This window comes from Desmodus rotundus, chromosome X (genome assembly GCF_022682495.2).
Source record: "Desmodus rotundus isolate HL8 chromosome X, HLdesRot8A.1, whole genome shotgun sequence".
Classification (NCBI taxonomy): domain Eukaryota; kingdom Metazoa; phylum Chordata; class Mammalia; order Chiroptera; family Phyllostomidae; genus Desmodus; species Desmodus rotundus.
In genome coordinates, this window is record NC_071400.1 from 47,028,953 (window position 1) to 47,101,041 (window position 72,089).

The following is a 72,089-nucleotide window of genomic DNA, read 5'->3' on the forward strand; positions in this document are numbered from 1 at the left end:
CCTCTCCTCACTGTCCCCTCCCCACTCCCCCCTGACCATGGTTAGATTGTTCTTAACTTCAATGTCTCTGGTTATATTTTGTTTCCTTTTTTTCTTCTATTTATTATGTTCCAGTTAAAGGTGAGATCATATGGTATTTGTCCCTCACCGTCTGGCTTATTTCACTTAACATAATGCTCTTGTTGCTTTTAAGATTCTCTCCTTCTCTTTAATCTTGGCTAATGTAATTATGATGCATCTTGGTGTGTTCCTCCTTGGGTCCAACTTCTTTGGGTCTCTCTGAGCTTCCTGGACTTCCTGGAAGTCTGTTTCCTTTGTCAGATTGGGAAGCTCTCCTTCATTATGCTTTCAAATAAGTTTTCAATTTCTTGGTCCTCCTATTATCTTTCTGGCACCCCCATGATTTGGATGTTGGAATTTTTAACCTTGTCCCAGAGTTTCCTAAGCCTCTCCTCATTTTTTTGAATTCTTTCTTCATTTGGTTTTGGTTGAATATTTATTTCTTCCTGCTAGTCCAAACCATTGATTTGAGTCCAGTTTCCTTCCCATCGCTGTTGGTTTTTTGTGCATTTGCCTTTATTTAACCTTTCATAGCCTTCACTTTTTCCTTTATTTTGTGACAGTACTCAGTCATTTCTCTGAGCATCCTGATTACCAATGTTTTGAAGTCTGTATCTGATAGGTTGCCTATCTCCCCATCGCTTAGTTCTTTTTCTGGACCTTTGATCTGTTCTTTCATTTGGACCATATTTCTTTGTCTCAGCACACCTATTACATTGTTAGTGGCAGAGCCTTAGTTATTTTCCAGGGCAGGGCAACCCACGTCACTGAATTGTGGTGCTGTATGTCGTGGAGGGTTCAGAGAGGGAACAATGCCACTTTCTCGGGTCTCACCCAGCTTTCAGTCATTTCCTCCACTATCAACAACTAAATTGAAATTTAGCCTTCTGATGCTGATTGCCAGGTGGGAGGGCTTGTGCTATGTTCTAGGACCCTGTGGACTCCTCCATATCTCCTCTGTGAGACTGTCACTTTCTCCCACTGCAATAACCCCCACAGGATTTTTAAAATATTTTTTTTTGAGAGGAGGGAGGGAGAAAGAGAGGGAAAGAAGCACCAGTGTGTGGTTGCCTCTCACACACCTCCTACAGGGGACCTGGCCAGCAACCCAGGCATGTGCCCTAGGCTGGGAATCCAACCAGTGACCCTGTGATTCTCAGGCCCACACTCAACCCCTCTGCCACACCAGCCAGGGTCGCTCACAGGTTTTTAAAGCCAGAGTTTTTGTAGCTTTATTTCTCCATGTTAGAACTCTGGGTTGTGCAGTCTGTTTTGCTCCCCACATGTCACTACTGGTTTATCCACATGCGAGCGTGGGACCACCTGATCTGCCAGCTGCCACCTTGCCACGCATCCTCTGCCCACAGCTGCCCATCTCTGCCCCTCTTACCAGTCTGGTTGAATGTTTTTTCTGTAACTCCTTGGTTGTCAGACTTCCATAGAGTTTGATTTTTTGGCAGATCTAGTTTTTTCTGTTTTGTTTTTAAATTGGTTCTTATCCTTCTTTTGCTTGTGCATGGAGACAAAGCACATCTGCCTATGCCTCCATCTTGGCCTGAAGCCCATTTTCAGTATATATTTTTTCTTTTTTTCCTTTTTCCTTTTATTTATTGTTCAAGTAAGATGTCCCAATTTTCCTACTACTACTTTCCTCTGCTCCTCCCACCCAACCTCCTACTCTCAATTCTATGCCCTTTGGCTATATCCATGGATCCTTTATACATGTTCCTTGATGGCCCTTCCCTTTCTTTCCCCCATTACCCCCTTCCCCCTCCCCTCTGGTTGCTGTCCATTTGCTCTTTATGTCCATGTCTCTGGTTATATTTTGCTTGCTTGTTTGTTTTGTTGATTAGGTTCCACTTACAGGGGAGATCATATGGTATTTGTTTTTCACCACCTAGCTTATTTCTTTTTTTCCATCAAAAATTATGAATGATACGGGACTTGGGAAGATGGCGGCAACATAGGTGGGAGCGGAATCCACTTCCCCTCAGCGCCAGGGAGATACCTAGCTGATCAGAGGAGCAGAGCGAACAGCCAACAGTATTCCAGCATATATGAAGATCAGAGACCAAAGATAGAGGACATTGAAAGATCTGACGGTGAGACAACAAAACCTGGAGTGCTGAAAAGACTAGAGTTAGACCGTGTTAAACACATAAACGTCAGCTCAAGACCAGTGAGCACAGGAGAGTAAGGAGACAGCACCACCGAATCCCATTGGCATTCTACCATAGAAGTGCATATCATAAATCCAGGGAGTCAGAACAAAGCAATTTAAGAAGCAGAGGCCAACAAGAAGAGCCTCACAAACAATGGGAAGACAAAGAAACAATTCCCAAATGAAAGGAAAGGAGGAAGTCTCAGAAAAAATACTAACAGAAAAAGAGGCAAGTCAACTATCAGATACTGAGTTCAAAGCAATGGTCATCAGGAAGCTCACTGAGCTCTCTGAGCTCAAAGAGAACTACCAGAAACTACAAGGAAACTACAATGAACTCACTGCAAACTATATCAACATGAAAAAGGAAATAGAAAATATCAACAAGAGCCAAGAGGAAATGAAGAATACAATTTCTGAATTGAAGAACACAGTAGAAGGAATTAAAAGCAGACTTGACGAAGCAGAGGATCGGATCAGCGAGCTGGAGGATAAAGTAGAAAAAAACACCCAGAAGGAGCAAGAAAAGGAAAAGAGGCTCAGAAAGAATGAAGAGGCAATAAGGGAAATGCAGGACGACATGAAACGTAACAATATCCGTATAATAGGAATACCAGAAGGAGAAGAAGAAGAGCAAGGGATAGAAAACCTGTTTGAAAAAGTAATGATGGAAAATTTCCCTAACCTGAGAAGAGAAAAAGTCACCCAAATCCAGGAATCACAGAGAGTCCCAAACAAGAGGAACCCAAAGAGACCCACGGCAAGACACATCATAATTAAAATGGCAAATTTCCAAGACAAAGAGAGGATCTTAAAGGCAGCAAGGGAGAAAAAGGAAGTAACATACAAGGGAGCCCCAATAAGGTTAGCAACTGACTTCTCAATGGAAACACTCCAAGCCAGAAGAGAATGGCAAAAAATATTCCAAGTACTGAGAACCAGAGGCCTGCAACCAAGACTACTTTACCCAGCAAGGCTCTCAATCAAGATAGAAGACCAAATAAAGAGTTTCCCAGACAAAAGAAGTCGAAAAGAATACAGCTCCACCAAACCAGCTCTGCAAGAGATGCTAAAGGGACTGCTTTAAGGAAAGGAAGGAAAAGAGAAAGACAGAGGAACACAGGTAGGAAATATTGGCAATGAATAACTGCCTATCGATAATAACCTTAAACGTAAATGGATTAAATGCTCCAATCAAAAGACATAGAACAGCTGAATGGATAAGAAAACAGACCCACACATATGCTGCCTACAAGAAACCCATCTCAGGACAAAAGACTTACACAGACTGAAAGTGAAGGGCTGGAAACAAATTTTCCAAGCAAACGGACAGGAAAAAAAAGCAGGGGTAGCAATACTCATATCAGACAAAATAGACTTCCAAAGAAGGGCCATAAAGAGACACCCAGAAGGTCACTTCATAATACTCAAAGGAAGAATCCACCAAGAAGACATAAACATTGTAAATATATATGCACCCAACATAGGAGCACCCAAATACATAAAGAAAATCTTGGAGGATTTCAAGAAAGATATTGACAGCAACACAATTATAGTAGGGGATTTTAACACCCCACTATCAAAAATGGACAGGTCTTCCAAACAAAAGATCAACAAAGATATTGTGTCACTTAACAATACCCTAGAGGAAATGGACTTAACTGATATATACAGAGCTTTTCATCCCAAAGAAGCAAAATACACATTCTTTTCAAGTGTCCATGGAACTTTTTCAAAGATAGACCACATGATAGGACACAAAGCAAGCCTCAACAAATTCAAGAAAATTGAAATCATATCAAGCATCTTCTCTGACCACAAGGGTCTGAAACTAGAAACCAACCCCAAGGGTAAAAACCCAAAACACTCAAAAACATGGAGACTGAATAGCATGCTATTAAACAATGAATGGGTCAAGAACGAGATTAGGGAAGAAATCAAAAACTTCCTGGAAACAAATGAAAACGAACTCACAACAACCCAAAACCTATGGGACACAGCAAAGGCAGTCCTGAGAGGGAAGTTCATAGCAATACAGGCCTACCTTAAGAAGTTAGAAACAGTTCAAACAAACAACCTAACCCTATGCCTACAAGAACTGGAGGAACAACAACAAAGACAGCCCAGAGCAAGCAGAAGGAAGGAAATAACCAAGATCAGAGCAGAACTAAATGACATAGAGACTAAAAGCACAATTGTAAGGATCAATGAATCCAGAAGCTGGTTCTTTGAAAAGATAAACAAAATCGACAAGCCTTTAAGTAGGCTTATCAAGAAGAAAAGAGAGAGGATCCAAATAAACAGAATTAGAAATGAAAGTGGAGAGATTACAACTGATACCACAGAAATACAAAGTATCGTACGAAATTACTATGAAGACCTGTATGCTAAGAAATTTGAAAACCTAGATGAAATGGACACATTTCTAGAAAAATATAATCTTCCAAAACTGAATGAAGAAGAAGCAGAAAACCTGAACAGACCAATATCAGCAAAGGAAATTGAAGCAGTCATCAAGAAACTCCAATCACACAAAAGCCCTGGACCAGATGGTTTCACAGGAGATTTCTACAAAGCATTTAAGGAAGAACTAACCCCTATCCTTCACAGACTATTCGAAAAAATCCAAACTGATGGAAGACTCCCAAACTCTTTCTATGAAGCCAACATCATCCTAATCCCAAAACCAGATAAAGACACAACGAAGAAAGAAAACTTCAGGCCAATATCACTGATGAACGTAGACGCTAAAATTCTCAACAAAATATTAGCAAACCGCATCCAGCAATATATTAAAAAGATCATCCACCATGACCAAGTGGGATTCATCCCAGGGATGCAAGGATGGTACAATATTCGCAAATCAATAAACATAATACATCACATCAACAACAGCAAAGACAAATATCACATTATCATATCAATAGATGCGGAAAAAGCGTTCGATAAGATACAGCATCCATTTCTGATAAAAACACTCAGCAAAGTGGGAATAAAGGGAGCAGTCCTCAACATAATTAAGGCCATATATGAGAGACCTACAGCCAACATCACACTCAATGGACAAAAACTTAGAGCTTTCCCACTAAGATCAGGAACAAGACAAGGATGCCCTCTCTCACCACTCCTATTCAACATAGTATTGGAAGTCCTAGCCACAGCAATCAGACAAGAAAAAGCAATAAAAGGCATCCAAATTGGAAAGGAGGAAATGAAACTGTCACTGTTTGCAGACGACATGATAGTGTACATGGAAAACCCTATAGACTCCACTCAAAAACTACTCGACCTAATAAATGAATTTGGCAAAATAGCTGGATACAGAGTCAATACCCAGAAATCAAAGGCATTCCTGTACACCAACAACGAAACTGCAGAAACAGAAATCAGGAAAATATCCCATTCGATATAGCAACAAGAAAAATAAAGTACCTAGGAATAAACCTAACCAAGGAGGTAAAAGACCTGTACTCAGAAAACTACACAACACTGAAGAAAGAAATTAAGGAAGATACAAACAAATGGAAGCATGTACCATGCTCATGGATTGGAAGAATTAACATCATCAAAATGGCCATACTACCCAAAGCAATTTATAGATTCAATGCAATCCCTATTAGAGTACCCATGACATATTTCACAGACATAGAACAAACATTGCAGAAATTCATATGGAACCATAAACGACCTCGAATAGCAGCAGCAATTTTGAGAAAGAAGAACAAAGCAGGAGGGATCACAATACCTGATATCAAACTGTATTACAAGGCCACTGTAATCAAAACAGCCTGGTACTGGCATAAAAACAGGCACATAGACCAATGGAACAGAATAGAGAGCCCAGAAATAAACTCAAGTCTATACGATCAATTAATATTTGACAAAGGAGGCAGGAGCATGAAATGGAGCAAAAACAGCCTCTTCCACAGATGGTGTTGGGAGATCTGGACAGCTACGTGCAAAAAAATGAAACTCGATCACCAACTTACGCCATACACGAAAATAAACTCAAGATGGATAAAAGACTTAAATATAAGCCGTAACACCATAAAAGTCCTTGAGGAAAACATTGGCAGGAAAATCTCAGACATTCCACGCAGCAACATCCTCACAGACACATCCCCTAAAGCAAGGGACATAAAGGAAAGAATAAACAAATGGGACCTCATCAAAATAAAAAGCTTCTGCAGGGCTAAAGAAAACAGCACCAAATTACAAAGAGAACCAACAGTATGGGAAAACATATTTGCCAATGATACCTCAGACAAGGGCCTGATCTCCAAAATATATAAAGAACTCACACGACTCCACTCCAGGAAGACAAACAACCCAATTAAAAAATGGGCAAAAGACTTGAACAGACACTTCTCCAAGGAAGACATACAGAGGGCCCAGAGACATATGAAAAGATGCTCAGCATCACTAGCCATCAGAGAGATGCAAATTAAAACCACAATGAGGTATCATCTCACACCAGTCAGAATGGCCAACATAAACAAATCCACAAACAAATGTTGGAGAGGATGTGGAGAAAAGGGAACCCTCGTGCACTGTTGGTGGGAATGCAGACTGGTGAGGCCACTGTGGAAAACAGTATGGAATTTCCTCAGAAAACTAAAAATGGAACTGCCCTTTGACCCAGTAATTCCGCTGCTGGGATTATACCCTAAGAACACTGAAACACCAATCCAAAAGAATCTGTGCACCCCAATGTTCATAGCAGCACAATTTACAATAGCCAAGTACTGGAAGCAACCGAAGTGCCCATCAGCAAACGAGTGGATCCAAAAACCATGGTATATTTACACAATGGAATTCTACGCAGCAGAGAGAAAGAAGGAGCTTATACCCTTTGCAACAGCATGGATGAAACTGGAGAGCATTATGCTAAGTGAAATAAGCCAGGAAGTGAGGGACAAGTACCATATGATCTCACCTTTAACTGGAACATAAGCAATAGAAGGAAAAAGCAAACAAAATATAACCAGAGTCATTGAAGTTAAGAACAATCTAACAATAGCCAGGGCGGGGGTGGGGGGTGGGGGCGGGGACAGTGGGTAGAGGGGATTACAGGAACTACTATAAAGGACACATGGACAAAACCAAGGGGGAGGGTGGAGAGGGGGGAGGGAGATGGGTTCAGCTGGGGTGGGGTGGAGGGACGGGGAGATAAGGCATACAACTGTAATTGAATAACAATTAAAAAAATTAAAAAAATATATCAATAAAAAAAATTATTATTATTTTTTTCAGTTACAATTATCTGCATTTTCTCCCCATCCCTCCATCCCACCCCAGCCAATCCCACCTCCCTCCCACACTTCTACCCTCCCCCTTGATTTTGTCCTTGTGTCCTTTATAGTAGCTCCTGTAGATCCCTCTCCCCACTATCCCCTCACTTAGCATAATGCTGTCCAGTTCCATCCATGCTGTCGCAAAGGGTAGGAGCTCCTTCTTTCTCTCTGCTGTGTAGAATTCCATTGTGTAAATGTACCATAGTTTTCTGAACCACTCATTTACTGATGGGCACTTAGGTTGCTTCCAGCAGTTGGTTATTGTAAATTGTGCTGCTATAAACATTGGGGTACATAGGTTCTTTTGAATTGTTGTTTCAAGATTCTTAGGATATAATCTCAGCAGTGCAGTTGCTGTATCAAAAGGCTGTTACATTTTTAGTTTTCTGAGGAAATTGCATACTGTTTTCCACAGTGGCTGCACCAATCTGCATTCCCACCAACAATTTACAAGGGTTCCCTTTTCTCCAAAACCTCTCTAGCCCTTGTTGTTTGCTGTTTTTTTTATGGTGGCCATTCTCACCGATGTGAAGTGATATCTCATTGTGGTATTAATTTGTATCTCTCCTATGGCTAGTGATGCTGAGCATCCTTTCACATGTCTCTGGGCTCTCTATATGTCCTCCTTGGAGAAGTGTGTGTTCACATCCTTTGCCTATTTTTTCATTGGATTGTTGTCTTCTTGGTGTGGAATCATGTGAGTCCTTCATATACTTTGGAGATCAAACCCTTGTCTGAGGCATCATTGGCAAAACTGTTTTTCCATACAGTTTGTTCCCTCCTCACTTTAATGCTGTTTTCTTTAGCTGTGCAGAAGCTTTTTATTTTGAGGTCCCATTTGTTTATTCTTTCCTTTATGTCCCTTGCTTTAGGGGATGTGTCTGTGAGGATGTTGCTGTGTGGGATGTCTGAGATTTTCCTGCCAGTGTTTTCCTCTAGGACCTTTATGGTGTTACGACTTATGTTTAAGTCTTTTATCCATCTTGAGTTTATTTTTGTGTATGGCGTAAGTTGGTGGTCGAGTTTCATTTTTTTGCACGTAGCTGTCCAGATCTCCCAATGCCATTTGTTGAAGAGGCTATTTTTGCTCCATTTTATGCTTCTTCCCCCTTTGTCCAATATTAATTGACCATAGAGACTCAGGTTTATTTCTGGGCTCTCTGTTCTGTGCCATTGGTCTATGTGCCTGTTTTTATGCCAGTACCAGGCTGTTTTGATTACAGTGGCCTTGTAACACAGTTTGATATCAGGTATTGTGATCCCTCCTGCTTTGTTCTTCTTTCTCAAAATTGCTGCAGCTATTTGGGATCATTTATGGTTCCATATAAATTTCTGAAATGTTTGTAGATAGACATACAATTTGGAAGAAACTTTTATGCTGAAAAAGGGATTTCAGCCTTCTTCACTTACTTAAAAACTTAAGCTAAACTTCTAAGGGACTATGTCTTAAAGGCTTTTGGGGAAGTTAAAGAAGAGTGGAGGGTCCAATGAAGAACAGAGATCTCTTTAATTTTTCTCTGTTTTTTCAAGTTTTGGGGAAAAGTCAATGCAAACAGTTATGTCCGTATTAAAAATTCATTTTTAAAACAGTTTTAGTGAGATATAATTTATGTACCATGCAATTCACTCATTTAATATATACGACTCAGTGGCCTTTATTATATGCACAGAGTTGTGCAATCATTAGCACTAATTTTACAATATTTTCATTAACATTAATGAAATTCTATATACCTTAGTTGTCATTCCCCATTCTCTCCAAACCCTTATGTCAATACTTGGGCAACCACTAATCTATTTTCTGTCTCTACAGATTCACCTATTGTGGACATTTCATATAAAAGGATTCATATAGCATTTTTTAAAAGCTTCATTGAGAGATAATTTATATAGAAAGAACTGCACATATTTAGTGTGCAATTTAATGAGTTTGGACATCTGTAAACATCCATGACAACATCACTACAATCAAACTAACAAATATATACAACAAATCCCAGAGTTTTTGTTTGTTTTAATTTTTTTGTAGTAAGAACTTAACATGAGATAACAATTTTTTAAGTTAATTAATTAATTTATTTTTTAGAAAAAGGGGAAGGGACAAAGAGGGAGAGAAATGATCAGTTCCCTTTTGCACACCTCCAACCAGGGACCTGGCCCACAACCCAGGCATATGCCCTGAGCAGGAATCAAACCAGCAACCTTTTTAGTTTATGGGACAATGCCCAACCCACTGAGCCACACCAGTCAGGGCACAGTTAACAAATTTTTAAGTGAACGATATTATATTTTTAACTATAGCAATTCTCCAGAATTTACTCATCTAGCATAACTGAAACATAATACCCAGTGAATAACAACTCCCCATTTCTATACTCCTTACCACTAGCCCCTGACAACCATCATTCTACTCTCTGTTTCTGTGAGCATAACTATTTCAGATACCTCATATAAGTGGAATCATACGGTATTTGTCCTTCTGTGACTGGCTTATTTTACTTAGCCTAATGTACTCCAGATTCATCCATCTTATCACATACTACAGGATATCCTTTTTAAGGATGGATATAATATTATATTGTATGTATATACTACATCTTCTTTATCCATTCATCTGTTGATAGAAACTTGGGTTGTTTTCATATCTTGGCTATTATGAAAAATGCTACAATATACATGGGAGTGAAGATATCTCTTTGAGGTCCTGATTTCAATTCTTTTGGATATAAACCCAGAAGTGGTGTTGCTGGATTATATAGTAGTTCTCTGTTTAATTTTTTGAGGTATGTCCATAACTGCTTCCTATAATTGCTATACCATTTTGCATTTCCAAAAGTTTGCAAGGTTCTCCAAAACATAGCCAACATTTGGTATCTTCTGTTTTTTGTTTGTTTGTTTTTAATAGTAGCCATTCTAACAGGTGTTAGGTGATATCTCATTATAGTTTTGGTTTACATTCTCCTGGTAAATAATGTTGATAATTTTTTAATACATCTGTTGGGCATTCATACATCATCTTTGGAGAAATGTCTTCATCATATATTTTTAAATATGGTTTCTTTCACTCACCACATATGTTTCCAAGGTTCATTCTCAATGTAGCATGTATCAGCACTTCATTCTTTTTAATTGCTGAATAATATCCATTGTATGGATATACCACTTTCTGTTTGACCTTTTGTCTCTTGATGGACATTGAGGTCATTTCTGCCTTTTGGCAATTGTGAATAATGCTGCTATGAAAATTCATGTACAAGTTTTTGTGTGGTTATGTATTTTCATTTTTCTTAGAAAAATACCTAAGATGGATTTGCTGAGTCATATTGTAGCTGAGTGTTTAACTTTTTTGAGAAACAGCCAGAATGTTCTCCAAAGCTGCTACACTATTTCATATTCCCACCAACAATGAATTAAGAATCCAATTCCTCCATGTCTTCAGCAACCCTGGCTATTATCTGTCTTTTTAAAAATATTTTATTTACTCATTTTTAGAGGGGAAAGGAGGGAGAGAGGGAAAGAAACATCAGTGTGTGGCTGCCTCTCACACACCTACTGGGAACCTAGCCTGCAACCCAGGCATGTGCCCTGACTGGGAATGGATCCAGCAACCACTTGTTTCACAGGCTGGTGCTCAATACACTGAAATACACCAGCCAGGGCTATTATCTGTGTTTTTTATTATAGCCATCCTTGTGAAATGAAATTCTATATACCTTAGTTGTCATTCCCCATTCTCTCCAAACCCTTATGTCAGTACTTGGGCAACCACTAATCTACTTTATGTCTCTACAGATTCACCTATTGTGGACATTTCGTATAAAAGGATTCATATCCTCAATGAAGTGGCACCTCATTGTGGTTATTTTATTTTATTTTTTTGCATTTCTCTAATGACCAACAACATAGAGTATTTTTTCATGTGCTTATTGGCCATTTGTATATCTTCTTTGCAGAAATGTCTGTTGAAATAATTTGCTCAATTTCAGATTGGGTTTTTTGTTATTACTGAGTGCTAAGAGTTCTAGATACAAGTCCCTTAGTAAATTCACTTTAAAAAAAATAAACAATCATCCTCCTGGATCACTGTTTTATTTCCCACATTTCTTCCAAACACCCAGCATAGTCAGACATTCTTCCTCCTGATACTTTTATTAATTTTAGACTGCTGCCTTCATTTCAAGGAGACACTATCATCTCTGGTTACCATTCATTCTTTGCAACACATAATGGGTCATACTGTTAGTATCTTGAAGTTCATTTACCTAAGACCCTGGACATCTTCCCTGCCTTCTCTGCTTGCCATCTAAAAACTGTTTACAATGCAAACTTAAATCACATACAAACAAGAAAAGTACAGCGCTCCCACTCCTATGCCCAAATGACTGAAAAACTGAAGAAGAATGTACAACCTCCAGCTAGACTGATGGCTGACACTACAATGGTTCTAGCTCCTCTCAGCCATTAGTCAAATGACCCACATATACATTTCAGCACCTTGAGTCACCTCATGAAAGGTGTCTTGCCCTACTCTCATTGTTATTTCTTCTAGAAGATAGTATCTTCTTTGAAGAAAACAAGGAGCAATCTAGTGTGACCATCTAAACTATCAGTCATAAATCAAAACGTTTACAGAGGCTAGGCAGATAATGTGATGAGTGAAGCTGTCCAAGTGCAGGATGTGTTGAAGACTAGGGAAACTGGAAAACAAGTTACCAGTATCTGTGCAACCTGGCTTTAGAAAGTTTTGCCATACTGATTGCAAGCCCCATGTTACCAGAGCTTTTAATTTTTTTTTTTTAAGACAAGCGGGAAACTAGGATTTTTTTATTGTTATTCAATTACAGTTGTATGCCTTTTCTCCCCATCCCTCCACCCCACCCCAGCCAGATCCCCCTCCCTCCCCCAACTCCACCCACACCCTTGATATTGTCCATGTGTCCTTAATAGTGGAAACTAGGATTTTTATGCGAAGAATTCTCTTTTGAAATACTAGCAAAAAAAATTTGAGATTTTAGAAAATATTCTGCAGACCAAACAAAACATGCACTCTTGCTGGTCTGGCCAATAGGTCACCAATTTACAATCTCTGTTCAGAATTTAACTCTTCCTCCTACATTTGTTGTTATTGGCAGCATCAACCTGGTATCCCACTGCTTCCCACATTCTTATATCTTCTTCCTTCACACTGTTAGCCTTAAAAAAAAATCACTTTTCTTCTAGCACTTTCTTCTTTATGTGTATACCCAGATGCACCTATCCTTCAAGGGTAGCTTAATACAAGGTCTGTCTGGAAGGTATCCAGGCATGTAATATGAAAAATAGAGACATTTATTGAAGAAGATACAAGAAACATTGTACACAGGACAATAACGCCTCAGTCCCCCTCAAAGTAGGCACCTTGGGACCTCATACTGTTCTCCCAGTCTCCATCAGCTGCCCTGTCATATTTTCCCGAATCTCATTGACAGTCAGAAATATCTTCCCTCTCAAAGGTGATTTTAGGTTTGGAAAAGCTAGAAGTTGCAGGGCACCAAATATGGACTACTGAGGGGCTGGGTCACCTGGGTGTTTTGATGTTTCACAAAAAATTTCTGCACAAGACGTGATGCATGAGCAGGCATGTTGTCGTGATGAAGCTGTGAATCACCAGTTGCCCATAGCTGCAGCTTCCTGAATCATCTGAATAGTTTCCACAGAGGAATGTTCAAGCTTAACACGAAATTTGATGCAGATTCATTTTTCTACCTGGTCAGTCATTTTGAATGTGATGGCCACACAGTACACATACTCACTCAATGGCTTCTACCATCCCCACTGACTAGTACAGTGAAATCATTATTGTTTACACATGTGAACTCCAGTCCATTCTCCTTGGCTGCCAGGTTACATTGATGTCACACAAACCATTCTCATTATATTAACAATGGCTGGCCTTTTTGCAACAGACCTTGTACACCAATGAAGTGTATTAACTTTGAAGTCAGTGAGATCTATTTCAATTGTAGTTCTTTCAACCTCTAGCTATGTGTCTTTGGGCAAGTTAATCTACCTCTCTGAGTCTGTTTCCTCATCATTAAAGTGGGTATAATAGCCCTGCCAGGGTAACTCAGTTGGTTAGAACATTGTCCCGATACACCAAGGTTGTAGATTTGATCCCTGGTCAGGGCACATAGAAGAATCAACCAATGAATGCAGAAAGTAAAACAACAAATCTATGTTTCTCTCTCTCTCCCTCTCTCTCTCTCTTTCTCCATCCCTCCCTCTCTTCCTTCCCTCTTTCCCTTCCTTCTTCTCTCTGTCTAAAATAAATAAATACAGAAAAAATTAATGGGTATAATAATCTCTCGCTCACAGACTTGTTTTGAAGCAGTATATTTAAATAGATGGGATATAATAGATGCTTAATGAGTATAATGGGTCATTCTTCATCCTTACTTCATAACTCACAATGTGAAATTCAAGAGCCCCACTATTTATCTGGACCATATCCAATGTCATTTGAGTACCCCTGATCCCGACCTCAAGCTCCATTGCAGACTATGTGTAATTTTTCCATACACTTTTAATTGTTAAATCTAAATGTCAGTTGTTTGTTTCAATGCTCATTAGTGCCTCTTAAGACTTTGATAGAACAAACCCCATATACCCTACCAAGCTCTTTGAATGGGCTTCCAGGATAATAGTCTTTAAAAATCTTGGACCACCTAATGATCTCTATCTATTCCATTTGTATCATACCAGTTCCCACTGAGAGTTCTCTTGATTTTGTCTGTATCCATTAAGACCTAAATGGAATTCATTTGGTCTCATGGAGTCAATTTCACAAAGTTAGAAAGTATAAAAGATCTTCATCTAACTTTTTTTAGCTCTCCATTTGCAAGCAAGCAAACTCTGGCAGGATGATCCACCATCTATATAAACAAGGAAAACAAAAGTAATAGTTAGACCTGGAAAAGATTCCAGAGGCCATATTAGTCTTACCACCTTTAATCAAGTAAGATGGCTCCATTTACATTATAGGTATAGAGGTCACCTCTGTAGCTTCCCAAGTGATCATCAAAGGTGATGACTAAGAAGCCATGAGTCTTAGTCTAGTCTTCAGAACCCTCTCCCATCAGAGCTAGTTATTTTCACTTTCTGTCTCAAAGTAATGGGTACGGTTTGCTTATTTGGCTCTGAAGGCTATACCAGAAGAGAATTTTCAAAGGTATGTTGAGCTGCATTAAGAATCTAGGCTTCCAAGATGTCTGCATTAAAAAAGGGAACACTGTTGGGATGTCAAATTCTGGTATATTTATATCAAAGGAAGTCACATTCATCACTTTATGGTTACACCTCAAGTGTGAAGGCACACCTGTTTCAGATTTCCTGCAGGCATATCCCACTGCTACTCTGAATTTTTGCAAAACAATATATTCTCCCATGAATACTTTTTCTTCAGGCAGTCAAATGGTCTTTCCCATCATTTAAACAGCTTCTGAAATCCCATCCATCCTCCAGTCTTCTAAGATTGATTGGCCAACTGAAAGGGTTTCTTTTTTTCTCAGCCTGCACATGAAGTACCCACTGCTATTCTCTCCTCCCTGATCATGCACTTAGCTCTCATTGCCTCACCCCCATTACAAGATATTTATCTTTTCTTTACATTGGTAGAATTTGTTCTGGCCAAAGATTGAACAGAAAATGTCTGCAGCACAAATGAATAGCTCATAAATCCAAGTCTCAGAATTCTACCATAATGCTATGGTACAACACATAATTGAGTAGTTTAAGTAAAATCCTAGGTGTTGGTTACAGGTATTATGGTATAAACGTATTGGCAATGGCTAGGTCACTGTTGTGGAAAACAAATGCAAAATTTAAATGCATATACGTATTAAAACCACAATGAGGTATCATCTCACACCAGTCAGAGTGGCCAACATAAACAAATCCACAAAAAAATGTTGGAGAGGATGCGGAGAAAAGGGAACTCTAGTGCACTGTTGGTGGGAATGCAGACTGGTGAGGCCACTGTGGAAAACAATATGGAATTTCCTCAGAAAACTAAAAATGGAACTGCCCTTTGACCCAGCAATTCCACTGCTGGGATTATACCCTAAGAACACTGAAACACCAATCCAAAAGAACCTGTGCACCCCAATGTTCATAGCAGCACAATTTACAATAGCCAAGTACTGGAAGCAACCGAAGTGCCCATCAGCAAACGAGTGGATCCAAAAACCATGGTATATTTACACAATGGAATTCTACGCAGCAGAGAGAAAGAAGGAGCTTATACCCTTTGCAACAGCATGGATGAAACTGGAGAGCATTATGCTAAGTGAAATAAGCCAGGCGGTGAGGGACAAATACCATATGATCTCACCTTTAACTGGAACATAATCAATAGAAGAAAAAAGCAAACAAAATATAACCAGAGACATTGAAGTTAAGAACAATCTAACAATAGCCAGGGTGAGGTGGGGGCGGGGACAGTGGGAAGAGGGGATTACAGGAACTACTATAAAGGACACATGGATAAAACCAAGGGGGAGGGTGGAGGTGGGGGAGGGAGGTGGGTTCAGCTGGGGTGTGGTGGAGGGATGGGGAGAAAAGGCATACAACTGTAATTGAATAAAAATAAAAATTAAAAAAAAGAATAAAATATGCATGCATGTATGAGCTACAAAATAAAAAAAAATAAAAAAATAAAAAAAAATAAATTCATATATGTGAATTAGAATCCAGTAGCATTTACTAATATTTATTTATGATCTTGATGAAGATAGAAAAGCATAGTAACTAGATATTGCACCTAACAGTTAAAGAAGCTAGGACTCACATATTGGTCATTGGTTTTTTTCCCCACTGCAATATACGTTAAATAACAAGTACCAAAGTAGCTCAATGAGAAGTATCATGGACATGGATGTGAATACTAGTTGTACTATTTACAATCTCTTTGATCTTGGTCAAGTTAATTAACATCTCTGAGCCTCAGTTTCATAATCTTTTATTATTTTTTTCATTTTTTTTCTGCGGGTCAAAATTTTTTAAAATATATTTATTGATTATGCTATTACAGTTGTCCCATTCCCACCCCCAACTCCACTCCATCCTGTCAACCCCCTCCCTCCCACATTCCCCCCCCCTATAGTTCATGTCCATGGGTCATACTTATAAGTTCTTTGGCTTCCACATTTCCTACACTATTTTTACCCTCCCCCTGTCTACTTTCCACCTATCATCTGTGCTACTTATTCTCTGTACCTTTCCCCCTCTCCCTCTCCCACTCCCCTATTGACACCCCTCCATGTGATCTCCATCTCTATGGTTCTGTTCCTGTTCTAGTTGTTTGCCTAGTTTGCTCTTGTTTTTGTTTTAGGTGTGGTCGTTAATAACTGTGAGTTTGCTGTCATTTTTACTGTTACCATTTTTGATCTTCTTTTTCTTACGTAACTCCCTTTAACATTTCCTATAATAAGGGCTTGGTGATGATGAACTTCTTTAACTTGACCTTATCTGAGAAGCACTTTATCTTCCCTTCCATGCTAAATGATAGCTTTGCTGGATACAGTAATCTTGGATGTAGGTCCTTGCGTTTAATCTTGGGTAATGTAATGATGATGTGCCTTGGTGTGTTCCTCCTTGGGTCCAGCTTCTTTGGGACTCTCTGGGCTTCCTGGACTTCCTAGAAGTCTATTTCCTTTGCCAGATGAGGGAAGTTCTCCTTCATTATTTGTTCAAATAAGTTTTCAATTTTTTGTTCTTCCTCTTCTCCTTCTGGCACCCCTACAATTCAGATGTTGGAACGTTTCAAGATGTCTTGGAGGTTCCTAAGACTCTCCTCATTTTCCCGAGTTCTTGTTTCTTCATTCTTTTCTGGTTGGATGTTTCTTTCTTCCTTCTGGTCCACACCGTTGATTTGAGTCCCAGTTTCTTTCGCATCACTATTGGTTCCCTGTACATTTTCCTTTGTTTCTCTTAGGATAGGCTTCATTTTTTCACCTGGTTTTTGAACAGATTCAACCAATTTTGTGAGCATCTTGATAACCAGTGTTTTGAACTGTGCATCCGATAGGTTGGCTATCTCTTCCTCGCTTAGTTGGATTTTTTCTGAAGCTTTGAAGTGTTCTGTCATTTGGGCCATATATATATATATATATATATATATATATATATATATATATATTTTTTTTTTTTTTTTTTTTGTCTTGGTGCTTCTGTTACTTAAAGGGGTGGAGCCTTAGGTGTTCACCGGGGTGGGGTAACACTGGTCGCTGCTCTGTGACGCTGTACGTGGGGGAGGGGCCCAGAGGGAGCAATGGCGCCCGCTTCACTCTCCTCGGGATTTCAATCTTTCACTCCGATACCCACAATCAAACTGGGCCCCTCTGGTGCTGGTTCCCGAGTGGGTGGGCCTGTGCACACTCTAGGCCCCTGTGGGTCTCTCCAACAACCCCTGCTGTGAGGCTAGGAGTCTCTCCTCCTGCTGCCCCAACCCCCACGGGTGTTTTCAATCAGAGGTTTGAGGCTTTATTTCCCCCATGCTGGAGCCCTGGGTTGTGTGGTCTGCTTCACTCCCGCCGTTTGTCTGGTTTATCTATGTGTAAATGTGGGGCCACGGGGTGCTACCCACTGCTCTGCCTGCCCCACTCTCTGCCACTCTGAGTCTGGCCCTCTGGGTTTATCTGTGCGCGAATGTGGGGCCGCAGGGTCTGCTAGTGCTCGGACTGCCTGCGCCGTTTGTCCCACACTCCGCCAGTCTCGGTCCCACCACTGCCACGCGAGTCCTCTCCACCCCGGCTTCCCATCTCCGCCCCTCCTACAGGTCTGGATGAATGTTTATTTTTTTATTTCCTTGGTGTCGGACCCCCTTGCCATTCAATTCTCTGTCAGTTCTGGTTGTGCGAGGAGGCGCAGTGTGTCTACCTACGCCGCCATCTTGGTTTTCCAGTTTCATAATCTTTTAAATGAAGATAATAATAGTACCTACTTTACAGGGTTAATGGGAGAATCATTAACAAAAATAACATTAATTGGCCTAGTTCTTGAAATCAGGCATTGTTTTAAGCCCTTTCTTTTTATTTTTCATTGTATTTTTCCATTACCATTTAGTCCCCTTATACTGCCCTCCTCCCCACGGTCAACGCACTGTTGTCCATGTCCATGAGCGCTTTTTCCTTTTTGCTCAATCCCTCTACCTCCTTCCCTCCCCTCCCTTAGTTGACATCATACTCTCTACCTATGAGTCTGTCTGTATTCTGTTTGTTAATTCAGTTTGTTCATTTGATTCAACATATGAATGAAATCATATGGTATTTGTCTTTCTCTGACAAGCTTATTTCACTTAGCAAAATGTTCTCCAGGTCCAACCATACTGTTGCAAAAAAAGTGGATGTACAGATGGCCAGTAGACATATGAGAAGATGGTCAACATCACTAATCATCAAAGAAAAGCAAAGTAAAACAACAATGAGATATCATCTCACACCTGTCAGAATGGCTGTCATCAATGAATCAAGAAACAACAAGTGCTGGCGAGGATGTGGAGGAAAGGGGGGTGCTTTTGCACTGTTGGTAAGAATGCAGACTGGTGCAACCACTGTGGAAAGCAGTACGGAATACCTCAAAAAATTAAAAATGGATCTGCCTTTTGACCCAGTGGTCCCACTTCTGGGAATATATCCGAAGGGACCCAAAACACTAATTCAAAAGAACATAAGTGTCCCTATGTTCATTGCAGTGTTATATACAAATGTCAAAATATGGAAGCAGGGAGAACCAAGATGGAGGCGTAGGTAGACACACTGCGCCTCCTCGCACAACCAGAACTGACAGAAAGTCGAATGGCAAGGAAGTCCAACACCAAGGAAATAAAAAATAAACATTCATCCAGACCAGTAGGAGGGGCGGAGATGGGCAGCTGGGGCGGAGAGGACTCACGTTGCCATTGCGGACCGAGACCAAGACTGGCGGAGTGTGGGATGAACAGGGCAGGCAGTCTGACCACTAGCAGACCCTGTGACCCTACATTCGTGCACAGATAAACCGAGAGGGCTGGACTCAGAGTGGCGGAGAACGTGGCAGGCAGAGCAGCGAGTAGCAGGCCCCGCGGCCCCACATTCGCGTGTACATAAACCCGGATGAACAGCGGGGGGAGAAGCAGACCGCGTAACCCAGGGCTCCAGCATGGGGGAAATAAAGCCTCAAATCTCTGATTGAAAACACCCGTGGGGGTTGGGGCGGCAGCAGGAGAAACTCCCAGCCTCATGGGAGAGGTCGTTGGAGAGACCCACAGGGGCCTAATGTGTGCATAAGCCCACTCACTCTCACTTGGGAACCAGCACCAGAGGGGCTCAATTTGATTGTGGGTAGCAGAGGGAGTGACTAAAATCCGACAGAGAGTGGAGCAAGCACCATTGCTCCCTCTCGGCCCCTCACCCACGTACAGCATCACAGCACAGCGACCAGCTTTACCCTGCCCCGGGGAGCACCTAAGGCTCTGCCCCTTTAAGTAACAGAAGCACCAAGACAAAAAAAAAAAAAAAAAAAAAAGGCCCAAATGACAGAACAATTCAAAGCTCCAGAAATAATTCAACTAAGCAGCGAACAGATAGCCAACCTATCAGATGCACAGTTCAAAACGCTGGTAATAAGGACGCTCACAGAATTGGTTGAATTTGGTCGAAAACTAGATGAAAAAATGAAGGCTATGCTAAGAGAGACAAAGGAAAATATACAGGGAACCAATAGTAATGCAAAGGAAACTGGGACTCAAATCAATGGTGTGGACCAGACGGAAGAAAGAAACATCCAACCAGAAAAGAATGAAGAAACAAGAACTCGGAAAAATGAGGAGAGGCTTAGGAACCTCCAGGACATCTTCAAACATTCCAACATCTGAATTATAGGGGTACTAGAAGGAGAAGAGGAAAAACAAAAAATTGAAAACTTATTTGATCAAATAATGAAGGAGAACTTCCCTCATCTGGCAAAGGAAATAGACTTCCAGGGAGTCCAGGAAGCTCAGAGAGTCCCAAAGAAGCTGGACCCAAGGAGGAAAACACCAAGGCACATCATAGTTACATTACCCAAGATTAAAAAGAAGGAGAGAATCTTAGAAGCAGCAAGAGGAAAGGACACAGTTACCTACAAAGGACTTCCCATAAGACTGTCAGCTGATTTCTCAAAAGAGACCTTACAGGCAAGAAGGGACTGGAAAGAATTATTCCAAGTCATGAAAGGCAAGGACCTACATCCAGGATGACTGTATCCAGCAATGCTATCATTTAGAATGGAAGGGAAGATAAAGTGCTTCTCAGATAAGGTCAAGTTAAAGGAGTTCATCACCAAGCCCTTATTCTATGAAATGTTAAAGGGATTTATCTAAGAAAAAGAAGAGAAAAATTATGAACAGTAAAAATGACAGCAAACTCACAGTTATTAACAACCACACCTAAAACAAAAACAGAAGCAAACTAAGCAGACAACTGGAACAGGAACCGAACCACAGAAATGAAGCTCACATGGAGGGTTATCAATAGGGGAGTAGGAGGGGGAGAGTGTGGGGAAAGGTACAGAGAATAAGTAGCATAAATGATAGGTGGAAAATAGGGGGAGGGTAAGAACAGTATAGGAAATATAGAAGCCAAAGAACTTATAAGTATGACCCATGGACATGAACTATAGGGGGGGAATGTGGGAGGGAGGGGTTGGGCAGGATGGAGTAGAGTGAAGGGGGGAAATGGGACAACTGTAATAGCATAATCAATAAATATATTTTTAAAAAAGAAAAAAAGAATTAAAAAAATATATGGAAGTAGCCTAAGTATCCATCAGTAGATGAGTGGATAAAACAACCATGGGACATTTACATGAGGGAATACCACTTTGTTATTAAAAAAAAATTCTTAAGCCCTGTAAAAGGATTATCTCATATAATCCTACCAACTACCCTAAAAGACAGGTACTTTTTTGAAATTTGTTTTGTTATTCAATTACAGTTGCATGCCTTTTCTCTCCATCCCTCCACCCTACCCCAGCCGAACCCACCTCCCTTCCCCACCTCCACCCTCCCCCTTGATTTTGTCCATGTGACCATTATACTAGTTCCTGTAATCCCCTCACCCCACTCTACTTTTATTATCCCTAGTTTTTGGGGCTCCCTGGGCAAAGGGAAGTTAAGTAACTTGCTAAAAGTTATATGGCTTATAAGTGGTGGCACTCGAATTTGAATCTAGACACTCTATTTTTTTAACCACAGCCCTGTAATACTTCCAAAGAACAGAGGATATAATGCCTGCAAAGCACTTAATACAGTGTCAGCACATAGTAAGTACTTAAAAATGTTAAATATCAGTATTATTTACTACTTATTAAGAATAATTTCTTAAAATTGATTTCAATATTTTCAGCCATCTGTCTTCTCTGAATACATACTTTTCAGGGCTTTCAACCTTAAACTCTTACCTCTCAGAAGCTAGGTCCCATAGTGATGTGGTTCCCTTTGTAGATCACCAAGTTAGAATTATATCCTTAACTAATTTCTGAAGAAGTAAAAGAGAAGAACAAGAGATGGACAGGGAGAGACATTATTAACATTTGTGGAAATGGGTTTAACAATTACATGAGGATCTGTGGGACTAGCTTAGACACTTCTTATTGGACTCTCTTGGTTCAGTTTGGTGGCTGTGCATAGAGAAGGTAGGGGGGTGATTTACGGCCACCCTCACTCTACCACACCTCCACATTGATCCATATGGAGACTAATGGCAGTAGCCATTATATCAGGAAAAAGTCTATGGCATCTTTCATCATTAAGAATAGTTGTGAGGCTTGTTGAAAACAAAAGTGAGCATGAGAATAATTGGGTGAATTTTATGAGAATTGGTAAGAAAATAATAATTTCTTATATGCTGTATTTTGAGAGGCCCAGAAGGCCTTAAAGGCCTTAGATTTCTGCTACACTCCTACCATTTAAAGATTATTTTTTAACAAGTTACCTTTTGAAGTTCATATTTATTGTGGAAATAAACACATTTAGTCGGTTATCATTCATACCTTAAATCAAGTTATTTCCTCCCTAACAAGTAGATGGTCTCCAATGTAGAAGAAATAGGAGCTAGGCTGAAGCAGGAAGCAGAGAGAAGATTCACCTCAAAATGTAGGGGGCACTGCTTAAGTGCAGATAGGAATGCACAAAGCTGTCTCCAGGACCTCTTTTAAAATGCCAAAACTCAGGGGGAAGATAATCAAAAGAGTTAACATTGGTTTATCTTATCTGTTTTGCTCCTAGGGGCAATGAGGATGGCTTAGGGTAAAGACTACAAGGTGGAAAGGAGAGAAAGAGAAAAGAAATGACATTTTTGTGCCTAGTCTCCACACCCAACACCCAATCTAGGGGCTTCATGTGATCGATATTGAATAACTCACTGTTGACTTGAAATCAGAGGAAGGCAGAAAGGAGAAGGTAAGAGTGTTTGTACTTAATGCCTCCCTCTCCTCGGTGACAATTTAAGTCCTAGAAGAATGACCATGGAAACTACCAAGATTCTTCAGAACTTGAGAATATGAGTTCACCAAATGTGACAGACCTTTGTACTCTTTAATGTAACAGGGGTGCCACAAAGCTGGCCGCTGCAGCTGTGTTTGCAGCACAGGGAAAAGTCCCTACCATACATAGGCCATAATGGTGGACTTTCAAGTGCTATGGAGGCTCAGTGTGAGAACAACTTACAGGTAGAGAAAACTTCCTAGTTAGTCTAAAATCATACCACAAAGGTAAGCATGTGCCTCTCATTTTGGCTCTGGTGATTCTCCACTCTGTACATTTTCCTCATGTATGCTTATCTGCCTGACCAATACACAAGGTTCCAAATTTGAGCTCATGATTTGTTTCAGAGTCAAGGACTGCTGTCCAATGTAATTCAGATGTTCCATCCCCTGATGTTAATGGGGTAAAAAGCCATTAAGACTGTAGCCAATAAAGGAAAGGAAAGGAGACTTACTTGGGGGCAGGAAAAGGAAAAAAGGAAGCCAGAAAAAGGAAGTGGCTAATTGTGGGCTATGGAGCTGTTGATTCCAACACACACATACACACACAAATTCATGAGAAGAAGAAACACAACTAAACCATCTCCACTAACTGAGTAAAATCAAGGCCAAAGAATTTAAGATATTGCCCTGGCTAGGTAGCTCAGTTGGTGAGAGCATTGTTCCAATACACTAAGGTTGTAGGTTGGATCTCCAGTCAGGGCACATATAAGATTCAACCAATGAATATATAAATAAGTGGAACAACAGATTAATGTATCTCCCTCTCTCTCTCTCTCTCAAAATCAATAAATAAAAATTTTTAAAGAATTTAAGGTATTGCTAAAAATCAGGTCATGCTTAACACAGTCTTCATGGCCTAGTTTGAGATCATGAACTACAGAAAGCACAGTGATATACATTATTAATATAAATATGACATATCTCTCCTTCTTACAAACAGCATCTCATTAAATATATGCATAGATATAACTGCATACTAAGACTTCTGTACTCACACAGACACAGATAGATACACATCACCAAACACCAAAATATACATCTACATTCCCAGATAGTACATGGATACAAATTGAAATGTGAACACCTGGAAAATATAAACAGGAGGCACACATAAGAATATACAACAACTACAAATAAGATAGCTATGTAAATTGTAATAGGGGTCTACTATGTGCCCAGCACCTTACATATGTTGGCTCATTATTCCTCACAAATACTCCTCTGAGAATGTTACCATTTATCTCATTTTATAAATGGGGAACTAAAGCTTAGAGGAGATGCTAAATTGCCAAAAGTTGTACAACAAATATGGCTTATAGTAGAGCAGAAATTCAATACCAGGCTGAAAAGTTGCAGTTCCCTAACATACTTATGCAGCAGCCTCTCATGACAGCTTGGGGACATCCATAAACAGATGCATTCCCATTTACATGTACTCATACTCTCTGGCCAAGAGAATTTGAAAATGTGATTAGCATAGTTCAGGGTCTGTTATCATCTTAATCATTCGTTTGAACTAAACAAACTGGAATTCCTTTGGGTCATTAGTACCCATCAGTAAATTATAATGTGTTTAAATTACTGCTAGAGTATTTAAATTTAAACACTCTTGTACCTTGGAATAGTGCCAGTCAATATTTTTAAATAATAACACTATAATTAAAGCTTAGGGTAAGCTTAGGATCACATTCAAGTTAACAAAAGATTACTCTTCACAGCAGAATTAAAAACAAGACTCTAATTAATTACTGTGCTAATTGATCTTTCATTTTGCAATCAGCATGGCAATTTTATCTGAGAAGATGTTGCACAAATATGCACATGAAAACCCCAGCTGATACCCTGGCTGATGCACTGCCCGGGAGTCTTCTCATTTCCTTGTGCTGTCCTGGGCAACTGTGAGGCACCCTATAATGTCAAACATGATTCTAGAGTAAAGTCTTTTACTGAGAATCCATACCCCCAAGTTTTGGAGGGCTTTACCTATCTTTAGGATAAGGAAATCAGCTGTCCTGTTTTGCCCAAAGCAGTCCAATTTACTGCTGTTGTCTTCATTCAGCTAAGACTACTTTAAAGAGTGTCTTGATTTGGATGATAACTTTCCTACAGACCTTACTTCAGATTATTCATGAAGCCATGAATATTTCCATCAGGGAAATAGACAGGATGGGAAAGAAATATATAAGAAAATGGTATAGCCCTGGCTAAATAAACCTAGCTGGGTGGCTCAGATGGTTGGGATGTCAACCCATGCACCAAAATGTTGCAGGTTTGGTTGCCGATCAGGGCCAATACCAATGCTGCAAGTTTGATACCCAGTCAGGGCATGTACAGGAGATAACTGATCAATGTTTCTCTCTCACATTGAGTGCTCTCTCTCTCTCTCTCTCTCTTCCTTCCTCTCTAAAACTAATAAACATACCATCAGGAGAGGATTAAAAATTGTTTTAAATAACTAAAATCTCATACCTTAGGAAGAAAAGAAAGAAAGTGGTATAGAATATTTACTTTCTATTTGGGCCAAGACTCCTATTGGTATTGGTGTTTAGGCTACAGTGTGTGCTTCTGAAAACTGCTTCCTAGTTTGTGCAATAACTACATACAGTACCTGTTACTAGGAGCTTCTTTCCTCCACCCACCCCAGCATAGCCAAAATTATAGTGTTTCCTGAGAACTAAGGCCTTTAGGTCCCTCATGATACATACATAATTCAGCACCTTGTAACATTGGTGATGGTGCTAAGGGATGAGCATGGATAGAGCCTTCAAAAAATAATTCCTCAATACTTCATAGTTTATCTGGCTTGGAATTACAAGACTGCAATCAAATGTAATATATAGACTCTGTATAAGAAAAAAATGATTTAGAGGAAATTTCCAACAAAGTATTCAAGGGAAGAAGTGTACTGTGTTCAGAAGATTGGAAAAACTAAAAAACACATGGAGTATGTCATAGGGAGCAATCCTGCCTGAAAAAAGTGAAAAGATGACTGTTCTATTGGACATTTTTCAAGTCTTAACTTCTAAGGATTGTTCTCTTGAAGAGACTGGAAGAACAATGAAGGTCAAACTGCAAAACATAGAGCCAGCAAAAGCAAATCTGTTTCATGGGATCTGTGAAAAACATCAAGAAACAGTAACACCTTGTACCCCTACAACAACTTTTTTTTTTTTTTTTTTTTTTTTTTTTAGATATAAATTGTGGGGTATATATTTTTCTTTTTTCTCTTCTCCAAACATTTCTTACTGATCTCAGGCTTAAAAAATGAGTTAAGTCAGAATTATAAAAATTACATGGTAAGAGTTGAGAAAGAGGGAAGGGCTAAGTTTTGCCTGCGAGTATGAGTTGAGGATCTCGATCCTTCACATCATACCCCCACCCAGAGGACAAATACAAAAATAAACACACCATGTTATACATAATACAAAGTGTAAATCTACAAACACAAGTGTACTGATTAGTTGTTCCTCAGAAGCACAGTTTTCCTCCAGTCCCTCAGAGAAGGAGTGGGGACGGGATTGTTTTCGTTGTTTCTTCACGTCTTAAAAAGTTTCTAATACCAGTCTCAGTAGCGCAAACAATCTCACGTGAAACCAGACGCTGTAAAAATAAATTACTTTGGAGAAACGTGGGTTCCTCTGTCTGCAGCTCAGAACTCGTCATGTCGTACTAAGGCCTCACCAAAATCTGTGGCCTGGCTGCCCACAAATAAATCATACTTGTCAACAATCTCCTCCTTGGTAAGCTTGCCATCCTTGTTTTGGTCTGACTCGTAGACTAGGTGCCTGGCTTCTGCCTCTGCATGATCGTATTGAAAAGCTTGCTCATGACTCTAACATTTTTATTGGATTCTCTTGGCATTTGTATAACACAGTCATGAAGAAATAGAGAGACTTTCCCTAGGTCTCACAAGCTAGTTGCAAAGACAGAATCAGAACTCATCTTTCCTAACTTCAAGCCTAGGAGTTTTAATTTTTTTTTTCAGGTTTTTTTTTGGGGGGGGGCTCTTTTTTTTTTATTGTTATTCAATTACAGTTGTATGCCTTTTCTCCCCATCCCTCCACCCCACCCCAGGTGAACCCACCTCCCTCCCCCCTCTCCACCCTCCCCCTTGGTTTTGTCCATGTGTCCTTTATAGTAGTTCCTATAATCCCCTCTTCCCACTGTCCCCGCCCCCACCCCCGCCCTGGCTATTGTTAGATTGTTCTTAACTTCAATGTCTCTGGTTATATTTTGTTTGCTTTTTTCTTCTATTGCTTATGTTCCAGTTAAAGGTGAGATCATATGGTATTTGTCCCTCACCGCCTGGCTTATTTCACTTAGCATAATGCTCTCCAGTTTCATCCATGCTGTTGCAAAGGGTATAAGCTCCTTCTTTCTCTCTGCTGCGTAGAATTCCATTGTGTAAATATACCATGGTTTTTGGATCCACTCGTTTGCTGATGGGCACTTCGGTTTGCTTCCAGTACTTGGCTATTGTAAATTGTGCTGCTATGAACATTGGGGTGCACAGATTCTTTTGGATTGGTGTTTCAGTGTTCTTAGGGTATAATCCCAGCAGCGGAATTACTGGGTCAAAGGGCAGTTCCATTTTTAGTTTTCTGAGGAAATTCCATATTGTTTTCCACAGTGGCCTCACCAGTCTGCATTCCCACCAACAGTGCACGAGGGTTCCCTTTTCTCCACATCCTCTCCAACATTTGTTTGTGGATTTGTTTATGTTGGCCATTCTGACTGGTGTGAGATGATACCTCATTGTGGTTTTAATTTGCATCTCTCTGATGGCTAGTGATGCTGAGCATCTTTTCATATGTCCCTGGGCCCTCTGTATGTCTTCCTTGGAGAAGTGTCTGTTCAAGTCCTTTGCCCATTTTGTAATTGGGTTGCTTGTCTTCCTGGAGTGGAGTCGTGTGAGTTCTTTATATATTTTGGAGATCAGGCCCTTGTCTGAGGTATCATTGGCAAATAGGTTTTCCCATACTGTTGGTTCTCTTTGTAATTTGGTGCTGTTTTCTGTAGCCATGCAGAAGCTTTTTATTTTGATGAGGTCCCATTTGTTTATTCTTTCCTTTATGTCCCTTGCTTTAGGGGATGTGTCTGTGAGGATGTTGCTGCGTGGAATGTCTGAGATTTTCCTGCCAATGTTTTCCTCAAGGACTTTTATGGTGTTACGGCTTATATTTAAGTCTTTTATCCATCTTGAGTTTATTTTCGTGTATGGCATAAGTTGGTGATCGAGTTTCATTTTTTTGCACGTAGCTGTCCAGATCTCCCAACACCATGTGTTGAAGAGGCTGTTTTTGCTCCATTTTATGCTCCTGCCTCCTTTGTCAAATATTAATTGATCGTATAGACTTGAGTTAGGAGTTTTAATTATTAAATTAAACTCTGTGCCTATGGCAAGGTTACATTTATATAGTAGCTAAATAAAATGACTCTTGAGATTGACAAAGTTTGAATCCTGGCTCTACTCTACTACTTACCAGCTATGTGACCTTGGGCAAAATATTTCAACACCTCTTTGTGTCTCAGTTTCTTCATCTTTTGAATGGGATTACCTTCAGGAGGTTGTTGGTAGAATTATATATTACATATAAAACCCTTAAAGCAAAGTTTGACATAGCAAGAACTCAATAAATGTTAGTTGCTCTTTTTAAAACAATTTTGAGATGCCATTTGGGGGTGCTTTACTAAAGAATTGGTTGGATAGCCACACAGCTAAATAAATCTGATAATGCACATTAAATCATCAACCCACATTTGAGGTAGCCAAAGAAGTGGATCAGATTAACTGTATGACAATCAATTTGGTGATTGATCTCTGTGATAAAATGATATCTTAGGCAGTTCTGTTGAATGGTAGGTTTCTGAGCTCTTTAGGCACTAAAGAGGGAATCTTCATTATCAGGATAGATTTTCAAGTCCCTTTCTAGATTCTTCCACAGATAGTCTTCTGTAAAAGGTATTTAAAAACCAAGGAATGAAACTTACCCGAGCTCAGTTGTAGGGGAAAAAAATCAAAACATCCTAGGAGGAACAGGATGTGGCTTTTTCCTCCTGGAGAGTTATAAGTATATGACATTTTACACTCAATTCTAATGCTACAGTCATGGTCTATTTTTTTTAAATACCATTCTGACACCAGCTGTAGTACAAAATATCTATACTCTGTGGTCAATAGCACTCTACCTACCATAAGTTCTCTTCTCTGTGTTAGCCAATGAAGAAGAGAGGACAGTCAGCAACAGTATCTATACGGTAACTGGTTGGGAAATTGTGTCTAAAGTGGAAATACAGTATATACTTTGCAACATGCTAAACTTTTGCCAAGATGGCTGCCCTTTGTTCAGATTTGTTTTGGTAGGATGATGTTAAGCACTAACATTCCTTGAGGTGTGAGAAATCTTCTCTGGCAAAGAAGTTCTGTTCTTCATGGTCCTTGCAGCTCTAAAACTCAATATTCTGAAACTGTGGCTGCCATTGTGGTTCAGATACTACACATAATGCCCAATATGTTCATTACACAGCCAACCAAATCATGGACACTCATCTCTGTTTTGGCCAAGGTGAAAGAAGCAGAGTCTAGAAAAATATGTCTAAACAGAGCTAGTGTTCATTTTGCAATAATCTACAGTGCTGCCAAGATGGCCATTCTTTGTTCAGGTTGGTTGTGTTAGTGTGGAGTCAAGCTCCAGCTTTCCATGAGGTGTAAAAGAGCTGCTTGTGTGACACTAAAGTTTATTCTCCACTTTCCACAACAAAGCTGGATATATATTGTTTTGTAGATAAACCAACTGGCTGAAGAACAAAAACTGATTTAATATACCCTTTCTTTTCCCCTTCTATATGGAAAGAGCTGTACAAGCTTTCAAAAAAAATGTTTCTCTGTCATCCAGGCAGGATATGAACTCGGCTGTTGATCCTCCAAGTCAGCAGATGAATATCCGGCAAGCCTGCAGGGATACAATTTAAGTAGGACACCCAGAACTCCCTGCAGTGGCCCCTGTTATTTTCAAGACCACTCTCTTTTTTTTACACCCTGATACATTTTTTCCCAAGGAGCAAGTTAGAGAGGCAGAACTATATGTAAGCCCTACTCTCTCTCTTCCCCCATCCTTGACAGTCCCACACAGCCCAAAGCCTTCAGAAATTGTGTTCATCTCTTTCTGAGTCGAGGCTGAATACACATTGTCATCCATCACTCTCTATTCACTGATGATATGATGTCATTAGCTTTCAATCAACCATGGTGGGAATGTTTTCACTATGGACATTGACACACTACAAACCAGGGCTACTTCCATCCCCCACACAGAGCCAGTCATTAAACATTTACCAACACATCCCTGAGCAAGATAAACTGACATTGTGTCAGGTACAGCTCCCTGCCATTTTCAGGTGAAGTGGGACCCTTTCAGGTCTTAGCAAATGTTGAGAGCCTTTTGCTAGCTAAATACTTTCAATAGACTAGAAATGGATTGTTTTGGTTCAATTTCTAACCTTAAGCCTGTTTGCTGTGATAGTCCTAATGTCATATCTCCAAGGGACACTGGATTATCCAGCCTTGTTATATGTAAGCCTCCCAAACCAATAGAATTTGAGGTTTGAGATGTTGGACACTACTAAAGAACAAATCCAAAGGAAGGCAAATGGTAGGAAATTGAATACAGTGAAGGGAGCAGTAACTAGCCTACTTTCAAGTTTCCAACCTTTATTTTTGGGAGTGAAATTGATTCCATTATCAAAGAAAGAACGGTATTGAAGAGGAAGCCAGGAATCAATTTGAACTTTAATGACCAAAACAGAGAGAATTGAATTAAAGCCAATTTATAGAACCAATGAAATGGGTGGAACTTGAAACATTAGAGGCAGAGAACAAACAGGCTTTAGAACATGTGTAAATATAGGCAAATACAAAACACATGGTATAATCTCAGCACACAGGTGTTGCTCTCTGCCTCTCTCTCCCTCTCTGCCCCTTCTCTTTATTTAGTCAGCCACATCTTGATAGTACTGGAATAAGAGAAAGGTATCTACTGATACTCTATGTTAGCTTCCAAAGAAGAAGACAAGGCCCTATCTTGCCTTTCAAGAATAAGGTCAACATCTAGTTCTATCTCTGGTACTCTCATAGAATCATCAAGTATAGGTGCTAGAAGAATATTTTCTTTGTCAGTCCCCCCCTTTAAAAGCTAAGGCCCAGAAAAGTGAAATTCCCCACAGTCTCAAAGTTAGTGGCAGATCTGGGTCAAAAGCTCAGGACTAATAAGTTACTGTAAAGCACAACTGTTCCTTAAGGGTTCCCTCTTATAAATATCCATGTACAGATGGGATATGTTCCTGTTAAGTTGGGAAGATCCTGATATTCTGGTTATTGCTTCCAGCTTTGCTATTGTAGCCCAAAGTATACAGGGTTTTTTTTTCCAGACCACAGAAATATTTACAAATTTAATTCACATGTAGTCCAGAAGTCTTGGCTTACAAAAGTTATTGATAACAAATGCTTGACACAAGAGCATCTGTGAAACAGGTGAAATTTTATTGTGTGTAGGGCAAAGAGCATGGCTGGGGTGGCTCTGCTGTATTAATGTATGAACAAATTCCTACCCCCTGGTGGTACTTTTTCTTTCTTCAGAAAAAAAATATAGAGAGATATAATTTACCTCTAGATTGCTGAATTCTATTACTGTGGACTTCCTCTTATTTCTTCTACCATTTCCCAGTTGCTGAGGTTGTACCCATTACTACCATGAGATAGCAAATCCCTTTGTAGAGAATACCAGTATGTCTGCAGAAAGTTCTTATAAGAAAATTTAGGTTTACTCCAACCCTTTTGACTCATACAATTTTTTAATACCAACTCACCATGATGCTACATTTCAAGTGGTTAGCTAGTTATTGCTATTGTTGGGACTATGAATCTTGAGGGTTTTCTTGGGTTTTGACATCACAGGGCCAACTTGTAGATACCACTTTGCAATTCTGCCCCTGTAAGAGAAGAGGAAAGAGAATAAAAGACAATGGATGACTATGTGCTGACAAGCTTTAGGTTGTCTGAAGCCTAGGAAATTATAGTCTTTCCACATGACTCAATGAAGGGGAATCCTGGACCTTTTGGAGGAGAGAGTACTAACATTTGTTGAAGGCCTTCCATGTGATAGGAAAGTTAACTTGGAGTCTTCCCCAAAAATTCTATGCAGTATGAGGAAATTGAGGCTAATAGATGTCAAGTTACTCTGGTAGTAAATAGCAGAACCTGAGTAACACTCCAGGGCCGTAGGATATCAAAGCCTATATTTTTCCCAGTCTGCTTCCATAAGTGGTGAGAGGAACATCTCAGATAATTCCTCAGACTAAATGCTTCTCACACTTATTCTTGAAGAAGAGAATCTCTCCCACCATGTTTATAAACTCATCTGCTCAAGTCTGTTTTTGGCAGCTGCCAGCCCAGAAAGGAAGGCAGTTGGAAGTAAAGGCAGCAGCCCTGCAGGTGCAGAACTGAAGCTGAACCCCCAGCCTTGTTTGGAACATTCTCACCTGTTTTCCCCTCACCTAGGCCAGATGAACAGCTCCTAAAATACTAGGCAGTCCTTACTGTACCTTCAGGACATAAATATCTTTTCCCTAAGAAAAAAAATTATCGGGAACTGGAAGATGGCAGCAAGATAGGTGGGAGTGGAATCCACTTCCCCACTGCAACAGTGAAACGCCTAGCTGATCTGATGAACAGAGTGAACACCCAATGGTATTCCAGCATATATGAAGATCAGAGACCAAAAATTGTAGAGGACATTGAAAGATCAGACAGTAAGACGAGTGCTTAAGGACAATAAGGTCCCTGGGACCAGCGCGGAGACCAGGGCGGTTGAAGCCCCCAGCTGGGGCGCAAGGTCTGCTGCAGGATTCTTGGGAGAGAGCCAGGCTGAGCTGTGTGAGAGGCCAGGTGCTTGTTTGGACCAGGGGGGATTGAACAGGAGGAAATTCTTGAAAAGAAAAAGAGAAAACAGGGGTACTCAGCAGCTATTTAGAGAACTCTCTGCAGCAGCAGTGGCCTCTTGCACCCCCACCCCCTCAGGCCCTGGACTGTGAAGCCAGATAAGCAGCCCCAGCACACACCTGAAGCCCGGTTGGTGCGCACCCAGATCAGCGGACTGGGCGGCCACACCTGAAACCCGGGGGGGGGGGCATGCACCCCAATCAGTGGGGTGGGTGCCCACAACTGAAACCCCGGGTGGGCGCACACCTTGATCAGCAGCATGGGCGCCCACACCTGAAACCTCGGGTGGGTACGCACCATGATCAGTGGCTCCGCTGCCCAGTTGCACAGGCCCAAAGCCAGGTATAAGTATGCAACCCGACCAACAGCCTGGCTGCCTGCAGGCGACCACACCTGAAGCACCAGCTCTGAACAACTCACACCTAGACCCTGCACACAGAGCCCTGCAGGGCCTACTCACTCTCTAGGAGGAAGGCAGAACGCTTAGCAGAGGGGGGCTGCAGGGATAGGGGAGACTGCATTCCCCTGAAAGACTTGATGCAGTAGGGGGCCGAACTACCCTGAAGGATCACCGAGAGCCTCTGGCATCTAAGACAGCAAAGAGCAAGAAGGTGGAATGTGAGTTGCCCCTAATTGGTGCACCTCAAGGACAGCACAACATGTGGACTAAAGGCCTAGGGGGGAGCAGAAGGACCCTGAGGAACGGGACTGGAGGCTGGACAACAGCAAAGAGTGTGGCACAGGAAGGGAGAAAAGTGAAATCAATCCCTCCACCCACAGAGTGTGGCACAGGAAGGGAGAAAAGTGAAACAAATCCCTCCACTCACCCCCTCCCGTTTCAGACAGGAAGACCAGCAGAACTGACCTGACCAGTTTAAAGCGAGAGGAAGACTTTTCTTTTTTTTTTTAATTCCTTCTTCCTTTCTGTCCTTTTTTTATTCTTTCTTCCTTCCTTCCTTTACTTTTTTTTTATTATTTTTTCCTGACTTGTTTTATTTTTTATTTGAATTTTTGTCAAAATTCCTTCTTCTTTTCTTTCCTCCGAACTTTTTTTATTCCTTCTTCCTTCCTTCCTTCCTTCCTTTCCTTTTCTACTCCTTTTTCCTTCCTTCCCTTTTTCTTTATTTTTTTTTCTCCTTTTACCACAGGTGAGTTAATAAAACGTGGAGCTCTGAAAAGACCAAGTTAGACCCAAAAAGGGGTCATCCTAATAACTGACACAGTGAGGCAAATTTCACTTTGCTACTCCAGAGAACTTGAAAGGTGGGAGCAGTGAACACCAGTACACCGGCTGGAAGAGGAAACCCACCAAAAAAGGAACCAACAACAGATAACAACGGAAGAAGGTGAAGAAGGGAGTGGAAGCCACACTAATCTCAATGCAGGACTGATCTGGAAATACAACTACACGGTGGAGAAATTATTCAGAACAAACAACTGAACAAGGATGAGAAAGATGCCTCAAAACCTTGTACACACATAAGAAACATCTTCAACAAAAACTGTCTACATCGGCACAACAGAATACAAGATGTGGTGGATGGAGTGATCCTCAATTAACCAGCGCGAGGGAAGGACCATCAAAGAAAGACCCAACAACAATCAAAACACAAAGACATACAGAAAGCCAACGTAAACGACAGCACAAGTCCAGCGAGCTCAGGAGATTAAGGAGACAGCACCACTGAATCCCACTGGCATTCTACCACAGAAGTTCATACCATAAACCCAGGGAGTCAGAATAGATCAATTTAAGAGGCAGAGGCTAACAAGAAGAGTCTCACAAACAATGGGAAGACAAAGAAACAATCCCCAAATGAAAGGAAAGGAGGAAACCTCAGAAAGAATGCTAACTGAAATACAAGCAACTCAACTATCAGATATTGAGTTCAAAGTAATGGTTATCAGGAAGCTCACTGAGCTCACAGAGAACTACCAGAAACTACAGGGAAACTACAATGAACTCACTGCAAACTATATCAACATGAAAAAGGAAATAGAAACTGTCAGCAAGGGCCAAGAGGAAATGAAGAATACAATTCCTGAACTGAAGAACAGAATGGAAGGAATCAAAAGCAGACTTGATTAAGCAGAGGATCAGATCAGCGAGCTGGAGGACAAAGTAGAAAAACACACCCAGGAAGAGCAAGACAAGGAAAATAGGATCAGAAAGAATAAAGAGGGATTAAGAGAAATGCAGGACAACATGAAACGTAATAATATCCATATAATAGGGATACCAGAAGTAGAAGAAGAAGAGCAAGGGATAGAAAACCTGTTTAAAAACATAATGATGGAAAATTTCCCAAATCTGATGAGAGAAAAAGTCACACAAATCCAGGAAACACAGAGAGTCCTAATCAAGAGGAACCCAAAGAGGCCCATTGCAAGACACATAATAATTAAAATGACAAAATTCCAAGACAAAGAGAGGATCTTAAAGGCAACAAGGGAGAAACAGGAAGTAACATAAAAGAGAGCCTCAATAAGGTTAGCAACTGACTTCTCAATGAAAACCCTGAAAGCCAGAAGAGAATGGCAAACATATTCCAAGTAATGAGAACCACAGGCCTGCAACCAAGGCTACATTACCCAGCAAGGCTCTCAATCAAGATAGAAGGCCAAATAAAGAGTTTCCCAGACAAAAGAAGTCTAAAAGAATACACTTCCACCAAACCAGCTCTAGAAGAGATGCTAAAGGGACTGCTTTAAGGAAAGGAAGGAAAAGAGAAAGAGAGAGGAACACCGGTAGGAAAAAAAGGCAATGAATAAGTACCAATCAATAATGACCTTACACGTAAAAGAATTAAACGATCCAATCAAAAGACAGAGAATAGCTGAATGGATAAGAAGGCATGACCCACACATATACTGTCTAAAAGAGACCCATCTCAGGACAAAAGACCTAAACAGACTGAAAGTGAAGGGCTGGAAACAAATTTTCCAAGCAAACGGACAGGAAAAAAAATGCAGGGGTAGCAACACTCATATCAGAAAAAATAGACTTCCGAAGAAGGGCCATAAAGAGAGATCCAGAAGGTCACTTCATAATACTCAAAGGAAGAATCCACCAAGAAGACATAAACATTATAAATATATATGCACCCAACATAGGAGCACCCAAACACATAAGGAAAATCTTGGAGGACTTCAGGAAAGATATTGACAGCAACACAATTATGGTAGGGGACTTTAACACCCCACTATGAGAAATGGACAGGTCTTCCAAAAAAATATCAACAAGGATATTGTGTCACTTAACAATACCCTAGAGGAAATGGACTTAACTGATATATAGAGAGCTTTTCATCACAAAGGATCAAAATATACATTCTTTTCAAGTGTACATGGAACATGTTCAAAGATAGACCACATGATAGGACACAGAGTGAGCCTAAGAAAACTCAAGAAAATTGAAATCATTCCAGCATTTTGTCTGACCACAAGGGACTGAAACTAGAAACCAACTCCAAAGGAAAAAGCCCCAAACACTCAAAATCATGGAGAATGAATAGCATGCTATTAAACAATGAATGGGTCAAGAATGAGATTAGGGAAGAAATCAAAAACTTTCTGGAAACAAATGAAAACGACTCAAACAACCCAAAACTTATGGGACACAGCAAAGTCAGTCCTGAGAGGGAAGTTCATAGCAATACAGGCCTACCTTAAAAAGATAGAAACATTTCAAACAAATAACTTTACCCTACGTATACCGGAACTTGAGGAACAACAACAAACATAGCCCAGAGCAAGTAGAAGGAAGGAAATAACCAAGATCAGAGCAGAGTTAAATGACATAGAGACTCAAAACACAATTTTAAGGATCAATGAATCCAGGAGCTGGTTCTTTGAAAAGATAAAAAAAAAAAAAATTGACAAGCCTTTAAGTAGGCTCATGAAGAAAAATAGAGAGAGGATCCAAATAAATACAATTAAAAATGAAAGAGGAGAGATTACAACAGATACCACAGAAATACAAAGGATTGTAAGAAATTACTACGAAGAACTATATGTTAAGAAATGTGAAAACCCGGATGTAATGGAAAAATTTCTATTAAAATATGATGTTCCAAAACTGAATGAAGAAGAAGCAGAAAGCCTGAACAGACCAATAACAGCAGATGAAATTGAAGCAGTCATCAAAAAACTCCCAACACACAAAAGCCCTGGACCAGATGGTTTCACTGGAGAATTCTACAAAGCATTTAAGGAAGAACTGACCCCTATCCTTCACCGACTATACGAAAAAATGCAAACTGATGGAAGACTCCCAAACTCTTTTTATGAAGCCAGCATCATCCTAATCCCAAAACCAGATAAAGACACAATGAAGAAAGAAAATTTCGGATGAGAACCAAGATGGCGGCATAGGTGGACACACTGCACCTCCTTGCACTACCAGAACTGACAGAGAATCGAATGGCAAGGGGGTCCGACACCAAGGAAATAAAAAATAAAGGTTCATCTAGACCAGTAGGAGGGGCGGAGAAGGGCACCGGGGTGGAGAGGACTCGTAGCTGTGGCGGACCGAGACTGGCGGAGTGTGGGACGACCAGGGCAATCAGTCCGAGCACTAGCAGACCCTGCGGCCACATGTTCGCACAGATAAACCTAGAGGGCCAGACTCAGAGTGGCGGAGAGCAGGGCAGGCAGAGTTCGGGTAGCACACCGCAGCCGCACATTTGAACATAGATAAACCAGATGAAGGGCGGGGAGCCAGAAGCAGACCGCGCAACCCAGGCCTACAGCTTGGGGAAATAAAGCCTCAAACCTTTGATTGAAAACGCCCGTGGGGGTTGGGGCGGCAGCAGGAGAGACTCCAATCCTCACGGGAGAGGTCGTTGGAAAGACCCACAGGGGCCTAGAGTGTGCACAAGCCCACCCACTCAGGAACCAGCACCAGAGGGGCCCAGTTTGATTGTGGGTATCCGGAGGAAAGACTGAAATCCGGAGGAGGGTGAAACCGGCGCTACTGCTCCCTCTGGGCCCCTCCCCCAGACGCTGTGACGAACAGCTTCACAGCACAGCAACCAGCGTTACCCCGCCTGGGTGAACACCTAAGGCTCCGCCCCTTAAAGTAACAGACTCGCCAAGACAAAAAAAAGAAAAAAAAATGGCCCAAATGACAGAACACTTCAAAGCTCCAGAAAAAATACAACTAAGCGAGGAAGAGATAGCTAACCTATCGGATGCACAGTTCAAAGCACTGGTTATCAATATGCTCACAGAATTGGTTGAATCTGTTCGAAAGGTAGATGAAAAAATGAAGCCTATCCTAAGAGAAACAAAGGAAAATGTACAGGGAACCAATAGTGATGCGAAGGAAACTGGGACTCAAATCAATGGTGAGGACCAGAAGGAAGAAAGAAACATCCAACCAGAAAAGAATGAAGAAACAAGAATTTGGAAAAATGAGGACAGGCTTAGGAACCTCCAGGACATCTTGAAACGTTCTAACATCCGAATTATAGGGGTGCCAGGAGAAGAGGAAGAACAAAAAATTGAAAACTTATTTGAACAAATAATGAGGAAGAACTTCCCTAATTGGGCAAAGGAAACAGACTTCCAGGAAGTCCAGGAAGCTCAGAGAGTCCCAAAGAAGCTAGACCCAAGGAGGAACACACCAAGGCACATCATAATTACATTACCCAAGATTAAATGGAAGGACTTCCATCCAAGATTACTGTATCCAGCAAAGCTATCATTTAGCATGGAAGGGAAGATAAAGTGCTTCTCAGATAAGGTCAAGTTAAAGAAGTTCATCATCACCAAGCCCTTATTATATGAAATGTTAAAGGGAGTTAACTAAGAAAAAGAAGATCAAAAATAGGAACAGTAAAAATGACAGCAAACTCGCAGTTATTAACGACCACACCTAAAACCAAAACAAAAGAAAACTAAGCAAACAACTAGAACAGAAACAAAACCACAGAAATGGAGATCACATAGAGGGTTGTCAATAGGGGAGTGGGCGGGGGAGAGGGGGGAAATGTACAGAGAATAAGTAGCATAAATGGTAGGTAGAAAATAGACAGGGGGAGGGTAAGAATAGTGTAGGAAATGTAGAAGCCAAAGAACTTATATACATGACCCATGGACATGAACTATAGGGGGGGAATGTGGGAGGGAGGGGCTGGGCAGGATGGAGTGGAGTTGGGGGTGGGAATGGGACAACTGTAATAGCATAATCAATAAATATATTTTTTAAAAAAAGAAAGAAAATTTCAGGCCAATATCGCTGATGATCATAGACACTACGATTCTCAACAAAATATTTACAAACCGCATCCAACAATACATTAAAAAGATGATACACCATGACCAAGTGGGATTCATCCCAGGGATGCAAGGATGGTACAATAGTCACAGATCATTAAACATAATACATCACATCAACAACAGCAAAGACAAAAATCACATGATCATATCAATAGATGTGGAAAAGCATTTGATAAGACACAACACACATCTATGAGAAAAACACTCAGCAAAGTGGGAATAGAGGGAGCATTCCTCAACATAATAAAGGCCACATATGAGAGACATACAGTCAATATCATAGTCAATGGACAAAAACTTAGAGCTTTCCCACTAAGATCAGGAAAAAGACAAGGATGCCCTCTCATACCACTCCTATTTAACATAGTATTGGAAGTCCTAGCCACAGCAATCAGAGAAAAAAAGAAATAAAGGGCATCCAAATTGCAAAGGAGGAAATGAAAATGTCACTGTTTGCAGATGACATGATAGTGTACATGGAAAATCCTATAGACTCCACCAAAAAACTACTTGACCTAATAAGTGAATTTGGCAAAACGGCTGGATACAATGTCACTACTCAGAAATCAAAGGCATTCCTGTATACCAATAATGAAACAGCAGAAACAGAAATGAGGGAACAAATCCCATTTGATATAGCAACAAGAAATATAAACTACCTAGGGATCAACCTAACCAAGGAGGTAAAAGACGTGTACTCAGAAAACTACACAACACTGAAGAAAGAAATTAAGGAAGACACAAACAAATAGAAGCATGTACCATGCTCATGGATTGGAAGAATTAATGTCATCAAAATGGCCATACTATCCAAAGCGATTTATAGATTCAATGCAATCCCTATTAAAATACCTATGACATATTTCACAGATATAAAACAAACATTTCAGAAATTCATATGGAACCATAAATGACGCCAAATAGCTGCAGCAGTTTTGAGAAAGAAGAACAAAGCAGGAGGGATCACAATACATGATATCAAACAGTGCTACAAGGCCACTGTAATCAAAACAGCCTGGTACTGGCATAAAAACAGGCACATAGACCAATGGCACAGAACAGAGAATCCAGAAATAAACCCAAGTCTTTACGGTCAATTAATATTTGACAAAGGAGGCAGGAGCATAAAATGGAGCAAAAATAACCTCTTCAACAAATGGTGTTGGGAGATATGGACAGCTACGTGCAAAAAATGAAACTCGATCACCAATTTAAACCATACACAAAAATAAATTCAAGATGGATAAAAGACTTAAATATAAGTTGTAACACCATAAAAGTCCTAGAGGAAAACATTAGCAGGAAGATCTCAGACATTCCACGCAGACAGATCCTCAGAGACACATCCCCTAAAGCAAGGGAAACAAAGGAAAGAATAAACAAATGGGACCTCATCAAAATAAAGAGCTTCTGCATGGCTAAAGAAAGCAGCATGAAAATAAAAAGAGAACCAACAGTATGGGAAAACATATTTGCCAATGATACCTCAGACAAGGGCCTGATTTCCAAAATATATAAAGAACTCACACGACTCCACTCCAGGGAGACAAATAACCCAATTAAAAAATGGTCAAAGTACTTGAACAGACACTTCTCCAAGGAAGACATACAAAGGGCCCAGAGGCATCTGAAAAGGTGCTCAGCATCACTAGCCATCAGAGAGATGCAAATTAAAACCACAATGAAGTACCATCTCACATTGGTCAGAGTGGCCAACATAAACAAATCATCAAACAAATATTGGGGAGGATGTGGAGAAAAGGGAACCCTAGTACATTGTTGGTGGGAATGCAAACTGGTGCAGCCACTGTGGAAAACAGTATGAAAATTCCTCAGAAAACTAAAAATGGAACTGGCCTTTGACCCAGCAATTCTGCTGCTGCGATTCTAACCTAAGAACCCTGAAACACCAATCCAAAAGAACCTATGCACCCCAATGTTCATAGCAGCACAATTTACAATAGCCAAGTACTGGAAGCAACCTAAGTGCCCATCAGAAAATGAATTGATCAAAAAACTATGGTACATGTACATAATGGAATTCTATCCAGCAGAGAGAAAGAAGGAGCTTATACCCTTGCGACAGCATAGATGGAATTGGAGATCATTATACTAAGTGAAATAAACCAGGCAGCGAGGGACAAATACCATATGATCTCACCTTTAACTGGAACATAATCAACAAAAGAAAAAAGCATACAAAGTATAACCAGAGACATTGAAGTTAAGAAGTATCTAAAAATAGCCAGAGGGGGTGGGGAGGGGGCAGTGGGGAGAGGGGTTTACAGGAACTACTATAAAGGACACAGGGACAAATCAAGGGGGAGGGTGGAGATGGGGGAGGGAGGTGGTTTCGGCTGGGGTGGGGTGGAGGGATGGGGAGAAAATGCATACAACTGTAATTCAATAACAATAAAAATTAAAAAAGGAAATGCAGACAATTGTAATTGAATAACAATAAAATTTTTTTTAAAGAATTTTTGAGAGGGCCAATTTGGAGGCATCTACCTGTCCCCATTAACACAGCAGAGCCTGAAGAGCCCAGGAAGGGAAAGGCCTTCAAGCTCCTAGGAATTTTAGGTATTGACAGCATTCCTTGTTCATGGGACACAGTATTATATGGTTCACTAGGATCTGTTGTGACTGGCCTTGTACAATTTTTGTAAACTAGTTCCACTATAGTTGTAATTATGCAAAGCTAAGAATTCAGGAAAGAATAGCCAGAAAAGAAATTAAAAATAAGATTTTGTATGAAAGTACCCACCTTGATCCTGAAAGAAAACAAACCAACAGCAACAACAGCAACTGAACAGCATCTCAAGCATAGAAACCCAAATACAACTCACTGGCATCAGCGTGAACAAAGTTGAGATCAACTATGTAAAACATCATATGTACCATAATAAGGCTTTCAATGAAATAAATAAAGTATGCAGAACTTGTTTTAAACAAGAGATAAAGAATATTTGATAATCCTTCACCCTCCCCACTGAATGTGAAATCCACCCTTCTCCAGTTATTGTAATAATCAAAAACACTCCACCACATATACACCTTTATAGACAGTCTTAAAGGAGTACCTTCCATCTTGGTTGAGAACCACTGGGGCTTGATCAAAGATGACCTTTTATTCCCTGCTAATGAGTTTGAACTTGCTCCTGTAGGACCTGAGCTTCTCAAACTGCAATAGGAGATAGTGTACAAGTACAATTCTTGAATTTCTAAGATAAACATGACCAATCTTCTTGAAGCATTAATTTTATCCAAATACTTTTTTTAAATTGATGGAACTATGGCAATACATAATTTTATATTTAAATACACACAAACAAAATGTGATAGAGAGGGCTAAATAACTGAATTCTTAACTTAAAAAAGAGAAAGTTTCTAATTACATTGAGCTGCTTCAAACAATACTTCAAACTACTGGGGATTTTTCAGATGGAAAGTTAGAGAAGCACAGGAAATTACGTCAATAACATATTTGAAACAAGGGAGAAGTATGATCATATTTTCTAAAAAGTATTTTAAAATAATCACTTCATCTGATGGAGTTCCGGACAAGCTGGAGGTATAGGCAGAAACCCTTGGTTTCCTCGCACAACCAAAGGAGGATAACAACCAACCTAAAATCAATAAAGAACCAGAAGTGCCAGAAAATCAGACTGCATGGAACTCCAACAACCAAGGAATTAAAGAAATAGTCAACCAGACCGACCAGACAGGTAAGACAGGTGGACGGGGAGGAGCCATGGCAAGGCAGCAGCAGATCATGTCGACAGATGGGGCTGGCTGAATGGGAAACTGAGACTCAGAGCTGACTGTGGACTATGGCAGGCATTTGCTGCAGTGGGAGAGACTCCCAGTCCCATACCGGGGTTCACTGGAAAGTGGGGCTAGAGCCGAGCAGGCGAGCTGCATTTTTCCCTCTCTGGCCCCTCTTCCACAGACAGCACCGCAACGCAGCAAGGAGGGTTACCCTGCCCTGGTGAATACCTAAGTTTCCGCCCCCTTACAACTTAACAGGTGCACTGAGACAAAGAAATAGGGCCCAAACGAAAGAACTGAGCGAAACTCCAGAAAGAGAGCTAAGTGATGAGAAGATAGCCAACCTATCTGGAACACAACAAGGTACATCATCATTGTTACCCAAGATTAAAGATAAGGAGAGAATCTTTTAAAAAGCAAGAGAAAAAGAGAGTTACCTATAAAGGAGTTCCCATAAGACTATCATCTGATTTCTCAAAAGAAACCTTGCAGGCAAGAAGGGGATGGAAAGAAGTATTTGAAGTCATGAAAGTCAAGGACCTACATCCAAGATTACTCTACCCAGCAAAGCTTTCATTTAGAATGGAAGGGCAGATAATAAGGTCAAGTTAAAGGAGTTCAATTACCAAGCCCTTATTATATGAAATATTAAAGGGACTTATCGAAGAAACTGAAGACAATCAAAACTATGAACAGTAAAATGACAACAAACTCACAACTATCAACAACTGAAGCTAAAAAAAAAAACCAAACTAAAACTAAGCAAATAACTAGAATAAGAACGGAATTACAGAAATGGAGATCACATGGAAGGTTTTCAGTAGGGAAGGGGAGGGGAAGAGTGGGGTACAGGGAATAAGAAGCATAATTGGTAGGCATAAAATAGGAGGGGAGAAGTTAAGAATGGTAAAGAAAACTGAGAAGTCAAAGGACTTCTAGGTACAACCCATGGACATGAACTAAGGGGGGGGATGCTGGAGGGCTAGGGGGTGCAGGGTGGAGGGGGGATAAAGAGCGGAATTTGGGGAAACTGTAATAGCATAATCAATAAAATATACTTAAAAAAGAAAGATCACTACATCTGCTATTAGCATACCATTGAAAGAAGATACGACATGCAGATAGACCAGTTTTGAGTAATAAGGATAAGTATACTATGGAGAGGTCAGATGGAGATGTGAGTTACTTAGGAATTAAATTGACATGACTCAATGAATGAGTGGATGTGGAGAACAAAAGAAAAGAAGATATTGATGATGCCAAACATATTTCTGGCTTGAGCAGCTAGTGAATAATAAGTTAGAGAAGTTAAGGGACTAGCAGAAATGAGGAAGGAAAGGGAAAAGTTAATTTAAGTTTTTGAATATGTTGTTTGAATTTACTGTAGATTTCCAATGAACATGTCTAGTAGGCAATAGTAAATATGAACTTCCAGCTCAGATTATTTGGGCTGATAATCTGTCTTTTGAAATTGAACTTACATTGGTGGACATTGAAGCCATGGACATGGATGAGTTAACCCAGGGGAAATGAGTGGAATGACAAAAGAGGAGTTTTGAGAACAGAACCCATGGAAACAATGTCATTCATAGGTTTGTGTGAATAGGAGAAACCTCCAAAGGAGACTGAAAAAGAATAATCCCAAAGGTAAGGGGGGAAAAACCAGCAAAGAATAATGTGATGGACATCAAGAAAGAAGGAAGTTTTGAGTAGAAAGGAGAGGCCAACAGTATCAAATAACACAGAAAATGAAGTCAGGTAGTGATTGAGATGTGTAAATTGAATTTGACAATTAAGAGAGGACCTTAAAGTAACTTCGGGCATATTGCAACAAGTTGTCATGTGTTGAGGAGTTCCCACTGTAGTCAAATAATGAAATGCATGGCATGATAGCTGCAGAAGACTTTTTTGGAGAATTGTTTGTTTGTTTGTTTGTTTGTTAGTAGAATAAGGTTTGACCATCATTAAATACTGAACTAGGAAATGGAATAATTAATGGTGGATTTGAAAAAGAAGAAAATTAGTGAACATCTGAGGGTATAAGTGAAAGGGTGAGATCCAGATCATAGATAGAAGGGAAGAAAGTAGGGGTATGTGTTGGTGTATTTGTCACTATATCAAGGCAGAAAGTTTGGGGCTCTCCCTCTCCCAAATGACCTCTATTATCTTGCTGATAGAGGAAGCAAATGAACCTTCTCTAAGAGTAGGGGGTAAATGGGGTAGAGAAGGAGTCTGAAAAAAATATGTTAAAGTTTGTAATAAGCATAGGGATGGGAAATGTTACTGACTAAGGTGATAAGGATAAACTTCCAGGTAGTGTTGTAGGTCTACTTGCTAAAGACCGAGCTTCAGTAGGTATCCATATGTGGTTATGTGATTATTTCTTTCTAAGAATGAACAGCCTGGACATCAGAGGAGAGATATAATGGCCTTAAATACAACTTTGTTCAATGAGTACAATTTGGTGACTGCTGGGGAGCAATGAAGTCTCAGAGCCCAACCTGTTTTATGACCGTTAAAAATGGTATGGTTTCTCTCATTCATTTACACTGGTCTCTAGGCGAGCTGCTCAGCCTCCTTTCATTGCTGTCTCTCCACCACCATGGCCCCCACAGGCTTCACTGTTGCCAAGGCCACCTTCAGTGCCTTGTCACACCTGATTCCCTCCTCTTCTTTCCTTCTTTCCTCTTCTTGCCAGCTTCGATCATTGATGCCAGGTCAGGCTATTTGAGTGATTGAGACCATGGCCATGATTGAGGGTTTGGTGCACCTCAATTTGGAGGGAGTAGGGCAAGGCCTCTATCAGGAAAGAAGTTTGGAAACCTTGGGCAGAAACTAGTTAAAAAGAAGTGGAATGTTGATGATCTTCCCAAATTTGAGAAGAATTTTAATCAAGAACACCCTGATTTGGCTAGGCTCATAGCACAATAGGTGGAGACACACAAGAGAAGCAAAGAAATTACATTGGAGGCCACAATTACCCAAAGCCACCTCTGAATTTTTATGAAGCAAATTTCCCTGCAAATGTAATGGATGTAAGTACAAGACAATTTTACTGAACCCACCGCTCATCAAGCTCAGGGATGGCCAGTTGCTCTACATGGATTGGATGTGGTTAGAGTAGCACAGACTGGATCTGGCAAAACGTTGTCTTATTTGCTGCTTGCTATTGTCCACACCAATGATCAGTCATTCCCAGAGAGAAGTGAAGGGCCTATTTGCTTGGTGCTGGCACTAACTCAGGAACTGGCCCAACAGGTGCATCAAGTAGCTGCTGAATACTGTAGAGCATGTCAGTTGAGTTCTACTTGCATTGATGGTGGTGCTCCCAAAAGACCACAAATACTTGAGTTGAAGAGAGGTGTGGAAATCTGTATTGCAACACCTGGAAGACTGATAGATTTTTTTTTTAGAGTGTGGGAAAACAAATCTCAGAAGAACCACCTACTTGTCCTTGATGAAGCAGATAGAATGCTTGACATGGGCTGTGAACCCCAAATAAGGAAGGTTGTGGATCAGATAAGACCCGACAGGCAAACCATAATGTAGAGTGCAACTTGGCCAAAAGAAGTAAGACAGGTTGCTGAGGATTTCCTGAAAGACTAAATTCATATAAACATTGGTGCACTGGAACTGAGTGCAAACCACAACATTCTTCAGATTGTGGATGTGTGTCATGATGTAAAAAAGGATGGAAAACATCGTCATCTGATGGAAGAGATCATGAATAAGAAAAGCAATAAAGCCATTGTCTTTGTTGAAACCAAGTGAAAATGTGATGGACTTACTAGAAAAATAAGGAGAGATGGGTGGCCTTTCATGGGTATCCATGGTGAGAAGAGTCAGCAGGAATGTGACGGGGTTCTAAATGAATTCAAACATGGAAAAGCTCCTATTCTAATTGCTGCAGATGTAGCCTCTAGTAGGCTAGATGTAGAAGACGTGAAATTTGTCATCAATTATGACTACTACCCTAATTCCTCAGAAAATGATAGTCATTGAATTGGAAGAACTGCTCATAGTACCAAAACAGGCATGGCATACACTTACTTTACACCTAATAATATAAAGCAAGTGAGCAACTGTCGCGGAGCTTTATCTCTGAGCCCCATGTCTGCCACGGATGAGAATAAGTCTACCAAGACATGATCTGCTTGGGGAGGAGAGGTGGCCGATCTCTCAAAGGAGAAGGGCCCAGAGCCTTTCTCTCCATGAGCTTTTATTAGGTTCATCTTGCACAGGAATGCAGATAAACCTCATCAATCATTGTCAGGCAGTAAGGGTCAAACAATACATAACTTATAGAGAACTTTGAGGGCTTATTATGAGTTACGGTCAGTTAGTTAAAGGGCTATAAAACTTTGGGAAACAAACTCATTTCAGGCCTGGGCCCTTATCATTTAAGCTGAGGGTATAAACAAAGCAGGTTTCACAGGATTGTATGCATTCTTTCTTAGGCCTGATTCCCCTGGGAATATGCCCCTCCCAGCACAGGACTGCACTGCCCTCTGTTATTGTTTCAGGCTTAAGTCAGGCAAGGGAAGTAAGGCAGCCAAGGATTAGGAGGCTTCTTGCAGACAGAATGAGGACTCAGGCTATGTCAAAGCCAAGGGGCGAGGGTCCATCACCCCCTTTTTCTATAGCCCCCGGAGTCCTTCCCTGTGGGCCTTTTTCGTGACTATGCCTGTCTTAGGTTGTTCCTCCCTTGAGCAATCTTACCCATCATTGGCTAAGTGGTCAAGCTCAGGGCCAAACAGGGTAAAGTGGGCAGAGATGGCACCCCTGCCAGGGAGATAAGCTTTGTCTCCTTAATGGCTTATGGTCCCAACTCTGACTCAGCCTTAACCATGGGGGGTTACAGCTTCTGAAACCAGGCAGGGCAGTTCCCAACAAGCAACTTTATCTCTGTGCTTTGTGAAGCTAATCAAACAATTAATCCCAAATTGCTTCAGTTGGTTGAAGACAGAGGTTCAGTTCATTTCAGGGGTTAAGGAAGCATGAAGGATGACCATCAGAACAAATACTCTGTGGGCAAAAGTTGTGGATTTAATACACTTACGGACAGAAAAAATTATGGCAGAAGTTACTCTAGTCTGCTTAAGGGAGATTTGGTGGCAAAAACCTAGAATGGTATTTATAGTGCTACAAATTACACCAATGGAAGCTTTGGAAGTAATTTTGTGTCTGCTAGTATACAGACCAGTTTTAGAACAGGGACTTACCAGAATGGTTATGATAGCACTCAGCAATATGGAAGTAATGATCCAAATATGCACAATGGTATGAACCAACAGGCATATGCACATTCTGCTACTACAGCTGTGCCTATGATTAGTTATCCATTGCCAACAGGCTATTCTCAATAAGACTTTAGAAGTATATGTAAATGCCTGTTTGTCATAACTGCTCTTTATATTGTGTGTTATCAGACAAGATAGTTATATAAGAAACAGGGGAAATGCAGAAATGACTGTAGTGCCTCAGTAATTATGGTGCACTTCTTTGCTATTTAAATTGGGTATTTATGTACATTCCAGATACAATTTTCAGGGGGATTTTTGTACTCGAAAATGCAGGCAGTGTTTCCATAAAAGTAAATGTACAGTGATTTGAAATACAATGGATGAAGGTAATATATGGTCTTCCAATAAAAAATATTTGAAGACTGAAAAAATGATATGGTCCACTTTCTGTTCCTCTGTACTCACCACATAACTAAACCATTTTGGGAAGTGCCAGCCACATTCCAGAGACCACATAGTGAAAGTAAAAATAATCCAATTTGGCCATATTGGGCACCTGGTCTGCAGGCTGTGTTTATCTGTGGCAAAATAGGCATTGTCACTGTTCATGAATACCTCAGTAAGTCATCTGCATGTATGATCCCACCCATGAAAAATTCAACAGTAATGTGAAGACTGAGAAAGAGAAACTTGTCAATGATGGGAAGCCCATCTCCATCTTCTAGGAATGAGATATTGCCAACATCAAATGGAATCATTCTGGTGTTGAATATGTTGTGAAGTCCACATGCTTCTTCCCTCTTTTGGAGAAATCTAAAGCTCATGTGATGGTTAGAGGCTCATCATCACTTCCTATTTCTGAAGATGCCCCCGTGTTTGTAATGGGAGGGATCTTGAGAGATATGATCACTATCTCAATGTTATCAGCATTGCCACCTATACCACAAACTGTTTTGCACACTGGTCGAGGTTATTTATCCATGATGACTTCAAGATAGTGAAGACTACAATTGGATCATTGAGATACTCATGATTACAGTTCAAATAATTACTTTCACCATGAAAAATGTGGGTAGCCCCTGTGGAAAACGGTGTCATGTTCGTTGTGATTGTGCTCAGATCATCATCCCTGAAAACATTGATATAGCTAAGGCTGTGGGGCAAGGTCATTCCTGAGTGAATGGAAATTTCATTGGAATAGTTTTCTGTATCTCTACAACCAATATGCCTGTCATGAATCTGACCTGCAGTCTGGAGAAAGAAAACGTAGTAAATCAAGATGCTGCTAAGTCAGACATAAAACCACCCCCCTTGAAGGGCATTCTGGTCTACACACAGTACCAGTTTGCATCCTGTGAGTTTAATAGTGATGTTTATTCCTCTTTTTTTTTGAATGCCATAGTATTTACTGTTCTTTTTATTTTCAAAGTATATTTTATTGACTATGCTATTACAGTTGTCCCAATTTTTCCCTTTGACTCCTTCCAGCTGGTACCCTCCTTTCCTCCAGCAATCCCACCACAGTAGTTCATGTCCATGGATCATACATACAAGTTCTTTGGCTTCTCCATTTCCTATACTATTCTTAACATTCCCCTGTCTATTTTGTACTTATCAATTATGCTTCTTACTCCCTGTACCTTTTCACCCATTCTCCCCCTCTCAGCTGATAACGCTCCAAATAATCTCTATATCTATGATTCTGTACCTGTTCTAGTTGTTTGCTTAGTTTCTTTTTGTTTTTATTTTTTATATTCAGTTGTTGATAGTTGTGAGTTTGTTGTCATGTTAATATTCATAGTTTTGATCTTCTATTCCTTAAATAAGTCCTTTTAACATTTCATATAATAATGACTTGGTGATGATGAACCCCTTTAGCTTTACCTAATCTGGGAAACACTTTATCTGCCTTGCCATTCTAAATAATAGCTTTGCTGGATAAAGTAATCTAGGTTAAGGTCCTTGCTTTTCATCATTCTGAATACTTCTTTCCAGTCCCTTCTTACCCTCAGGGTTTCTTTTGAGAAATAAGCTGATAGTCTAATGGGAACTCCTTTGTAGGTAACTCTCTCCTTTCCTCTTGCTGCTTTTAAGATTTTCTCTTTATCTTTAATCTTGGGTAACTTAATGATGATGTGCCTTGGTGTGCTCCTCTTAGGGTCCAATTTCTTAGGGATTCTCTGGGCTTATTGGACTTCCTGGAAGTCTATTTCCTTCTCCAGGTTAGGGAAGTTTTCCTTCATTATTTGTTCAAATAAGTTTTCAACTTCTTGCTCATGTTCTTCCCCTTCTGGCACCCCTGTGATTCTGATCTTAGAGTACTTAAAGTTGTCAATGTGTTTCCTAAGCCTCTCCTCATTTATTTGAATTCCTGTTTCTTCATTCTGTTCCAGCTGGGCATTTATTTCTCCCTTTTTTTTTTCCAAATCATTGATTTGAATCCTGGTTTCCTTCCCTTCACTATTGTTTCCCTGTATATTTTGCTTTATTTCACCTTGGGTAGCCTTCATTTCTTCCTTCATTTTGCGACTGAGCTCAATCAGTTCTGTGAGCATCCTGACTACCAGTGTTTTGAACTCTGTATCAAATAAGTTGGCTATCTCCTCATCACTTAGCTCTTTTTCTGGAATTTTGATCTGTTGGTTTTTTTTTTTTTTTTCATTTGGGCCATATTTGTTTGTTTCAGTGCACCGGTCTGGGTGAATGTTTCTTTAACTCCTTGGTTGTTGGAGTTCTATGCAGTTTGATTTTCTGGTGCTTGTGGTTGTATAATGTTTTTAGATTGGTTGTTATCCTTCTTTTGGTTGTGTGAGGAAGTGAAACATTTCTAGCTATGCCTCCATCTTGGCCTGAACTCTCTATTTATTTGTTTTTATACAGAGGAGAAGGGAGGGAGAATGAGAAGGAAAGAAACATCAATGTGTAGTTGCTTCTCACAATCCCTCCACCGGGTACCTTCCCAGCAACACAGGCATGTGCCCTGACTGGGAATCGAACCTGTAGCCCCTTGGTTCACAGGCTAGCAGTCAATCCACTGTGCCACACCAGCCAGGGCTGGGCCATATTTCTTTGTCTCCTCATTTTGGCAGCCTTCCTGTGTTTGTTTCTGTGTATTAGGTAGAGCTGCTTTGATTCTCTGTCTTAGAGCACATGTTCAGTTGTATTGGGCAGAGCCTTAGGTATTTGCGAGGGTGGGGCAACCTGGTTTTCCACTTTGTGGTTCTAGTCACTTCACTCACTGCCCATATGTGACTGGCGCCCTTCTAGCTGTTTTCCTCTTGGTGATTCCCAATGTGGATGGGTTTGTATGTGTTCTAAGTCCATGTGGGTCATTTAAACAGACTCTCCTGAGAAACTGGCAGTTTATTCCATGACCCCAGCCCCCACTGGTTTTTATAGCCAGAAGTTATGAGGCTTTCTTTTCCTGGTACTGGAACCCTGGACTGCATGGTCTGGACTGGGGCTGGGATTGTTCTCTCCCAAGATATCCCCCACGATTTTTATCCACCATATGTGAATATGGGACCACGCATTCCACCACCACCACCACCACCACCTCTCCATGCTATACTACATCCTTGTGCCCTGAATCCCCGTCTCTGCTCCTCCTACCTCTCTGGATGAATATGGCTCCTTTAAATCCTTGGTTGTTGGACTTCCATACAATTTTATTTTCTGGCAGTTTGGGGGGGGGGTTGTTTTGAGGTTAGCTGTGATTCTTCTTGTACTTGTGCAAGGAGGTGAAGCATGTGTGCCTATGACTCCATCTCAACCAGATGTCCCTCTATCTTTGATGGTTGGTCATCATTGACCTCAATGATCATGTTGTCAGGCTCATTTACTGGTATGACAATATATTTGGCTATAGAACCACCATACTGTGGGCTTCATAGTTCACATAGTCTTTAATGAGTAGGAGCCCTATTCCCAACAATGACATGAGACAGAGAGAGAGGCCCTCAGTTTGGGGACATCCTATCTTAAATCTACTGCTCAACATGTTAGTAATCTCCATCCTCAACATGATTCCCATCCCAGGTTCCCTAGAAGAAGGATACCACCAACACAGTACACTATACCCAGCAAGAAAAAAAAAGGAGGTGGTTTGCTATAAGCAAAACTTTGATGCCAACTGCCAACCTAAGGGTAAGCTATACATGTCTCTTTACCTACAAGAACAGCAGTCCCCAACCTTTTTGATACTAGGGACTGGTTTCGTGGAAGACAATTTTTCCACGGACTGTGGAGGTGATGGTTTTGGGATGGTCTCTGTGTAGGCAAATCTCTCTGCAGATTCTCATAAAGAGCACACAAACTAGATCCCTCACATGTGCAGTTCACAGTAGGGTTCATGCTCGTATGAGAATCTAATGCTGCAGCTGATCTGACAGGAAGGCAGAGCTCAGGTGGTAATGCGAGCAATGGGGAGTGGCTGTAAATACAGATGAAGCTTAGCTCATTCACCCACCCTCCGCTCACCTCCTGCTGTATAGCCCAGCTCCTAACAGGCTATGGGCTGGTGTCAGTCCGTGGCCCAGGGGTTGGGGACCCCTTCAATAGAACCCCTGGAAGCTATGATACCATCATTAGTGTGACCATTTAACCCAGGAGTCCATGATATTTGTCATACGATGCAAAACCAAGATATACTAACCTACTTAATAGAGGCAACTTGCCTATTCAGGCAGAGGAAGGGTATTTCCCATGTGGACTCTCTGTGTGATAGGGGAGGCAGGGGGCTTCCTATGGGCTCCAAGGGTGACCCTGGGGTCTGAGAACCCTCAGGCCATATTTCTGTCGATGCTTTAGTTGTGCATTCCTTGAGAACAGACCTCAGTATGACTTGAGAATAGCTGTCCCTCGGCCCCTCACCACACATTGTTTGTGTGGGAGGTCTGTAGCCAAGTACAGAAACTTTCCCAAGATGGAGTTTAGGGAACACTGTAAATTTAAAATAGAAATATGGGTCTCACATAGAAGTTTTAGAGTTAATCACCCTTATCATGTGTTCTATAAGTCATGGCAAAAATCCTTAAGTCCTCAAGTAATCCCCCTCTCTCACCTTTTGGGGAAAAGTTTTTAAAAAACATACAGCTAGAACAAGAAGGAGGTAAATATGAGTGCTTGAAACTTGGGAGAGAGCCAGGAAATATATGTTTGGGTTGATGAGGTTAAAACTTCCCACTCTGGGAATGGCTGGCTTAGAACATGCTGGCTGGATTACTCTCTGTGCTCAGTGTGAGGACTTAGGCCAGGGAACATTTGGCAAATCCAAGAAAGCATAACACCACAAGTTCCCTTATATTTGTCTCTTCAGGATAAAGCTGGATATTTGTTGAACGCCAGCTTGATGCATAAAAAGAAGTATATAATTGGGGACATCTTTTAGGGAAGAAGACAAGACCTGGGTAAACCATGGATTTATGCTGGTCTAAACTTCAATTATCTTTGGGTCTTTAGCACTGTGAAATGGGGGAGCCCCTGAGAGGGGAGAGAAAGAAGGGGGGAGTAGAAATCATATGTTGTTAATTAGGAAAGAGGGAATGAGAAGAAGCCTATGCTTTAGTTTGAGCTCTCCTTGTAGGTTGATTACAAACCATATGTAAAGTTGAAGGTGGCTATTTTCAAAGTCATCTTTCTGTCCCACTGGAGCAGCTCCAACTCTATGGTAAAGAAGCAGATGTAAAAGAGCAGAATGTTTCAGGCTTTGAGTTTCAAAGGGCCGAAAAAGGTGAAGATCTGGTCTTTTGGTCTCCAGAACACTGAAGATTGAAGGATTTCTGGCACTTTGGGGCTGTATTTCTCAATCTGAGTTGGCACTTTGTTTTTTCAGGAGTGACTATAGGGGGGGAAAGGAGCAAAATCAGGTTAGGTAGGTCCTGTGAGGAGAGAGTATGGGCTTTCTAAGAGATAGGGATAGACATAAATGTCTGTTCTTAGGTCTGCTAAAAATTCTTGTCTAGTTTTTAAAGATTTTATTTACTTATTTTTAGAGAGGGAGGAAGGGAAGGAGAGAGGGAAAGGAATATCAATGTGTGGTTGCCTCTCACACGTCCCCTACTGGGGACCTGGCCTGCAACCCAGGCTTGTGCCCTGACTGGGAATAGAACCAGTGACACTTGGGTTCATAGGTCTGCACTCAATCCACTGAGCTACACCAGCCAGGGCAAACTGTGTGTTTGATTGAAATTGTCACTCAAGACTCCCAAATGGGACAACTGCAAGTGTCCAAACAGAGAGGTGTCTTCCCTGTATTGAAGGCTGCAAGATACCTAGAGCTCCTCTGGATAGACAGAAGCATGAAGATGTTTACTGGGTTTGCCTTTGCCTAAGGAAATTATAAGGAATTTTAATGACTTCATGAATAAAGTCTTGAGAGGCCTTGGATAGCTGATATAAACAGGAGACACTTCAGTGAACTGGATTTATGTTTCTGAAATCACGAAACAGGCCAAAATAGGCTGGTGTTTAGCTCTGTTCCATAGCATTGGAAGTTGGAATGCAAGGAAATGCTACCTGAGATTTCATCCTGTAATCAGTGGCCAGTCTGTCATTTTGTATATGTAGTATATATTTGTATATATGTGTGTTGTTTGTTTATTTATTTATACAAAGTTGTCTCCATTCTCTGGGAGGATGGGGACTGAAAGAGGGTCTGGCATCCATGAATGGAATCACTGAGTCAAAAAATATCTCCTTCAAGCCTAGGACAATAATTCTGAAAGGTACAGGCACTGGACTATATGGTCTTGAACATAAATTTCAAACAAGTCTTTGCAAAAGAAGCAGAAAGGTCATCAGGGGCTTCTGTTCTCCATTAGCTGACCAAGTCTCTAGAGTCTAGACCACTTTATTTCACTCTCATTTCCACCTTATACTGTGCAAAGAAATTGACTCTTAAAGTTAGCCCTGAATTCCAGCTTGGGCTTTGCCACCAGCTAGCTCTATAAACTAAGTAAGAATAGCCACTACTGATTGATAGCCTTAAACACTACTACAGTAGATGCCTCCACCCCATACACACAGTACTCTTTGTGCCCTGAGTCCATGTAAAATAGGAAAAGTATACTGAATAATACCTAGTCTGCCTTCTTTACAAGAATGTCTTAAAGATAAAATTAGAGGAGAGCTATTCTAGTCCATGAACATTCATTTATTGAGTGTTATGGGTAAGGCATTGTTCTAGGGTTTGAGTACTCAAAAACAATTAAGATGGGTTCCTTCACTCCAGGAAATTATTATCTGAATATGAATTGCCTTGAAAAACATAAAGCATTATACAAATGCAATATAGTTTTACTGCATGTACAGCAAAGGGAAACTAATAGTCATAAGTACAGAATAAACTAAGGTAAAAATCCCACATAGCTTTAAAACTTGGCAACCAGCTATTGCCTATTGCCAATTGCCATTGAGAATGAAAGGAGAGGAAACAGGCAATAATTTCAAATGTGACCATAATGTAATGTGACCGTTGCTTTTTCACAAGTGTATAATGACATGTACATCCAAAGGAGTGGTGTCCCCTTCAGACTAGCACCTTGGGAGATTCAATCCCTGTACCTTTATTGCAATGATGTTCCCATTGCTCAAAATGTTTTTTGGAACTCATCTTTAGTTGAGTTTAGAGCTTCTGGCACATTCTTTTGAATATCCTCAGTAGTGACAAATCTTTGTCCTTTGAGGGTAGACTTGATTTTGGCAAACAGCCAAAAGTCACTCAGAGCCAAATTTAGAAAATAAGATGGGTGATCAAGTTCAGCAATAGTTTTTAATTTAAAAAACCCACTCCTTCTCTTGTCCATTTCTTTTCCTACCCTACTTCACTTCACTTCACCTGCCCCTCTCTCCAGGCCTCCCTTCCAACTATGACTATGAGTGATTAAGACCAATTTTCTTGTGTAGTTCATAACCTAATATAAAAAGGTTAAAAGGCTACTGATAAGGTCACAAGTTTAGGTTAAAAGGTAAACCAGGATTAGACCCTATGTTTCCTGAAGATCACAGCATGAGAAACTTCAGCTAACAGAGTAAATTTATGATGACAAAGGGCCTAATTAATGGAAATAGATGAGCAAAAGGACATGAGCTTTTCATCCCTAAAGGTCTTTCCAAATACCTCACAGAGGACGTAAGAACTGTGTCTCTTGATTGCAGTAGGAATGCTCTGTCATTCAGTACTTCCTTCCAGATTAAGTCCAACTGGGGATAGGCCACCATTTCTAAAAAGTGACTTTCCAAACATGGCATAATTAGAAGGAGGTAGGAACACTCTAATTCCTTACTAATTCTGGAAGCAAAGCAATAACTATAGGAGACTATAGACTATAGGAGACTATAGACAAAAGACTATAGGAGAGCCAGGGCTGTGCCTGAGCAATATTGTGAAGACAGGAAAATATGCATCCTTGGCAATCACTCTTCCAAATTTGCACCCCTCCCCATTTACCACCTTCTCCCTATTCTCCAGTTAGGGGAAAGTATGTCCAATCAGTGCATTGATGTTAAAGGGTAATACACACCATCTGCATTTTAGAAGAGAGCATTGAAGCTATGATTATTCCAAAGGAAAGAAGACCAGATTAGTATGTGCTTTTTAAAAAAATTTTATTATTGTTCAAGTACAGTATTCTGCCTTTACACCCACACTCCTATCACACACCCCAGGCATTCCCACCTCTCTCCCCTGGTTCCAACCCCCCTTGGCTTTGTCCATCTGTCCTTTATAGTCATTCCTGAAAAACCTTTACCTTTTTCCCCCCATTATCCCCTACCATCTCCCCTCTGGTTACTGACATTTTATTCTTAATTTCTATTTCTCTGGTTACATTTGCCTTGCTTGTTTGTTTTGCTGATTAGGATCCACTTAAAGGTAAGATCATATGGTATTTGTCTTTAACGACCAGGCTTATTTCACTTAGCATAATGCTCTCCACTTCCATCCATGCTGTCCCAAAAGGTAGGAGCTCTGTTTTTCTTTCTGCTGCATAGTATTCCATCATGTAAATGTACCATAGTTTTTGATCCATTCATTTACTTATGGGCACTTAGGTTGCTTCCAGCACTTGGCTATTGTAAATTGTGCTGCTATGAACATTGCGGTGCATAGCTTCTCCTGGATTGGTGTTTCAGGGTTCTTAGGGAATAATCTGGGCAGTGGAATTGCCAGGTCAAAAGGCAGCCCCAGTTTTAGTTTCTGAGGAAATTTCATACTGTTTTCCATAGTGGCTGCATCAGTCTGCATGTCACCAAAAGTGCACTAGGATTCCCTTTTCTCCACATCCTCTCCAACACTAGTTGTTTGTTAGTTTGTTTATGATGGCCATTCTGACCAGTGTGAGGTGGTATCTCATTGTGGTTTTAATTTGCATCTCTCTGATGGCTAACAATGCTAAGCATGTTTTCATATGTCTCTAGACTCTTCGTATGTCCTCCTTGAAGTAGTGTCTGTTCAAGTCCTTTGCCCATTTTTTAATTGGGTTTTTTGTCTCCCTAGAGTGGTGTCATGTGAGTTCTTTAAATATTTTAGAGATCAAACCATTGTCTGAAGTATTATTGGAAAATATGGTTTCCCATATGGTTGGTTCTCTTTTCATTTTAATGCTGTTTTCCTTAGCTATGCAGAAGCTTTTTATTTTGATGAGATCTCATTTGTTTATTCTTTCCTTTATGTCCTTTGCTCTAGGGGACATATCAGTGAAAATATTGTTGTGTGGAATATCAGAGATTTTCCTGCCTATGTTCACCTCCAGGACTTTTATGCTGTTATGACTTATATTTAAGTCTTTTATCCACCTTGAATTTATTTCTGTGTGTGGTGTAAGTTGGTGATCAAGTTTCATTTTTTTGCCTGTAGCTGCCCAGATCTCCCAACACCATTTGTTGAAGAGGCTATTTTTACTCCTTTATATGCTGTTGCCCCCTTTGTCAAATATTAATTGACCATAGAGACTTGGGTTTATTTACGGCTCTCTAATCTGCTCCATTGGTCTATGTGTCTCTTCTTATGCCAGTACCAGGCTATTTTGGTTACAGTGGCCTTGTAGTAGTTTGATATCAGTTATTGTGACCCCTCCTGCTTTGTTCTTCTTTCTCAAAATTGCTGCGGCTATTAGGGGTCATTTATGGTTCCATATAAATTTCTGAAGTGTTTGTTCTATATCTGTGAAATATGGCATGGGTACTTTAATAGGGATTGCATTGAATCTATAAATTCCTTTAGGTAGCATGGAAATTTTGATGATGTTGATTCTTCCAATCCATGAACAAAGTATATGCTTCCATTTGTTTCCATCTTTCTTCATTTCTTTCTTCAGTGTTGTGTAGTTTTCTGAGTACAGGTCTTTTACTCTTAGGTATTTTATTTTTCTTGAGCTATATCAAATGCAATTTTTTTTCCTGATTCCTCTTTCTGATATTTCATTGTTGGTTTACAAAAATGGCTCTGATTTCTTAATATCGAGTTTGTATCCCGCTGTTTTGTCAAATTCATTTATCAGGACAAGTAGTTTTACGGTGAAGTCTGTAGGATTTTCTATGTACACTGTCATGTCATGTGCAAACAATGACAGTTTTGTTGCCTTTTTCCCAATTTTGATGCTTTTTATTTCTTTTTGTGTGTGATTACTGTGGCTAGGAATTCCAATACTATGTTGAATAGAAGTGGTGAAAGTGGACTACCTTCTCTTGCTCCTGATCTTAATGGGAAAGTTATTAGTTTTTGATCATTGAGTATGATGTTGGATGTAGGTCTCTCTAATATGGCCTTTATTATCTTGAGGAATGTTCCCTCTTTTCCCAATTTTCTGAGTGTTTTAGCCATAACTGGGTGCTGTACCTTATCAAATGCTTTTTCTTCATCTATTGATATGATCATGTGATTTTTGTCTTTGCTTTCGTTTATGTGATGTATTATGTTTATTGATTTGCGAATATTGTACCATCCTTGCATCCCTGGGATGAATCCCACTTGGTCATGGTGTATGATCTTTTTAATGTATTGCTGGATGCAGTTTACCAATATTTTGTTGAGGATTTCAGTGTCTATGTTCATTACCAATATTGGTCTATAATTTTCTTTCTTTGTTGTGTCTTTATCTAGTTTTGGAAAGAGGATGATGCTCGCTTCATAAATAAGTTTGGGAGTCTTCCTTCTTCTTGGATTTTTGGAATAGTTTGAGAAGGATACAGGCTAGTTCTTCCTTAAATGTTTTGTAAAATTCTTCTGTAAAACCATCTGGTCCAGGGCTTTTGAATTCCTGGATATTTTTGATTACTGCTTCTATTTAGTCCGCTCTCATTGGTCTGTTCAGGCTTTCTGTCTCTTCTTCATTGAGTTTTGGAAGGCTATATTTTTCTAGAAATTTGTCCATTTCACCTAGGTTTTCAAATGTCTTGGCAGACAGTTCTTCGTAGTAATTTCTTACAATCCTTTGTATTTCGGTGCTATCCATTGTAGTCTCTCCTCTTTCATTTCTGATTGTGTTTATTTGGGTCCTCTCTTTTTTTTTCTTGATGAGCCTACTTAAAGGCTTGTCAATTTAATCTTTTCAAAGAACCAGCTCCTGGATTCTTCGATCCTTACAATTGTGCTTTTAGTCTCTATGTCATTTAATTCTGCTCTGATATTGGTTATTTCCCTCCTTCTACTTGCTCTGGGTTGTCTTTGTTGTTGTTCCTTGAGTTCTTGTAGGTGTACCGTTAGGTTGTTTATTTGAGCTGTTTCTATGCTTTTTAGGTAGGCCTGTACTGCTATAAACTTCCCTCTCAGGACTGTCTTTCCCGTGTCCCATAGTTTTTGGATTGTTGTGAGTTCATTTTCATTTGTTTCCACAAACTTTTTGATTTCTCCTCTAATCTCACTTTTCAACAATTCATTGTTTAATAGCATGCTATTCAATCTCCATGTTTTTGAGTGTTTGGGGTTTTTCCTTGAGATTTGTTTGTAGTTTCAGTCCCTTGTGGTCAGAGAAAATGCTTGATATGATTTCAATTTTCTTGAATTTGTTGAGGCTTGTTTTGTGTCCTATCATGTCATCTATCTCTGAAAATGTTCCATGTGTATTTGAAAAGAATGTGTATTTTCCTTCTTTCGGATGAAAGGCTCTATATATATCAGTTAAGTCCATTTCACCCAAGGCCTTGTTCAATGCCACAATATCTTTGTTATTATTTCATTTAGAAGATCTCTCCATCTTTGACAGTGGGGTATTAAACTCCCCTACTATAATTGTGTTGCTGTCAATATCTTTCTTGAAATCCTCCAAGATTTTCTTTATGTATTTGGGTGCTCCTATGTTGGGTGCATATATATTTACAATGTTTATGTCTTCTTGGTGGATTCTTCCTTTGAGTATTATGAAGTGACCTTCTGGGTCTCTCTTTATGGCCCTTCTTTGGAAGTCTATTTTGTCTGATATGAGTATTGCTACCCCTGCTTTTTATTCCTGTCCATTTGCTTGGAAAATTTGTTTCCAGCCCTTCACTTTCAGTCTGTGTAGGTCTTCTGTCCTCAGGTGGGTCTCTTGTAGGCAGCATATGTGTGGGTCATGTTTTCTTATCCATTCAGCTATTCTATCTTTGGAATGGAGCATTTAATCCATTTACATTTAAGGTTATTATTGATAGGTATTTATTCATTGCCGCTTCTTTGTACCTGTGTTCTTCCCTCTTTCTGACTTTTCCTTCCTTTCCTTACAGCAGCCCCTTTAGCATCTCTTGCAGAGCTGGTTTGGTGGAGGTATATTCTTTTAGACTTCTTTTGTCTGGGAAACTCTTTATTTGGCTTTCTATCTTGATTGAGAGCCTTGCTGGGTAAAGTAGTCTTGGTTGCAGTCCTCTGGTTCTCATTACTTGGAATATTTTTTGCCATTCTCTTTTGGCTTGGAGCGTTTCCATTGAGAAGTCAGTTGCTAACCTTATTGGGGTCCCTTGTATGTTACTTCGTTTTTTTCGCTTGCTGCCTTTAAGATTCTTTCTTTGTCTTGGAATTTTGCCATTTTAATTATGATGTGCCTTGCAGTGGGCCTCTTTGTGTTCCTCTGGATTGGGACTCTCTGTGTTTCCTGGATTTCTGTGACTTTTTCTCTCATCCGATTAGGGGAATTTTCCATCATCATTACTTTTTCAAACAGGTTTTCTATCCCTTGCTCTTCCTCTTCTCCTTCTGGTATCCCTAGTATACAGATATTATTGCATTTCATGTTGTCCTGCATTTCCCTTAACCCCTCTTCATTCTTTCTGAGCCTCTTTTCCTTTTCTTGCTCATTTTGGGTGTTGTTTTTCTACCTTGTCATCCAGTTCACTGATCCAGTCCTCTGCTTCATCGAGACTGCTTTGGATTCCTTCTACTATGTTCTTCAGTTCAAAAGTTGTAATCTTCATTTATTCTTGGCCTTTGTTGATAGTGTCTATTTCCTTTTTCATGTTGATATAGTTTGCAGTGGGTTCATTGTAGTTTCCCTGTAGTTTTTCGTAATTCTGTGTGAGCTCATTAAGCTTCCTCATAACCAATTCCTTGAACTCAGAATCTGATAGTTGACTTGCCTCTTTTTCATTTAGCATTCTTTCTGAGAGTTCCCCCTTTCCTTTCATATGGGGTTTGTTTCTTTGTTTTCCCATTGTTTGTGAGATTCTTCCTGTTAGCCTCTGCTTCTTAAGTTGCTCTGTTCTGACCCCCTGGGTTTTTGGTGTAAACTTCTGTGGTAGAATACCTGTGAGATTTAGTGTACAGTTTCCTTGATCTCCTGATCTTACTGATCCTGGGCTGTGGTTTCTGTTGGCTCTATGTATGTCTTTAGTTTTTGGTTCTTGTTGGCTCTTTCTTTGGTGGGTCTTTCCCACCAGCCGGTTATCTGAGTGTCAGTCTGTCCCCCTCCTCTTGTCTTCTGTTGTGCAGGTGTAGGCAGGTTGTGTTGGAGCTGGTTCTTCTGTGTGTACAAGGTTTTGAGGCTTTTCTCTTGCTCTTGTTCAGTTGTTTGTTCTTAGTTATTTCTTTACTATTTATTTTTATTTTCAGATAGGTCCTGGGTTGACTTCGTGTGCTTTCCCCTCCCTCCTTCACCTTCTTCTCTTCTTATCTGTTGGTGTTTCCTTTGTTGGTGGTTTTCCTTTTCCAGGAGGAATCCTGGTGTTCCCAGCTTCTATCCATTCTTTTTTTATGGCAGGCCTTCTCCGGGCTATGGGTGTGCATGCAGAGCCTTCCTTGATTCCCACTCTCCCTGGTGCCTGTGGTCTCAGTTCCCTCCGAGATGAGGTGCAGACACTCACCGGTGGGTGGGCACACTCCCGGTCGCTGGGCACCCTGCCCCGGGTGGTGCTTGCAGTCTCAGCTCCCTCCGAGATGAGGTGCGGGCACTCCCCAGTAGATGGGCACAGCGCACAGTAGCTGGGCACACTCCCGGTCGCTGGGCACCCTCCCCTCTGTGGTGCCTATAGTCTCAGCTCCCTCCAAAATGAGGTGCGCACATTCCCCCTGATGGGTGGCAGAGTGGATCGGAGACTGGAGCTGTTGCTGCAGGGGAATTCCCCAAAGTGCCCCAGAGGGTCTTTTTCTTTTGGGGAAAAATCCTTCTGCTCAATCCTGTGGCTACCTCCGTACAAGGAAGGGCCCGTCCTCTCACACAGCCCACCTCTCCAGGTAGGCCAGGGGCTGTCCGGGTCAGGATCACATGCGGCCCAACTTTCAACTCTCCTTGGCCAGCACCCATGGTCTCCCTGGGTTTTCCACTTCGTCCTTATTCCCCTCCCTGTGACTTTAAGCAACCAGGTCTCTCACAGTGTTGCTCAGGCCTTGTTTGGCAGCGGAGGGGGCCAATAACCCAGCTCTCTCCCAGGAGTCCTGCGACAGGCCTGGCACCGGCGGGCCTGGGGCTATAGCTGCCCTGGTCCCCGCGTTGGTCCCAGGGACCTTTTTGTCCTGAAGCAATCCCTTACCATCTGTTTTCTCAGTGTCCTCTGTACTTTTTGTTCTCCTATCTTCATAAACGCTGGGCTGCTTTTGGCTCTTCGCTTTGTTTCTCAGCAGAATGGGTAGGTGTTTCACCCAGGTGCAGGGGGAAGTTAACTCCCCTCCCACCTATCTCGCCGCCATCTTCTCCCTCCCTTCATTATGTTTTCAAATAAGTTTTCAATTTCTTGCTCTACCTCTTCTCCTTCTGGCACCCCTATGATTTGGATGTTGGAATATTTAAAGTTGTCCTGGAAGTTCCTAAGGCTCTCCTCATTTTTTTGAATTCTTGTTTCTTCATTCTGTTCTGGTTGAATGTTTATTTCTTCCTTCTCTAAAGCTCTCAGAAATGGTTGAGTATGGTCACAAAATAGAGGAAAAAGGGAAGGCTATGAAAAATGAAATAAAGGAAAGTGTACAAAGATCCAAGAGTGAAGGAAATGCCCTTCAATTATAAATGATAGCTTTTCTGGGTAGAGCAGTCTTGGCTGTTAGTCCCTGATTTTCATAACTTTGCTTACCAGTCCCTTCTGGCCTGCAAAGTTTCTTTTGAGAAACCTGCTGACAATCTTATGGGAACTCCTTTGTAGGTAACTAACTGATTTTCTTTTGCTGATTTTAAGAATCTCTCTTCATGTTTAATCTTTGGCATTTTAATTATGATGTGTCTTGGTGTGGGCATGTTTGTATTCATTGTGTGGGACTCTGGCCTTGCATGTCTGTTTCCTTTACCAAATTAGAGAAGTTTTCTTTCATTATTTTTTGAAATAGATTTTCAATTTCTTGCTGTTTCTCTTCTCCTTCTGGCACCCCTATGATGTTAATGTTGGTACACTTGAAATTGTCACAGAAGCTCCTTACATTGTCTTAGTTTTGGGGGATTTTTTTTCTTGTTGTTCAGATTGGTTGTTTTTTGTTTCATTATGTTCCATATCATTGATTTGATTATCAGCTTCATCCACTCTACTGTTGATTCCCTGAAAATTGTTCTTCATTTCATTTAGTGTATCCTTCATTTCTGACTCTATCTTTTTTATGCTGTTGAGGTCCTCACTAAGTTCCTTGAGCATCCTTATAACCAGTGTTTTGAACTCTGCCTCTGATAGATTCCTTATCTCCATTTCATTTAGCTCTTTTTCTGGAGATTTGATCTGTCCTTTCATTTGGGCCACGTTTCTTTGTCTCCTCATTTTGGCAGCCTCCCTGGGTTTGTTTCTATGTATTAGGTAGAGCTGCTTTGACTCCATGTCTTGGTAGTGTGGCCTAACATAGTAGGTGTTCTGTAGGGTCCAGTGGCACAGCTTCCCCTATCACCCAAGCTGGGTACTTGAGGCATGCCCTTTATGTAGGCTGAGCACACCCTCCTTTTGGAGATGAGCCTCAGCTGCTGTTGGCAGGTCAATGGGAGAGATTTACTCATGCCATTCAGCTCTAAGAACTGGCTGTGACTACTGATGACCAACATCCACCCTTTGCGGAGGATCAGCAGTGCATGGGAAGGGTACTAGTGCTCTGATGTGTTCTGTAGCCGTCCTCTGGGAGTGCGGGCTCTTGGGTTTCCCAGATGGTGCAGGCCACCATCAGACACCACCTGTGTTCCACCCAGGGCCACCCAGCATGAGCTACAAAGCAATCTGCAGTTGGCTGCGACTTGTGCTGGGTTTGGAGTTTCCCAGGTGAACCCAAGCTATGATCCAAAGTTGGCTGCTGCTAGTGCCAGGCCTGGGGCCACTTAGCCAGAAGTATAAGAGCTGAGGGCTGGCTGAGGCTGGCTGTTGCTTGTTTGAGATGATTTAGGAAGATTTGAAGCTCGAGCCAAGACCAGCTATTCATATGGAAAAGCCAGGTAACATCCGGGTTTGTCCTGTTAGGTGGGTGGGGCAAAGATTTGGGGATTCACCAGGGTGGAGCAAATGGTGTGAGCCAGGATGATGGAATCTCAGATATGGACCCCACCTGCCAGCTCTGCAGGGGAAGGGGCTCAGAAAAGGGACAATGGTGTCTGCCCACCTTTCTGTCTGGGAGAAAGCTGTCCCCCAGTACTTGTCCTGATGCTAGATACTTCATTTCCTCCCCATACACCACTGGTGCCTTTGAAGCTGCTACCCCGGTGCTGGAGCTCAGAGGGAGTGAATCTGAGTAAGTCCATGTGTGGGTTCTTCAAGACAAACTGCTTGTGGCTCCAGACGTTTCTTCCACCGATTCAATCCCTGCTGGTTTTTACAGACAAAAGTTATGGGGACTTATCTTCCTGGCACTAGATCCATGGGCCAGGGGGCCTTGTGTGGGGCTAGGACCCCTTGCTCCCAAGATATCCCTGCCAAATTTTTATCCACCACACGTGGGTGTGGGATGAGCCCAGTCTGCATCTCTGCATCTGCATGTCTCCACATAGCTGTTGGATTTATATTCAATTTGGTTTCTGATAGTTCTGAATGATGGTTGTTCTCTAGCTTAATTGTAATTTTGATGTGGTTGTTCCAGGAGGTGAGCTGTGTTTACCTATGCCTCCATCTTGATGAGAAGTCTTCATTTCACATTTTGAAGAAACTTATTTCTACCTAACCAGCCTGACAAAACCCAGGGAACACACACTCTGGCTCTGGTTGCTCTCCAGTAGTTCCCTCATCCATCACGTATCTGTTGAACCAAGCTTCAGTACCATGAAACTGTTCCCTCCAGTGGGAAATAAATTCCCAGAATTATAAGTAGTCCAATGCCTTGCAAAGTCTGCAGTAAAAATATTATTTTGGATAATTTCACATTATATGAATATGGTAGAATGTGAATGGGCTTTGGAATCGAGATGAAGCAGGTTTTGCTTCTACTTGTCATTTACCACCTTTGTGGCCTTGGGACATTTGCTTAACCCCTCTGAGCCTCAGTTTCTTTATTTGTAAATTGGGGTTAATAATAGTACCTACTTTACAACACTATTGTGAGAATCAAAGAGATCATATGTATACAGTCTTTGCCACATAGTGGGTACACAGTGATGGTACTAAAGATGATGACAAAATTTTCTGCTAAAGGAAATAGATTAGTAATTTCCTGATTTGAAAATGACATGTTGTTTTGGCCAAGACAGAGGTGCAGGTAGATACATTTTGCCTCCTCACACAACCAAAAGAAGGACACCAACAAATTTAAAAACAAAAAGCAACCAGAACTGCCAGAAAATTGAACTGTATGGAAGTCCGACAACCAAGGAGTTAAAGAAGAAACATTCATCCAGACTAGTAGGAGGGGTGGAGACAAGCAGCCAGGATGGAGAGGACATCACAAGGTGGCAACTGGTGGACCAGGTGGCCCCACATTAGCGTGCAGATAAACTGGGAGGAACAACTAGGGAGCAAGACAGACTGCACAACCCAGGTTTCCAGGATGGGGAAATTAAGCCTCAAAACCTCTGGCTGTAAAAACCTGAGGGAATTGCAGTGGTGGGAGAAACTCGCAGCCTCATAGGAGAGTTCATTGGACAGATACAGAGGATTATAGAACATACACAATCCCCCACACCCAGGAATCAGCACCAGAAGAACATAATTTGCTTGTGGGAAGCAGAGGAAGTCACTGAAAGCCGACCAAGAGCTGGTCAAGTGGCATTGTTCCCTTTCAGACCCCTCCCCATTATAAAGCACCACAACACAGCATGGGTTGCCCAACCCTGGGGAATAACTTAGGCTCCACCCCTTACTATGTAACAGGTGCGCTGAGACAAAAAAAAAATATATGGCCCAAGTGAAAGAACAGATCAAAGCTCCAAAAATAGAACTAAGCAATGAAGAGATAGCCAACCTATCAGATGCACAGTTCAAAACACTAGTAATCAGGATGCTCACAGAAATAGTTGAGTATGGTTGCAAAATAAGGAAGAAGTGAAGACTATGCAAAGTGAGATAAAGCAAAATATAAAGGGCACCAACAGTGAAGGAAAGGAAACAGGGATTCAAATCAATGATTTGGAGCAGAAGGAAGAAGTAAACATTCAACAAGAACAGAATGAAGAAACAAGAATTCAAAAAAATGAGGAAAGCCTTAGGAACCTCCAGGACAACTTTAAATATTCCAACATCCAAATCATAGGGGTGCCAGAGGAGAAGAGGAAGAGCAAGAAATTGAAAATATAATGAAGGAGAACTTCCCTAATCTGGCAAGGGAAATAGACTTCCAGGAAGTCCAGGAAGCTCAGAGAGTTCCAAAGAAGTTGGACCCAAGGAAGCACACACCAAGGCACAACATAATCACATTACCCAAATTAAAGACAAGGAGATAATCTTAAAAGCTGCAAGAGAAAAGGAGACACTTACCTAGAAAGGAGTCCCCATAAGACTATCAGCTGATTGCTCAAAAGAAACCTTGCAGGCAAGAAGGGTCTGGAAAGAAGTATTTAAAGTCATGAAAAGCAAGGATGTACATCCAAGATTCCTCTATCCAGCAAAGCTATAATTTATAATGGAAGGGCAGATAAAGTGCTTCCCAGATAAGGCCAAGTTAAAGGAGTTCATCGTTAGCAAGCCCTTATTTTATGAAATGTTAAAGGGGCTTATCGAAGAAAAAGAAAATGATCAAGAATATGAACAGTAAAATGACACCAAACTCACAATCATCAACAACTGAACCTAAAAAACAAAAACAAAAACAAAAATGAACTAAGCAAGCAACTAGAACAGGAACAGATCACAGAAATGGAAATCACACAGAGGTTTATCAGTGGAAGGAGGAGAGAGGAGAATGGGGGAAAAGGTACAGGGTATAAGAAGCATAAATGGTAGGTACAAAATAGGCAGGGTGAGGTTAAGAATAGTATGGGAAATGGAGAAGCCAAAGAACTTATATGTATGACCCATGGGCATGAACTAAGGGAAGGTGGAATTCTGGTGGGAGGGCGGTGTAGGGCAGAGGGGAATAAAGGGGAGGAATAAAATGGGACAACTGTAATAGCATAATCAATAAAATATATATTTTTTAAGTGACACAGTATTAAATGGCTCTTCAGAAAACTAATGTTGCCTGGAGTTAATAGCCACAGTTGATGTTTACTCCAAGAATGATGGGCTAAAAAGGAAATAATGTTTGAGAATTTCCACATTTAGTCAATTTCTCATAAATAGACAACCCAGATCAGTTTAGCACCCCTACCACAAACAAAAATCCACTTCCGAGATCATTTATCTGGTTTGGCTGCTTTTATGGATCTGAATAACAGGGTATTTGCCAAATCTCTTTGTTGCATGATGCAAGCTTCCCTTGATTCCTTAGCTCAGAGATGGGATTGAAAGATTAGCAGAAGAGACTCTCCAGGTATTGCCCATATGTCACTACCTCTTTGGCACTGTGATAAAAATGACAGGAGAAACTTCCAAGCACATGCCCAGGATTGCTAGACTATATGAATACACAGCTGATCTCATAGGATGCAGATTAACCAATGAGATGATTTAATGAATAACAACCTGGGCAGAATCTAGATGACAGCCTATTCAAAATTATTCTAGTGTAGTCAGGTAGGTGGACAGTATGTTAGACCCTTGGATTATAGTGTGCGTTACTGGTTAACCTTCAACCTGTTAAATTATCCTTCTGATACTAAGTTTATCTCTAGGTAACTGACCAGAGAAAGGCAGAGGTAGGACTTGTCAGAACTGAAGTTTCACTGAAGTTAATGTCACCATTGCCTAAAACTGACTTTGAATAAATTCATTTCTCTATTTCTTTTTTCAAAATAGAGAATACCACTCTGGTGAGTGTCATAAATTAAGTGAATTAGCTTTCACTGGTATATATACCAGTATGTATGGTATGTAATATCATGAAAGTAGTCTGAAAAACACTGTAATCTAGGAGTTCTGGCAACTCTTAGTAGATTCTTGTTCTAGTTGTAACTTTTCACAGCCAGAAAATATGGGTCAGAGGATTTGGAAACTATTGGGCAATATGTGATCCTAAACTGATCCATGGATTGGCAATTTCAAACCTCTTTCTCATGGGGGAGAAGAATATTGAATAACTTTATTATCCATACAAGCATGATTTACTTTCCTGTAACACCTAAAGATTAAGTCCATTTAGAAAGTCTAAATCAGGAAATTCTTAAGATTGTAGACTAAATAATCAAAATTGAGGCTTTTCCTTTCTACTAATGTAATGTAACTAACCAACTGAGCTCGTCCAAAGTACAGTTTGTACAGCTTTTTCAATCCATGCCAAAGAAGCAGGGAAAAAATGGAATATCATGGAGCAGGCAAGAAATGATAATGCTACATGAAGACCTAATTAATCACTGTTCATTGGCTTCATAATGAAAGGAGGTCAGAATATATTGACTAGAAGTTCAGAAGTTATTAACCACATTTGGTGCCTTTTCAATAGTAGATACTCTGCCAACAGCCAGTGTTTGACATTAACTGTAACTCTGCACCTGAAACAGAGAGAAAGGAAGTTCTAATCCCCGCTCTGCCACTAACCAGCTGCGCAAACTTTGAGAGGAAACTTTCTTCTCTGGGATTAGTTTCCCAGTCTGTGAAATAAGAAAGTTAAACTAAATGATCTTTGAGGTCCTTTCCAGCTTTGAAATTTTATGAATCTAATTATTGGGACCATAAAAAGGTGCAACAACTGTATATTTGAGTGACTGTACATGGGATATTGGGTAGATGATTAAGGATATATCACTGTAATCAACCATTAAACTTGAACTTGTTTTTTATCAATACCTTCAAGGGCCTTTGCTAAGTTCTAGAGACATTGTATCAACACTCACTGCTATGAATCATTGAGTTATGTTCATTGTTGTGTTTATGCCAACTACTATTCTCCATATCTATAATCAGAATGCATATCCCATCTGATATCAGCATCCCGTGACTTAAATGAAATAGTAAGGTTAGAATGACCACTAAAGTGATTTACTTTGTTAATCTGGGAGGAATCTTGAAGAGGTCTAAAAATTTAAACACAGTATGCACATATACCTCTCTATATTTTCTAAAACTCACAGGAGCTGGCATTTCTTTTAATATACAGCTGGTGATTTAGGGCCATAAATGAGAGGATGAAGATGTTTATTCACACTTTTAATGTGCTTAGAATTTTTTTCAACAGAATACAATGGTGTGATCAATTAACAGAATACTTACATTTGGCTTTAGAATTTTGGGTTGGGTTTTTATTTGAAGAGGCAATCTTACTGCTTGGAGTTTTCATACCACAAGCCCAATATTGAAGTTCAGATGTAAGAAGCATTGAGAAACTTAGCCAGCCCTACCTTGTTCCCTCTGCATGCTGAAAATAGCATCTCTCATACTCATGCATATGTAGAACCAGTCCAAGAGGATCCCCAGCTTTTCCACCAGGCTTGCTACCTTTTCTGACCACATCCACCAGCATGTTTTGCTATAATTAATTATTGTTTCTGACAGTCTTTTTTTCCCAACTCTTGTGGAAAAATCTAGTCTATGAATTGTAGTTAAAAGGAAGGGAAATTGGGTTAAAAGCAATAAAGTGTGAAATTGAGTAATTCTGGTAATCCATCTTTCCATGTCATGGCGTGATGGGGTGAAAATTATTAATGTATACAACTATATGTTAACAACCTTCTCCTTTTCCCAGTGCATCAAGGAGAGGTTGGCTTTTGTTTTCTCAGATCCTCACCATTTCAACCTCTCCCTCTTATGTTTGGCAAAATGATCTTTGGCCTTTTGTGATGCAGAATCAAGAAGAGACAGCAAGAACACATGAGAGTCAGAGGGAAAGGATTTAGGCTGCATTCTAAGCCAATACACTTAATAAAATGTTTAGAGAGAGGGAAATATTGAGGAAAAAAGAATTGTTCTGCCTGGAGGTTCAGGAAAAGTTAGTGGGAGGCTGGTAAATTGAGGAGAGACACTGACAACCTATGGAATATGATGAAAAAAAAAACCTAGACAAAGGGGGATTTTATAAGTACCATGCTCTAACTGATTGTGCCACTGGTGCTCTGAAAAAGGGGTATTTTAATGAATTGTTCTAAATCTCCTTCATGTTTTTTGATTAGTGCTGTAATTTGAATTATTTTGAATTTACTTTTGGATGCTAGACTATGTCTTTGACCATGACCCTACTCTGATACTGGACAACAAGGGTCCTTACTCCATAACAGTTTCATTAAGTTCATAAAATCATCTACCTCTGAGGTTGAATGCCTTGCCCCTGTAGATATGCAATTACACTTCATAGCAGATTTGACAAATTGGCTTTTCCCAATAGCTAACCACCAAAGCACTCCTGAGGCCTAGTCCCTGGTGAGATGTGGTCTTGTGGCAATAGCACTATCCCTCATCCCTGACATTTGGTTAAAGAATTGTAACTTTCCCCAGTACTTTGACATCAATTTTCTCTTCTTCCACCGTTACAGCCTCCCTCTGAGGTGGGTAGGCATGTATATATCTCCACTGTCCTTTGCCAGCAAGTAATTGTCAGACACCACAAATCTTTAGGCTCCCAGTCTCAATCCTCCTTGAGATACCCCTTAGAGAATTTAACAATGAATTGTCTGTGATCCAAAGGATCACTTGATACAGGAGATATTTGAGAGCAGATAAGGGTCACCTTAACTTCCCATTCTTCTAGGTTCTTTATGCCAGGTCTCTTATATCTAAGCCAGGCTAACAGAAAGCAACTTACCTTAGCCATATATTTTTAGCCTTATAAGGAAAAAAGTCTCTTACTGGTTGAAGATTTGACATTTACAGCCTTTTATTTTTGAAATGGGAGAAAAGATATTTCCATTTGAAGATTGGAAGATATAAGTCTATAT

The 72,089-nt window shown here is 40.6% G+C and overlaps 1 protein-coding gene and 1 pseudogene across 1 annotated transcript; both read left to right on the forward strand.

Moving 5' to 3' along the window:
- Positions 1 to 39,372: 39,372 nt before the first annotated feature.
- Positions 39,373 to 42,143, forward strand: LOC112296870 (cytochrome c oxidase assembly protein COX20, mitochondrial). Its single transcript, XM_071220257.1, is given in 3 exon segments — positions 39,373 to 39,409; positions 41,861 to 42,001; positions 42,004 to 42,143. Coding segments are annotated over 3 exon segments (318 nt in total).
- A 3,669-nt stretch (positions 42,144 to 45,812) lies between these two features.
- Positions 45,813 to 48,468, forward strand: LOC112296891 (probable ATP-dependent RNA helicase DDX5; annotated as a pseudogene).
- The last annotated feature ends 23,621 nt before the right edge of the window (positions 48,469 to 72,089 follow it).